General features: G+C 38.8%; 1 protein-coding gene and 1 long non-coding RNA gene across 2 annotated transcripts; both read right to left on the reverse strand.

The window, feature by feature from the left end:
- Window positions 1–7,197: 7,197 nt before the first annotated feature.
- LOC129347640 (uncharacterized) lies at window positions 7,198–10,799 on the reverse strand. The gene is made up of 3 exons (XR_008599835.1): window positions 10,751–10,799; window positions 9,747–9,847; window positions 7,198–7,990 (listed from the first exon to the last, which is right to left on the reverse strand). It is a non-coding gene; the product is annotated as an uncharacterized LOC129347640 (long non-coding RNA).
- Window positions 10,800–24,413: 13,614 nt separating this feature from the next.
- Window positions 24,414–50,216, reverse strand: shisa9b (shisa family member 9b). The gene is made up of 4 exons (XM_023290539.3): window positions 49,389–50,216; window positions 46,334–46,440; window positions 35,596–35,736; window positions 24,414–27,716 (listed from the first exon to the last, which is right to left on the reverse strand). Exons 1-4 carry the CDS (start codon window positions 49,895–49,897, stop codon window positions 27,334–27,336), a joined length of 1,140 nt encoding a protein of 379 aa, XP_023146307.1. The 5' UTR covers window positions 49,898–50,216; the 3' UTR covers window positions 24,414–27,333.
- Window positions 50,217–72,089: the final 21,873 nt, after the last annotated feature.

The following is a 72,089-nucleotide window of genomic DNA, read 5'->3' on the forward strand; positions in this document are numbered from 1 at the left end:
AGCGTAGAAGAGGAGAAGGAGTAGGGAGAGGAAGAAGAGAGGAGGGGGAGGAGCGTAGAAGAGGAGGAGTAGGGAGAGGAAGAAGAGAGGGGGAGGAGCATAGAAGAGGAGAAGGAGTAGGGAGAGGAAGAAGAGAGGAGGGGGAGGAGCGTAGAAGAGGAGAAGGAGTAGGGAGAGGAAGACGAGAGGAGGGGGAGGAGCGTAGAAGAGGAGGAGTAGGGAGAGGAAGAAGAGAGGAGGGGGAGGAGCGTAGAAGAGGAGGAGTAGGGAGAGGAAGAAGAGAGGAGGGGGAGGAGCGTAGAAGAGGAGGAGTAGGGAGAGGAAGAAAAGAGGAGGGGGAGGAGCGTAGAAGAGGAGGAGTAGGGAGAGGAAGAAAGGAGGAGGTGGAGGAGCGTAGAAGAGGAGGAGTAGGGAGAGGAAGAAAAGAGGAGGGGGAGGAGCGTAGAAGAGGAGGAGTAGGGAGAGGAAGAAAAGAGGAGGGGGAGGAGCGTAGAAGAGGAGGAGTAGGGAGAGGAAGAAAAGAGGAGGTGGTGGAGCGTAGAAGAGGAGGAGTAGGGAGAGGAAGAAAAGAGGAGGAGGAGCATGGAGGAGGAGAAGGATCAGAAGATGGAGGAGAAGAAGGAGGAGGAGATGGCGGAGGAGAAGGAGGAGGAGATGGAGGAGGAGAAGGAGAAGGAGGAGAAGATGGCGGAGGAGATGGAGGAGGAGAAGATGGCGGAGGAGATGGAGGAGGAGAGGGAGGAGGAGAAAGAGAAGGAGGAGGAGAAGGAGGAGGAGGAGGAGAAGGAGGAGGAGGAGGAGAAGGAGAAGATGGCGGAGGAGATGGAGGAGGAGGAGGAGAGGATGGCGAAGGAGATGGAGGAGGAGAAGGAGGAGGAGAAAGAGAAGGAGGAGGAGGAGGAGAAGGAGGAGGAGGAGAAGGAGGAGGAGAGAGAGGAGAATGGGAGAGACAGGGGGCAGGGCATGAAGGAGAAGGGGAAGAAGCTGGAGGAGGAGCAATAGAGGGGAAGGAGGAGCAAGAGGTTGAAGAGGAGGAGGAGAGAGGAGAGAAGGGGGGAGCAAGAGGGGAAAGGATGGTGGAGGAGGAGGAGGAGGAGAGAGGAGAGAAGGGAGGAGCAAGAGGGGAAAGGATGGAGGAGGAGGAGAGAGGAGAGAAGGGAGGAGCAAGAGGGGAAAGGATGGAGGAGGAGAGAGGAGAAAAGGGAGGAGCAACAGGGGAAAGGATGGAGGAGGAGGAGAGAGGAGAGAAGGGAGGAGCAAGAGGGGAAAGGATGGAGGAGGAGGAGAGAGGAGAGTAGGGGGTAGCAAGAGGGGAAAGGATGGAGGAGGAGGAGAGAGGAGAGAAGGGAGGAGCAAGAGGGGAAAGGATGGAGGAGGAGGAGGAGGAGGAGAGAGGAGAGAAGGGAGGAGCAAGAGGGGAAAGGATGGAGGAGGAGGAGAGAGGAGAGAAGGGAGGAGCAAGAGGGGAAAGGATGGAGGAGGAGAGAGGAGAGAAGGGAGGAGCAAGAGGGGAAAGGATGGAGGAGGAGAGAGGAGAGAAGGGAGGAGCAAGAGGGGAAAGGATGGAGGAGGAGAGAGGAGAGAAGGGAGGAGCAAGAGGGGAAAGGATGGAGGAGGAGAGAGGAGAGAAGGGAGGAGCAAGAGGGGAAAGGACGGAGGAGGAGAGAGGAGAGAAGGGAGGAGCAAGAGGGGAAAGGATGGAGGAGGAGGAGGAGGAGAGAGGAGAGAAGGGAGGAGCAAGAGGGGAAAGAATGGAGGAGGAGGAGAGAGGAGAGAAGGGAGGAGCAAGAGGGGAAAGGATGGAGGAGGAGAGAGGAGAGAAGGGAGGAGCAAGAGGGGAAAGGATGGAGGAGGAGGAGAGAGGAGAGAAGGGAGGAGCAAGAGGGGAAAGGATGGAGAAGGAGAGAGGAGAGAAGGGAGGAGCAAGAGGGGAAAGGATGGAGAAGGAGAGAGGAGAGAAGGGAGGAGCAAGAGGGGAGAGCATGGTGGTGGAGGTGTGTGTGTGTGTGTGTGTGTCTGTGAAATCCGGTTGGAGTTCAGCTGCTGGGAGTCTCCCTGGATCAGTGGATCGGGGCTTCAGTGAAGGTCCCAAGTCCTCTGGAGACAGAAACAAAGCAACATTTCAACCATCAGAGACTTTGTGCTCCTCACATCGTCCACTGGATTCCGTCACACTACACTGGATCCACGTGAACACAGTGGTGAAGCTGCTCAGACTCTCAGTTGCTGCTGTAAATGACTGAATTGTCTCAACGATTTACTAAATCATATTTCATTCTTGTCCCGGATACATTTACATTGCTCTGTGAAGAGTTACTGCTATTAACTCTTCATTTGGCCAATATCTGCTTGTTTATTAGATGAATAGTGCGACTCATTGAACTACCAGAAGCTGATCAACCCCACGATCATTTCTTCTTCTTTCAGTTATTTTTTTGGCCTTTTTCTGGCTTTATTGAGAGACAGGAAAGTGGGAAGGACCTGCAGTAAAGGGCCATGAAGTGGATTGGAACCCATGACCACTGCGTCAAGAACTATAATCCCAAGGTCAACCTGTTGAGCTACAGCGGGTCGTAGCTGAGTCATTGTAAGCCAAGGGAAAGGGAACATGAGAACTTGCCCTTGCTGTGTATTCTGGGAAACCCTGTGGTTTTTTCCAACTTTGTTGTACCAACAACAAATTACATTTTCAGCTCATTCACAATTACAAATTCAGACATAATGAGGTACACACGATTGGTCTGATGTGTATTTTCAAGTCAAGTATAGCTTTTTTAATTGTTATGCTCAAATGAATCAGAATAACAACTCTGCTGAATAGATTGTAGTTTACTTTTTAACAGTGCAGAGGTCTGCAACATCACAAACCAACGTTACGCCTGTTTTACTTCTTCCTCATATTGTATCTATGACACTTCTTTAAACACAAAATTACATTTTAGCCCTTAATATATATTTTTTAAAAAAAAGAAAATATCTATGCTAATATAAATAAATAAATACAGTGAAAATAGTGTGATTTTGAGGTCAAATTTTGTCAAAGAACAAATTACCACTCATAAAAATATCGATTTTTGATGTAGACATTATTTACCAGTTATGTAAAGTTTTTATCATTTTACCATTATTGTACCAGTTTATGCAGTTACATTTAGAAATGCTAAGCTTTAATAATATAATAACAGTAAATTGTTCAAAAAGTTACAGCTGTTCAAAACGATTATTTCTCACAGAGATTCCGGCTCAACCAGTAAATACTAAATACACAGAACAGATTCAGATCCAGTCACATGCAGCAGTGATGCATCTACACAGAAACACCTTAATAAAATCACTTCACTGGTGTCTCCACCATCACACCAAATAACCACATCGTATTAAAATGAACTTTAAATGTGACTGTTTAAGAAGAGGGTCTGAACACTTTCAAATGATTATATTTTAGCTGATTTGAAGTGTGTAAACAATGTCAAAGAACAGTTTATTATTAGTAAAAATACAGATTTGTGACACAGACATTTACATATTTTTTTCTCTACAGTCGGCATCTAAATAGATACATGATTTTATTACTTATTCTTTATAAATTATTCAGAACTTTAGAAACTTAAAAAAGTTCATTTCTCACAGTCATTTCGGCTCATCTGCACGTTCTGACGTCATCGCCGCCCCCTTCTCCTAATGCTTCCATCATCTCCGTGGTTACCAAAAATGCACAATCTGTTATTTTATGAAAAATGGCCCAGTCGCCATCTTTGTCTAAAACTTTTACAATCCTGTATAAAACTACAGATGTTTGACGTGGACAATATTCAGAGTTTTTGCCTGTTTTTGAGTCATATTACTGGTCTCAGCACAAACAAACCAACAAATCATATAATATGACAATAAACAGAGGAACATTTCCAGCAACCATCACTCCTGTGCTCTAATGCTACATTGTGTTAGCTAATGGTGTCGACAGGATAACTGATGATTAGAAAACCTTTGTGCAATTATATCAGCACATGAATTAGTGTGAGTTTTTATGGAAAACATGAAATTGTCTGGGTGACCCCAAACTTTTGAACGGTAATGTAAAACAAAAAAAACAGTTTCATCAAACCCCTTTAGCGTTTTGTTAAATTATTTCAGAACTTTTATACAGCAAAACTCACAAAAAAACTAATTTACACAAAGAAAACTTCACTCAAACTGTGCTTTACAAAAAAGCCCCCGAAATTCTGATACTCAACAAACTTTAAATTCAACAAATTATTCTCATTTCTTGGACTGAAACCGTTTTCAAAATGTTCACAGAGACCAGAGGATGAGTGAGACGCAGGAAAAGCATGAAATGAATTTTCTTACCTGAACGCAAACTGCAGGTGCTTCAACTGGTGCTTTCTCCGGCAGGCTCTTCTTCTTCTTTTTCTTCTCACGATGATCCGCTGAGGTCTGTCTTCAGTAGGTTGTTGAAATCCTTTAACAGATCGCTTTGCAAAAGGTCTTGATCAAGTCCAGGTGCAAAAAGAGGCCGATCGAAGGTCTGCAGGCCTTTTATATGCGTTCGGAGCGTTTCCATGGTTTCAAATAGTGCACGCACGGGCCTTCAATAAAGCATCCATGATGTCAATTTATTTGTTTCTACACTTGCCTTGTTCCATGTACACGCAGGAGTTTGCACAAAATTCACCTTGTAACTCCAGTCCAATCACATCTAAAACAGCCAAATCACATTTTGTGCGTAACGACGATTTATCTTTATAAAATTCCTGACACTCTAATGGGGCTCAGGATTCATCCAGAGAAGCTTTAATACAAATACTTCCACCCTATAAACCTTCAGTCCATGTGGAACAGCTGACATGGTGTGTACAAGTCCACAGAATAGTATTTATCCTAAGTGACCGCTGCTGCGCCACGTGTGTAAATGCGCGTAAAGACGCACTGATGGTTTCTGCTGCTGTGATGCTGCAGGTATTTATTCAAGTCAGAGGAAACAATGTAACACACAGCAGCTGTGGGCAGCAAACTGGACCTCTGGAGGTGTTTAAATGTTTCTGCTGAATCCACAGTGACATTCAGTGAAACCTTAACAACATTATTATTTCCGACATGAATCCAGCAGGTTCCACATCTGTCTGACTCACATTATGATCCGGATTTTGACAGACATCTCAATATGTTATGAAGAAGATGATACCCCTGGGTGGTGCTGCTCCACCTGGAAACAACACAAGGCTTGATCTACCCCAACTGGGTCTTTTTATGCAAACGTTTGTCTCGGTTTTTCTGCCGCTAACACAGAAAGGTAACATCTCCAATAGTTCTACAGACACCTGTCCTGTTTAATCACTGACAAAAATCCAAAACAATGTTTCCTCAGTGTTTCTACTTACATCAAGCAATAGTACATTCCTGAGTATGTGTATTTCACACAATACTCTCAGTATGTGTTTGTACAGTGCAACACATCTGAGACAAACAAACCAGCACAGAACAGTAATATTAGAAAAATATTATAGTATCAAATGGAAGCAAACTGCATAGGGGTCTCAAAAAGTATTCTGACACTTATTTTGTATAAATGATTGACATGTAAATTTGTTTTCTAGTACAGTTAGTTGATAAAAGTTTAAGTGAGAGCATGTAGCTTTACAGGACAACAGCAAATGTTAAAATACTTTCATATAGTCAGCAAACTGACTTGGTTTTACAATATCTACACTAGTTGCTTTAAGCTGCTTTATGTAGTTATTACAAAGTCAAGCGTATATTTAAAACTAAAACAAAGACTTGAAATTATCTTTGAGATTTTTTCTCATCTTACAAATATGATATAAAATGTGCAATTTTAGCGAAAAACGAAGATAAGCATCAGTAAATGCAAGCTAAGTAGTTAGCTAGCTAGCTGCTATGATTGTCTTTGCTAAAGCTACCGTAGTTCACCATTTTTTAAAAACCTCCTTGTTGTATTTGTATATTGATCATACAGACTCTCCAGTTTTAGAATTTGTTATATCAAAACCATAAAGCAATAGAATGCTTTATGTTTTGTGAAAAGTAGCAGTGACTGCAGGCTAGGGTAGTGAGCTAGCTCCTAAGATAGCGCTTTGCTAAAGCTACTATAGTAGAATCTTATTTCAGGCTGGTAGTTATGTAGGCTTCGTGTTAATTTAGGGAGTATTTATTACTTGTAGTGTGGGTCTTGCATTTTTAGCTGAACTATGCTGTCACATTTTTTTTCCATCTGCATTTTACTTTCTTTCTTTGATGTAAAAGCATCGTGAGCTGCACTTTGTGTATAAACCTGTGCTATACAAATACAGTTGTTAATATGCTCAGTATTCAAACTTTAATGACATTTGATTTTGTGCTTAGATATCAAACATTTTCTGCATTTAATTACATTATCGCCAAATTAACAAGGTGGTGGGAGGGTCTGAAATTGGCTCTACAGCCCATTTAACCCCTTTGTGGGTCAATCCATAGATTGGCCACAGAGAAGGTGAACATGTGGTTTAATTCCATCCAGATGTCAGTAGAAAACCTGGTAATATTTGTTGCCGAGTCAAACCAGAAACTGCTGCGATGCCAGAACATGCATGAAAACTTGTTTCAATAGTTGACTCAGCTGTTGCTTCATTACTGGTAACCTACATAATTCAGAGCGCATTTTACCTCCAAACTTAGAAGTCATGGCATTTGAAACAAACTGATTAAAAACATGAACAAAAGAGAAATAGTATTAGAGTGAAAGTGGGCAGAGAAACAGGTGGAAGGATGAACGATAGATACTGTGTGGTTTAAAATAGTTAAAAAGGTGCGGAAATGTTCAAGAAAAACCAGCACCAGGCATGGTTTTAGTAATAAGACATCTTTATTAATCATTTGGAGAGGACATGCTAGATCTCTGTACAGTGTGAATGGACGAGCCATGCTCTAGACTGAACAGTCCTGCAGCACAGAGCTGCGACAGAAACACCTTCAGGGAATAACTGCAGCCCCCCTAACCTCCAATTCAGACCCTCTTCTTCCCGACACACTCAGACATTGGTTGCATCACTTGGTCCATTTCCTAGGGGAATGTTAAAACAGGCTTCAGGAAACAAACTGAACTCTACTTTCTCATATCTAAAGGGAACCAAAATACAAACAAGTGTCTGTAGCTACCAATCAATCATCTTGTCTTTGTTAAAAAAATAATACCCATGAGTCATTTCTGAAAAGTGCTCCTCTTACTAGGCTGTGTGCTCAGTAATGAGAGCAGAACATTCCTGTTTTCAGATAATAGGCAGCAGAAGGTTAGAAGGTTCATGATCAATATCAGGACAGATGTTACAACTCCAGCTGTTACATTAGACTGCAGTTATTCACAGAGAAATTAAAACCTCACATTCCTCATAAAAACTAGATGGGACTTTTATTAAATAAAGTGTTGGTGAATAAACTGTGTAAAAAGTGCAAAGCAGCTCCATTAAATCAGGAGATGTGAGACTTCCACAGCATGGATCACCATCTGCTGTGTTGATTCATAGCTGAATGTCAGAATGAACCGAGATAGAAAAGCTGCTTTGAGCTGCAACATTACGGTCTGACAATCCAACACCATCACAGTTTTCATCTGGTTGTTTTGCTTCAACATGCTGTGAAGTTCAGTTTTTACCTGAATCAATACAGAGATTCTATTTCTAGCCAAGACTGGAATAAAAATTAGAATGTTATGAGGTTATTAATACATCTAGATCCTTTCAGATGGAAGGATTTACGACTAAGTTCTATTTCAAGTTTCAGTTGGAGCACATTGCATTCACAAAGAAAAACAGCGAAACCTTCATAGCAACATTTAATAAACCTAAAGCTTCCCTGTTGGCACATTGGTGGAGTTTGTTACTGAGCATCTGAACCTTAAATCCAGTGAGACGACCATCTTCAGTCGAGGCCAGTCAGAGAACTTCAAGACCTTCCATCGGCTGGACCAGATGTGGCATCATCTCCCTCTGAACATCTGGATGACAAGAGAAAAGACAGAAATCAAACACAGATCACAGAAATACAATTTATTCACTTCTATCATTTTATAAAAGTAGCATGAACTTCATTAAAACTTGACAACATCAGTAATGAAAGTAAATGTTTTTATCTCGTGTTGAAGCTAAATTTAAAGTCAATTTTAATGACAGTTTATCCTGAGAGGAGTGAGAATGGGGCTTTTCTTTCCTTTTTACAATATTCCCTCAAAATATTCTGTTTATTATTGGCTTTAGAAGCATTTTTCTTTACTTATTTATTTTTAGATACCTCAGACTGATGCACTTTGCTGGTTTGCAGATAATTTCATGTACAATGACAATAAAGATCTTCTATTATAACATATTTTGCTAAAACAAGAACTGCAAACCTTCTCAACCATCTCTCAGGCTGCAAAATTCCAACTGCAACTAAGAATTATCTGATGTACTTATTATTATAATCTTTACTGAACCAGCCCTGGAATTAATAAAAATCTGTATATGGATATGATTTTCTCTGATGGGACCACTAAAACTGCATACAATAAAGTAAATCTCTTCTGCACTGCACACATACTACACTTTTGTATAACTCTGGATGTCAGAGTAAAGGCAGACAGATCCACCAATCAGCCACAACATTCTGACCACTGACAGCTGAAGAGAACAACATCCATCATCTTGTTCTAATGCAACGTTCTGCTGGGAAACCTTGACATTCATGTGGATGTTTGACATGTACCACCACCTAAACACTGTAGGACAAACAACCCTCTCGTCTCCATGGCAACAGCAGTCCTTGATGCCAGCTGCCACCCTCAGCAGGACAAATTAAAACTGCTCAGGAGTGGTCCGAGGAACACGACAGAGCTAAGCTGTTCACCTGGGTTCCACACTCCCCACATCCACATCTGATTGAGCATCTGTGGGATGGTCCAGGATCAGCCTGGTCTAGGCAGGACTCACCCTGCAACCCACAGGATCCACAGAATCCACAGGACATCCCCAGAGGTTCTGATGAACCACTGGGTCAGAGGAGTTTTAGCAGCATAAAGGGACCAACACAGTATTAGTCAGGTGGTCATAATGTTACACTGTTATATTGTCATGCTGATTATATGATCAGTAAATGTTACCATCAATTATAACGTCCACATTGATCAGGAAAAAAAACAACTATCAGTTCATTCAGAAACTGTGGGGTTAAACCTAAAAACACAGACCTCAACAGCAGTTTGTTTCAAAGCAGAACACCAGCTGGTTTTCACTAAAGAAGCTTTCAGAGCAACAATTAAATGACAGTTTTGTTCTCATTAAGTTCAGAGTCAGCCAAAATAATGTACACACATCAGGATAAGAAAAACTTTTATAAATATTTCATTTGTATAAGTACTTCTACACATATAGATTCCTCTTTCTAAGTTTGATCAAATCACGATAACTCTGCGTCCTGTTGTACGATGTTTTCCCAACAGATGGCGCTACCCTCATGAATGGAGCATCAACAAGTGACGTCTACAACAGAACAGAAATGTCTGGAAGCCAGTGGCCACCACTTTGAGCACCTCTTCTAATTGGAGAGGCCAAAGATAACTTTTATTAATCTCGTGATGTCTGAATAAATTTGGTATTGAAAGATTTATGCAAGTTTTTCTTTTCCTGATGTGTGTAAACATTATTTTGGGTGACTCTGTATGATGGGTTTCTGACAGGTCACCAGGCAACATCTTTTTATAATAATGACAAACATACCTGCATTCTACAGGAGTGATTTTCCTCATGTGCAGGTAAAGATGTGTGAGGAGCTTAGAGATGACAGGAGCAGGAGTCATCCTCACTAATTCAGCTTCCACCTAGAAACAGAAAGACCACAAACAAACACACTGATAGACTCTCAAACGTTCAACCTCACAGCCTCAAAATATCTGTTTAGGAAGTGTTGTGTTTCTAAATTCTGCTGAAAGCAATGACAGACATTCTCTTACGAGGTTGTGTAAAAAGCAGCCTGTACTCTGAGCTACTGAGAAATCTTCCTGAACAAAGTTTCTACATGTAAATCGACTAAACTAAAACTAAAGCCTCAGTTAGAGATAACAGGTATCGCAAATTATAAACAACTTTCTTTGTTAACTCAGACTTTCTGCTTCAACCTCACATAAAAAGGGGAGTTTAACTCGTGAGGTGACTGAAAATGAACGGCTTGTGCAGTTCTAGATCCAAAAGTAGGATGTTTCAGCTCATGTTTGACTACAAATACATGCAATAATAAATAAATACAATGGCTGGCTGTTAGTTTATTCACTATTAATGTCACTTTATATACTGGATTGAACTTGAGCAGTGGAGGAGAGAAGGAATTTAATGAAATTATGGAGATTCAGAGAGGTAATGTTGCGCAATGTTAAGTTAAGCGTGGTTTTATTCAAACCAGCTGAATGTTAAACTTCAGTGCAGCTCAACGGGTTTCAGTTAACCTTAAAGTAAAATAACTTTTTTAAAAGCTAAAATACACAGCAGAGAAATACAGGTTGAGAATTTCATTCTAATATTGACGGACAGCTGCTGCAGCAACTAACACAGGTGTTCAGCGGTAAGTTAGCCACCTGTATTAATTAGCCCGCTAGCTAACTTAGCCGCTTAGCTAGCTAACGCGTCCGGACCAAGTGCTCAAACACGACAAAACACAACTCTTCACAAGTCGCTGAATTAACGTACAACAAAACAACGCTACAGGTTATAAGTATTTATCTTCTTACCGTGTTTTACTCCAAAAACGAGATCAACAGCAGCCAGAGATGCTACCAGACGTGCCGACCATAGATATGTATATAGGAGACTAGATACGCTAGCGCGCTGTCTTCTATATTATCTATGATCTGACCAATCGCTGCTCTCTGGCTCCGCCCTCTGAGAATCTTGTTGTCGTTTGGCTCCACATTTGCTGATGACCACTTCCGGTCTCAGAAAATTTAAAAAAAAAAAAGGACCTATTTTCGTTTCTGTCTCTTACTGATTTTATTTTTTTTTTTATTCTCAATATAAAATGAAAATCAAAGCATTTTTAAAATTTCGTATATCCCTTTTTGATCACGAAAAGGAAAAACGCCTTGTATTTCAATTTTAATTTTTGTATTTTAAAACAAAAATCAAATAACCACTCGTTTTTTGTTTTTCAATACCCGCTTCAGAACGGAAAATCCAATTACCAGATCCGTACACGGACCGTTCTGCATGAATACTGTTTTGCCAGTAACTTCACTCATTATGTGTTTATATACAGCAGATGATAGATAGATAGATAGATAGATAGATAGATAGATAGATAGATAGATAGATAGATAGATAGATAGATAGATAGATAGATAGATAGATAGATAGATAGATAGATAGATAGATAGATAGATAGATAGATAGATAGATAGATAGATAGATAAAATCTACCTCTAATTTGCAGCAACAAGAAGTACAAGACAAGATGTATTTCATAATTCATTTATAGATTGACTCTTTTTAAAAGTTTTATAATTTCCCAGAGATTTAATGCTTTGTTGCATGTTTTTGTACTTGAAAATTCCTCTCTGTTACAAAGATAAACAAATACTATAGGACAAAGTATTGTAAAACTGTAAAATTCATTGTAATTCATTGTTGTAAGCATTAAGGGACCAAAAAAGGAATTATTTTATTCATTATATATTTTTAAATTAATCGGCCGATTTAGTTATCAGAATTATTTTTTGTCAAATATTGGATTCGGCCTCAAAAAAAATTCATATCAGTCGGGCCCTACTGAACAGCATATTGGCCCTCTTGGTGGGAATTTTGAATACAAGAAACCCTAAGACGGAACAGTCGACTGGCATCCAGTAATATGCATACTCTGCAGGAAGGAGATTTCTTTTCACCAAAACACCTCCAGCTTAAAGCACCACATTAACGTGAAGCATGCGTTAGTCGGGGATTCTAATAAGCACTTTAAGTGCATATATATTCTCTTCTTTCTTGAGTCTGTTGCACATACAAAATGAAACGTGATTAAAAATGAATGACATTTAATTGTGATTAATCAAAATGAATCCACAGCAACCCTGTAATTAATCTGATTAAAAGTTTTTAATAGTTTGACAGCACTAATTATTATTATTATTGTTATTATATTTATTACTATATAACCCAAATTGCAGCCGATTTGCAAAATTGCAGTGATTCAAATTGTAATTGCAGTTTGAAATCATTTAATAGCTCAGCCCTACTTTAGAGACTGACCTTCTATTTGCCTGACTGTAAATGGGTAAATGACAAAGATTTGGTCATGTTGTGGTGTCTACATAGGTGTTTTCTTTTTCTCAACCACTGTCTGAAGCAAGTTCCTGTTCCCATTAGCCGCAAAATGGCCAACTGTTTAGCTGATTTACTCTTCCAGTAAGTAATCTTGTGCTCCTTATCCGTTTTCACACATTTCTGACTAGTAATGCAGAGGAGATTTTCAATAGCATGTACTCCCTTTAAGTTTTCCTTTAAACTGATGCCGACTGTAGCAACCGACTACAGCTGCCAATTTGCTGGCTGTCAAAGAAAACATTTTTCCTTATTTAACTTCATTCAAACGCTTTCAATTTTCTTTTCCTGCCATCCCGTCCTCTGGAGGTACGACAGCGGATCCACCAACATGGAAGAAACTTTTGACTTTGCTATGTAACCTTGAATGCGCAGTGTCAGCGGGAGAAGACAGGTGAGTAAAGGAGACACACACTCCAAATACACTCCAGAGTCAGTCAGAATTAGCAGCCAGGAGGAGACCTTGTTCCCTTTCAGCAGAAGACAGAAAAGCAGCTGATGAATCCCACTAGAAAGTCAGAAAATCTATGGCCCTGTTGAGGTCTTCATTCATTTTTTATATGTCACATGACAGAAAATGCAGACCGACATCTGCAGATTTACCCAAATAAGGCCTTACAAGTCTTTATTCTTATATTAAGCTGCTTTTCCCCCCTCTTTTTTTCTAATAATTTGAATAAAAACTTGCCTTCGACATGCATTTGGAAGGGTGAGGTTGTTTTCCACCAACGTAAAGCTCGTTGCCAGAAACGTTGACGTTTTATTTGACCCAGACCTCAGTTTTGCTACCTATATCAAAAAAGTTATCCAGTCTTGCTTCCTCCAAATCAGAACAATCTCCAAGATTAAGACGATGCTCTCACACCCAGACCTGGAAAAACTTGTCCATTCACTCATCTTCTCCTGTCTCTATTATTGTAACTCCCTCGTTTCTGGCATTCCTGTGAAATTCCTCTGTCGCCTCCAACTTGTCCAACACACAGCAGCTAGGCTTCTTACCGGTTTTAACAGACGACATCACATCCCACCTATCCTGGCTTCCCTGTTGGTTTTAGAATTGATTTTAAGATTTTGGTGATCACTTTTAAAGCTTGCCAGGGTCTCGCCCCAAGCTATATTTGCGAACTGATGACCCCTTAGGAGCCTGCTGGCAGCCTTAGATCCTCAGGTAGATCCCTTCTGGTTGTTCCAAAATTGAGGCTTAAACGTAAGTGTGACCGAGTCTTTTCTATCAGGACCCCTCGACTTTGGAACAACCTGCCTGAGGAGATAAGATTTGCAGTCAGTCACTTCTTTTAAAGGCTGCACAGAGGCTTGGTGGTTAGCACTGTCGCCTTGCAGCTAGAAGGTCTCTGGTTCACGTCCTGGCCTTCCTGGGATCTTTCTGCATGGAGTTTGCATGTTCTCCCTGTGCATGCGTGGGTTTTCTCTGGGTACTACGGCTTCCTCTCACAGTCCAAAAATATGCTGAGGTTAATTGATTATTCTAGATTGTCTGTAGGTGTGAATGTGAATGTGATTGTTTCTCTCTATGTGTAGCCCTGTGATAGACTGGTGACCTGTCCAGGTGTCCCCTGCCTTCACCCTAAGTCAGCTGGGATAGGCTCCAGCACCCTGCAACCCTAATGAGGATTAAGCGGTGTATAGATGATGGATGGATGGATGGATGGAACTTCTGAAAACCCACTTTTATAGACTTGCTTTTATGTGAAGTTTACTTTTAGCTTTAATTAGTTTTAGTGTTCCATTTTGTACTATATCCTGTTTATTTTAGTTGTTCTATCTTGTTTTGTGTGTCGTCTCTAATTCTTCTTAATTTCTAACTTTAAGCCCTCAATATTATTCTTTAATTTTCAAACTGCCCAGGTCCCTTGTTTACTAATCTAGCTAATTATTCACTTAAATTAATATTTTACTATTTATTTTAATTAACTGCTCTGCCTTGTCTCCTTATGTCTTGCTGGATTGTCTGTGTTGCATGTTTTGACTGCCAAAGCACTTTGTGAACACTGTTCTTAAGGGTGCTATATAAATAAAATTATTATTATTATTATTATTATTTTCCATTGCACCTGTGCCTAGGTATAAGCTTGCTCCAGTTTTGTGTCATCCCCCATCTCCATATATGTAGGTCAAATGCAAAAACACAGCAACAGGTTCAGCTGAAGCAAAGTCACTGCAACATCTGTCAAAGTTATGATGAATTTTGTCTAATTTGAGTTGTCAGCTGCATGTTTTGAAAGCAGAACAGATCTTGTAGCTCAGCTGACAGCAGCTGTGATTCGAGTTGTATTTGAAAAGTAGCCGCAGACCTGATGTTGACTTTTTATACACAGAAGTGAACTCTAAATCCAGGAGCTTGTGTTGTAGCTGTTTGACACACTCTTTGACATCAGAAAATGGCTCCCTAAACGATGCCAGAACTTTGCTTTCATTGGGCGACTCCAGGAATGTGGATCAGCATGTTTATGCACATCACATCGGCTCTGCAAATGACAGTCAAATAGCCGCCTTTGAGCAAAATCTTCTTTGCAACCCTCTTCAGAAAATCCAAATTTTTATCTTCATCCCTTTCTTACAGGAATTTTTTTTTTTTTTTGCTGTCTCTTTTGTACTCATTGTAATGAAAATATATGATGTAATGGTGTTTATCCCAGCTGACTTAGGGTGAAGGCAGGGGACACTCTGGACAGGTCACCAGTCTACCACAGGGCTACATATAGAGACAAACAATCACTCTCGCATTCACATCTACGAACAATTTAGAGTTACCAATTAACCTGGGGTTGTTTTTGGACTGTGGGAGGAAGCCAGAGTGCCTGGAGAAAACCCACGCATGCACAGGGAAAACATGCCAACTCCATGCAGAAAGATCCCGGGAAGGCCAGGATGCAAACCAGGGATCTTCTAGCTGCAAGGCGGCAGTGCTAACCACCGAGCTACTGTGCAGCCCTGTCAGTATACAGCTTTGACAAATAAACCCAATTTCTTAAATAAAATGTATTGTTCTCAGCTGGAATAGTGTGATATTTCAGTTGCCACCTTTTTATGTGATTCAAAAATAGACTGTTGCAGCTCAACCTGAGATTTTAGTTTATTTTCATTGCTTCATTTTGTCTGGAATTTATTGTGAAAACTACCATACTATATACTCTTTTTTTTTTTTACATTTATCTGTAATGTCATGTTGCTTGACAGCTTTATCTGTATTCCTCGCTCTGAGGTCAAAAGTTACTGGCTTTGTTATCGTGATAAAGATGTGTATTGACTGCTGAGGACAACAACCAGGGGTTGCACTTTTGCACAAAGCATCTTTTATTCTAGTTATCAGTGTTTGAGCAGCATTTTTCTCTCTGTAGCCCAGTAAAATCATTACTAGACGAATAATTTCAGGCATATAAATCCCACACAGCAACTCCACAAAGAACTGTCATTCAAACCTTTTGTTCCGGTTCATGTAAACATACCCCAGTTCCTCAAAACCTTTTGTTCTAAAGTGACCTTTCTGTCCGTCATAAATATGCAGGTGAAAAATGTGTGTCATTGCAAGGTGATAAAAATGGTCGTGTGTTAGCAACCTGTAGCCCACGGCTGCTGCCCCACATTTAGGGCAGTAGAGTGAATAAATGTGGATAGAAGTGTAGGTTAATAATAAAAAATAACACTGCGCCTGTGGGATGAAGGGGATATTTTAATAGTTCCTTTTCTTAGCCGGGGATTGTAGCACACAGATATCACTTTAGCGAGGCTTTATTGTAAAGCCGCAGCTCTTGTTTGGTGATGGAACGACTGCAACAGCACTGCAGGCTATTGTGTGCACTGTAAACTGTCCTCTCTTCAGCTTTATTTGAAACTTTAATAACTGAGCCTCAGCAGCTGAACAAAGCAACATATTCTCCCCCCCTCATGAATCCGCATGACAAAATATTTTTCTATCTACAGCTACCCAAACAAAGATCGTTCCAGGATTTCTTGCAAGCAAAAGCTCTGAAAGCTTCTGAAAGCTGAAGGAGGATGTTCACATTCTTAGAAACTAACAACACACTCTTCCGTTTTGTTGTTTTTTCTACTTTTACAATCAGTATTCGCTGGAGACGGTGCATAAATGAATTATTTACTAGTCCAACAGTAGTTTATGCCGTGGAAGAGCCCATTTTGGCTGACAACAGTAGTCCTGTTTCTGCCTTTTTGAATGTTGGCAACCGCTAGGTTCCTCTGGAGAAATATGAGGCTGCTTCGTTCCATTTCTTTCTTAGGCTGTAATCTTTGCAGTTTTGTTGCTCTCTTGACTGAGAATGGTAAGAGGCTGGTGTCAGTTATTTTATAATGAATAGCGTAAGGTTGTTGTTTTTTCTCACATTTAATTTGCATGCAGAAAAAATGTTTCTTTTGTTGCATTTTTAGCACTTAAGAATTGATTTATTTTTGCTGGTGGGAGGCAAAGTTTTCTCCTAACAACAATGTGAGGTTATTTGTGGGTCTGAATTTTAAATCCAAGTTTCATAAATATTTTCTAGGACTGTATTATAGTGATATCACAAAGGACTTTTGAGGGGCTGATTATGAGCTCAAGGAATGTGTCTCCAAGAAAGAAATGATCAAGGAAAAATTAAAAGCCCTATCTGTGGCCTGAATGAACTGTCACCACCAAATAATTAAAAAAAAAAAAGAAGCTAGCGATGTGATAGTAAATGGAATTTAATTCATTTCTACCGGGTATCTCTTAGAAGCACAGGTTGGCTGGCAGTGAAACACAAGAAGACAGATGAAGGCCTACAATAAAACACAATACTGTATGCGATTAATTTTCTTGTGACCCTAAAAGTTCCTGACCAACTTATTTAAAAACCCCTGAGCAATATTAAACCAAACCTGATTCTCCATTTCATCAGCCTGCTCCCTGCTTTCACACCCCCTCTCCATGTCATTTCTTGATTAACTGTGGACAAACTAAGAGCTCCTCTCTCCACAGCGCCTGTCGCCACCATGAGTTATTTTCCTGTTTCAAGCTTTACCCCTTAGTGAGAAGTTTTCTGGCATCATTTACATCTCTGCAAGACTTCTTCTGAGGGACTTCATTCAGCTTCTTTTAAACTTTGTATCTTTTGATATTTGAGGATGAGAACCAAAGAGAGAGAGAGAGAGAGGAGAAATTTGGGTGTAAAAAATGGTCACCTGATCCACCCTGTAAAAATGGAGACACTTAAATACTGACTTTTCTATCTGTAACAGCCAAATCATGAGAGGGTACACTTTGCTTTTAGAACTGACTCAATTTGTTCTTTATTGATCGTTAAAATATCCTCATTGAAAGTACTTTAGTCAAGCTTCCTATTAAGTAACAAGCCTCTTCTAAAGTTAGAGTTAAAGTCACAAACCTTCCATCGTCAAATCTAGATGACAAGTGAGCATAAACTAAGTCTCTAATGGCTGTAACAGGATTCAGTTAGTTAATTACAGCTGGTTCTATTGGGGTGAACTATGAAAAAATTCTGCAAATGTAATAGTAGATATTTTAAAGCAATAAAAAGAACAACACTGAGATGTATGCATAATGTTTTTTTCAGAGAAATTTATAATGTGTGAAACCTTAAAAACAGAATGAATTATATTTTTAACCCAAACAAGGAAATCAGTTTGTTGCCTTAGGAAACCTTGATCATAAACTGAGACACTTAAGGATTCCTGTCTCCCAGGAAGCGGTTTTCCTACAAACTGGCCTTGAATTCAAAGCAGAAAATTCCCTGTGGAGACCATCCATCCATCCATCCATCCATCCATCCATCCATCCGTCCATCATCATCCATATTAGGGTTGCGGGGGGCTGGAGTCTATCCCAGCTGACTAGTGGTGAAGGCAGGGGACATCCTGGACAGGTCACCAGTCTATCACAGGGCTACATATAGAGTCAAACAGTCACGCTCACATTCACATCTACTGACAATTTAGAATCACCAATTAACCTCAGCATGTTTTTGGAGTGTGGGAGGAAGCCAGAGTACCTGAAGAAAACCCATGCATGCACAGGGAGGACATACAAACTCCATGCAGAAAGATCCCAGGAAGGCCAGGAGGCGAACCGGGGATCTTCTAGCTGCAAGGCGACAGTGCTAACCACCAAGCCACTGTGCAGCCCCCAGTGGAGACCAAATATGTCTTGCTGTTGATGTGAACTGAAGACTTTTGTTTTAAAGGAATACAGGGTCCACACATTGATGGAGAGGATGAATAATACAAATCATTATAATTTGAGCACAAGCTTCCTAGAAGTGAGAGTTCTGCAGCGACAGTACCTTGAAGGTAATCAGAGTATCTCGACAGTGTCCCAAAATAACTCAATGACCTTTCCTTCTTGCCTTGAGCAGGAAGAAAGTCTTCCCCAAGTCTCTGTCTGCTGTGGAGGCATCTCTCAGAGGAGCTCCACATTCCTAATCTCTGTCTGCCTCCTTTCAGAAAACTCTCAGATTTTGCTCCAAGCTGCTTCGCTTTGCTTTTGTGGCAGCACAATAATCTAGGCTATGTTTCTGCGCATTGGCTTGGAGAATGGATTAATTTGGAGCATTGACAGCTTACTCTGGCCCTACTGGTGTCTATTTATGTGTCAGAAATTTTCTCCCTTGTTAACCATCTCGCTCGACTGCAGCACAGTGGAAATTATGACCATTTTCATGAAAGCTTCTCTTCTCTCAGAGTTAAAATCGTTGTTTTTCCCATCAGAAATGATTTGTCTGTGTTTTAAGTTTTTGCTCATCTTTTTAAATGGAACACTTAATTAAAATACGACATGTCTTAAAACCCCTCAGGACTACATCTAACTGAGGTACCACTTGACTACTCTTTACACAACACCCCACAGTGTGTATTTTAATACCACAACTCCAGTCAGATAAGGTAATCTCTCTCATTATCTTTCACTCAAGTAGGGAAGTCATCGCTTGTTTTTTTCAATAAGCATCGGCTCATGTAGAATACATCTGTAGTGGAATCTGTTATTTTTCATGTCACTTACTGAGAAATCTGGACAGCTTGTCATCTGAAGCGTCTCGCGGAGCTCTTACTTTTATTGTAGTCATGGGAAAAAAAACCTCGGCATGATCCTTCTCTGTTTATTGTTTGCATGAAAGAAATGTATAATTGTACATAATGTACTAGATGATAAAAATGTAAGTGATTCTGCAGGCAAGAGGACTTGAGTAAGTGATTTTAATGAGGTATGAGAACTTTTACAGTGGAATTGCTTTCTTACAATTAAGTCTTTTGTTTGCTTTTATATTCAGGTGTTCCATTAACTGTCATTGGTGAGTTTAATAGGAATGTTAGAAATTATTCGAGGCAGTGTTGCAGTCAGGATACTGAATGTGTGAATTTGCAGCTCGGCATGTTAATAATTACTTGTTTAAACAATGCAAACAGATGCCAAAGTCCTGATAGCGGAATTTTAATGACTTATGAGCTTTTTATTTAGTTCTTCATTGTTTTATTTTGGCAGCAACATGGCACTTCAATGAGCATTTCTGGGAATATGTAAAAATTGTCCAAAACTTCAGATTCTCAGTAGATTATAGATAATAGTGATTAGAGAAGACCTGAAATCAAAAGTAAATAATCATACTATCTTTCCAGCAGCCCTTATAATATCGTCAGTGATCAAACTAAAGGAAATTCAACAGAAATATTTTGTAAGCAACTCATTTTGACAGTGCTGCACAACAATTTCTAGCATTTTTGATCATTTGAGGGATACAAATTGGTAATTTTTTTGGCCATTTTTTTATTACTGAAACGTGAAAGAAGATGCATTGCCCATCCAAAAGAGAAGTCGCACACCCTAATATTTCATTGGACCACCTTTAGCTCTGAGAATGACACACGTTCGCCGTGGCATCATTTAATCATACAATCTTCTGCAATGTCACAGCGTTTATTTCTGTCCAGAGTTGCATTAATTTTCTACCAAGATCTTATATTAATAATGGGAGAGTTGGACCGCTGCACAAAGTCTTCTCCAGCACATCCCAAAGATTCTCTATCGGGCTGAGGTCTGGACTCTGTTGAGGCCAATCATGTGTGAAAATTATGTCTCAAGCTCTCTGAACCGCTCATTTCCAACGTGAGCCCCATGAATCCTGGCATCGTCATCTTGGAACATGCCCATGCCATCAGGGAAGAAAAACTCCACTGATGGAAAGACCTGGTCATTCAGTATATTCAGGTAGTCAGCTGACCTCATTCTTTGGGAACATAATGTTGCTGAACCTGACCAACCCCAGATCATAACTCTAACCCCCACAGGCTGGTAGGTACTAGTCATGATGAGTGCATCACTTCATCCACCTCTCCTCTTACCCTGATGCTCCCATCACTTTGGAACAGGGTAAATCTGGACTCATCAGACCACATGACCTTCTTTCATTGCTCCAGAGTCCAATCTTTATGCTACTTAGCAAACTGAAGCCTTTTTTTCCGATTTGCCTCACTGATTGGTGGTTTTCTTAGAGCTACAGCTGTTTAGTCCCAATCCCTTGAGTTCGCTTCACATTGTGTGTGTGGAAATGTTCTTACTTTTACGATTAAACATAGCCGTGAGTTTTACTGTTGATTTCCTACGATCATCTAAGAGCTTGTTCCTCGAAGATGATGGTTCACCACTATCCTTCAGGTTTGAATAATGCGTTGGACATTTCTTCATCTGATTTTAGTAGTTTCAGAAATCTCCTTAGTTTTCTTTGCATGATGCAGGCCAATAATTTGCCCCCTCTGAGACAGATCCTTCCACGACCTCAGGATTTGTCTTCCAACATGGTTGTTTAAGAGATGAGAAGCTACTCACTGCATCAGCTAGGGTTAAATAAGTTGTTGCAGCTGAAACATACTCATCTCTGAAGTAATCATCCAATGGAAGGCTCTTACCTATTTGCTTAGTTAAATCCAGGTGGCGACTTTTTTATTGGACAAGTAGTGTATTTAGAAGTTGCTGTTTATCTCTGAAAAGTCATCCAGTGCCAAATGTATGCATTTTTTCCAGTTATTAAAATTGAGCATTCATCTTTAATCTGTTGACCACAATAAAGATAAACCATTTGGGGAATCACACAAAGTAGATTTATTCATTTGAACTGCTCCCTGTCTGTTTCCCTGCTGGTCTGTCTGCTCAGCTGTGAGTGTTCGACTGTATTTTGGAGCAAAAACCTAATTTCCCAAAGATCCAGAAGCTGTTCCTCATAGTTACATAGCTGTGCTTCTTGTAAATAATTGCTTTTTTTTTAAAAAAGTGGCACATGGCAGTAGCTTTTGTGTAAGAAAAACGATAAATGCCTGTAGGTGTTCCCAGAGGTTTCTCTGGATTACCACCTGTGGCACACTTAATTTTTTACTCTAGTGCACATGTCAGAGTGTACATCCGAAATAACAGTTTATGCACTTACTTCTCCCTGTGGATTGACTGTGAAGAGTACAATTCTGTCATCACATAAAAAAAAAAAAAAAACATGCAGCCTTTTTTTATGTCGGATCAAGACTTTTCACAGACCAGATCCATGGCTGTGCCCCTCCATGTGACTGAACTGGGTTATTGTGCTGATTTAATTTCCAGAGGGAACCATCCTGGTGGTAGGAAACATGATTTGCTAATTAACAAAAATGTCTCCTGGCATTCTCAAGAAAATGACAATGCTCCCAGAGGCTTGTTAGAGCGGAAGTTTTGATGGAAAGTGCGGCTGTAAACAGCAGTTATGTGCAGTAACAAGTGCAAAATGGATTGAATTCAATGCAAACACAGAGTGAAATGAAATGTGATCCTAATATTCCCTCAGTCAGGCCTCCGCAATGCTTCTCCAATGTACAAACATTATTTCCAGTAATTGAGGTATTTCAGGAGTGTTTCAATTATTATACAAGAGAACTTCCACCTTTAATTTTCTGCTTTATGTAATTTCATTGTTGAGCTTTTCTGCATTTATTGCCCTTTTATTTAATCTTGCATCTCATTTATCCACAAGAGACGAGCCTCTCCATAAAGTGCATTAGTACTTGGCTGAGTCGATTAAGCTCCTTCACTTAGCCAGGTCGTGACAGATGAGCATTGAGTGTTTTACATGAGCGTAAGTGAGGCCACATTGAGGAAATCAATGTACACAGAACGCAGCGAATGTTAATGGGAGGTTTTGCCACCTGATATTGTTCTTGTGTCAATGTACAACCTATATAGTTTGAGTTGTTGTATGAAAATTGCAGATTTTGCACTTTTACTGATCCAGCTCCAAAGCATTTATTTATTCGATCATATTTAACAATCAAATATAGATGTTAAAGTTAAATGCACACAAGGTTTTTCATGCAAATTTCCTGAATTACTCCATCAAGGAAAGGTGGTGTTATGTGACGATCGGAGTACGTTTGTCCATCTGTTTGTCTGTCCGTTCACAACATTATTGAAAAACGGAATAACAGATTTGGATGGAATTTGGAGGGAAAGTCAGAAATGACCAAGTGATTAGATTTTGGCAGTGATGCGGCTTATAGTCTAGAGCCATGGATTTGTTAAAGATTTCTGTATCGTTGCGAGATAGCGGCACAGCGTTACTGTAACTATGACAACAAGTGAACACTACGTCAGCTGCCTGCTGACGATCACATGATTGCAAAAAGGCATGTGGGAGACTCCCAAAATGTATGGAGGAAGGTGCTCTGGTCAGATGAGACTAAAATTTAACTTTTCGGCCATAAAGGAAAATGCTATATCTGGAGCACACCCAACACATTTCATCACGCCAAGAACACCATCCCCACAGTGAAACATGGTGTTGGCAGCATCATGCTGTGGGAAACTGGACCAAGTCGAGGGAAAGATGGATGGTGCTAAATACAGGGATATTCTTGAGCAAAACCTGTACCAGTCTGTAAGAGATTTGAGATTAGGACGGAGGTTCACCTTCCAGCAGGACAATGACCCAATATACTGTTAACGCAACACTTGAGTGGTTAAAGGGGAAACATATAAATGTGTTGATATGGCCTAGTCAAAGTCTAGAGCTCAATCCAATTGAGAATCTGTGATCAGACTTAAAGATTGCTGTTCATAAGCGTAAACCATCAAACTTGAAGGAGCTGGAGCAGTTTTGCCTTGAGGACTGGGCAAAAATCCCAGTGGCAAGATGTGGCAAACTCATAGAGACTTATCAAAAACGACCTGCAGCTGTGATTGCCGCTAAAGGTGGCTCTACAAAGAACTGACTTTAGGGGGTGAATAGTTATGCACATTGATGTTTTCTGTTATTTTGTCCTATTTTTTGTTTGCTTCACAATAAAAAAAAAAAAAAAAAATCACATCTTCAAATTTGGAGGCATGTTCTGTAAATTAAATGATGCAAGCCTTCAAACAATCCATTTTAATTCCAGGTTGTGAGGCAACAAAACACGAAAAATGCCAAGGAGGGTGAATACTTTCGCAAGGCACTGTACGTCTACACTACCAATCAAAAGTTCGGACACAACTTCTCATTCAATGGTTTTTTTAGATTATTTTGTACATTGTAGTTTAATACTGAAGACATCAAAACTATAAAAGAATACATATGGAATTATGTTGTAAACAAAAAAGTGTTAATCTTCAGTATTAATGTAAAATATAGAAAATATTACACATAAATAAAAAACACTGAATGAGAAGGTGTGTCCAAACCGTTGACTGGTAGTGCATATTAAATAGCCACATCGTGCCATGATTTCTGCCACAAATTTTTTCAAGATTTCAGCTGTCAAAAATGACACGACGACTGAGCAGCCTTGATGGAGTACTGCACTCTCAGCGCTTTTCTTGTTAGAAAAATCATCAGTCTTAGCAACACTGAGCATCAAAGCCAACATCGCTCTACAAGTGCAGCTTAGCAGAAACACTCTTACACTGTTAACTGCTGCTGCTAAGAAGAACAACTGAACTGTCGACCTAATTTGAACTGAATACCACTGAGGGATAGAGTCTAGTTTTATTGGGATCAGTGGCAGCAAATCAACCAGGTCGACTTATATAATCATAACCATCAACAAGAAATTACGATTTAAGAAAGATTGACAGTGAGACAGTTATTGAAAAATAGTTTTAATGTCGACAGTATGACACTTCATCACTTTATTTAGTTACAGCTGGAGCACAAGTGAACAGAAAGTCCCATAAAATGTGGTGTATTATATGGAAGAGGTCCTTGGACTGCAATCAAGTGCTCTGCCATGTTATGATACCATCTGGTGCAGTGTTGGGGAGGCGTGGGGAAAAAATAGAGCCAACTAGATTTAGAAGAAGTTGTTGTTTTGTTTTGTTTTTTAAACTAAGCGCCAAGACTGCCACAGATACTTTACCTCCATGATGATTAGTTAATTTGCTTTTGTAATGATGCACTTGGATTTTTTTTAGTGTTCATCTGTCAATTTTTTTGACGGAGGTATGAATGCAAAAATCTGTTCATAGATTTGCTGACAGTTGGAACAGTTGTTGATTGCCAAAGACCAGTTCCTTCATGTAAAAAAACAAAACAAAAAAACTGCTACACTTAGATGGTATATCTAAAACATGAAAATAAATTGCTTGCATGCACCATCTTGTAAAAACCTTTTAGAGGCTGTCGAGGAGGTTTTCCACATTTTTTTAAAAAAAATGTTTCATGAACCTTGGACGTTTCCAGAGTGCACTGAAACACCACTATGAAGCAAAAATCACTTTGACTGTAGTTTTGGATAATTCATTACGGCAAAAAGTGCCAATTCAGAGATTCAAGGTTTTGGCAGGACACTGGCTACATGAGTATCGCAACATGTATGGAAAACATTGAAATGCTAAGCTCGGTAACTTTTCAGGAGCTCTAAACACAGATGTGGTGAATATATTCAACAGGAGATCTTAAACCAAAGTAACTTCATATTGTACATAAAGACGCATAACACTCATTAGAGTAATAGGAATCAAATGCATATTCAGATAATGGTGATACAAAGAAATGAGAGTATTAGACCTTTGATTGTAGGGATTTCCTTCAAAATAAAACATTGTTGCTGCATCATTAATACTGGATGTTGCAGTCCCAACATGTATTATACACAACTGGCAGTATCACAGTAGAACTCCATGTGTAAATGTTGTGTACTTACAGTTCCATAACAGTGATTTCAGTATTCTCCATGAAGAAATCAGCGCATTCACAAAACGAGAGTGGTAGTCACTATACAATACTGTAAATGTCAGCTGACCCTTGAATATTGTGCCAGATTTCATACAACCGTTAAAATAAACGTCGATACAGTTGATTAATTACATCACAGGATAGTTGGATCCACTAGATATGCATATATTGGAAAACAGTGCATAAAGTTTGGATGGAAGTCTGTGAGAATATTAACAACTCCCCAAAATGCAAAAAATCACATCCTTTGTAGCCTTGTTATGCTATTTTCAGTTTCCTAAGATGTGGACTTGAGAAGACATAAATACACCTTTACACTAGCAGTTCCCACGTCCCACTTGTGTAGAGTGCTGCCTTGTTTTCAGCTGATTCAGATACTCGACCGCATCCTCGCAGACAGGCGTCCTTTTGTATTACTAGACTGGGAAATCAGTACAACAAATGATCATCTGCACCTGAAAATCTTGGCTATTAAAACTCTTTCGCCGAGTATAGCAAGAATTTAGATATTTTCAGTATCATTGGCAGAATTTTTCCCACAGATTCCCAGCAGATGAGGAACATTTCACTGTCTATGCATTGTGGACCCATTTATTTGTGTAGTACAGACAAAGAAAAAGAAAGCTTACTACATTTTTACATTCATTCTGACAGGAGTTAATTAACTGTTAACCTCCAACAACGAACAGGCCACTCGCATTTAGGCTATTCGGACCAGATACATTCATTAAATGTAAGATTTGGGACTAAAGTCACAAAAATAACACACGTGTTTAATTAAAGCCAAGAGGTTCTACGATGGTGCAAACTCCGAGCCGCCGTCTTCACACCGAGAACGAGTTTTTGTTGGGAGCATAATGGATTACTAAGAATAACACCAATCACCGTTCTAATACCGGGGCTCCTCGTACAGTATATTCTAGGATAATCACACATGCTGATACTGATGAGAGGCACTATTACACCGACACGACACTGGCTGTTCACTCTGCAGCTACTGAATGTTGCTCCTAGTTAATGCTTCAGCAGGATGTCTGCTGCAGTGAGCTGGCTCTGAATGCATTTCCAAATCTACCACTTTGAGAGGTGACACCACATTCACAAAATGTACTTTTTAATGGACCCTAAGTGATTTAACAGCAACACCTTCACAGACGGATTCCTCTATAGTTTTAAAAATGCTGAATGATGAACTCAGCTTATGAATCTCCCAGAATGAATGGCATCTCTGAAATAAACCAGAATGAGTTCTTACTTAAGTCGGACTTTGTAGACATTTTGAATGACAATGCAGAATGTTAGTAATGTCTTGGAGGGCTCTTATTGAGAGAATGATAGAATGAGATGAAAAAAAACAACCCAGATTTGCATTTGATCCACCAGCTGTTGAACTAATGCATCCATTTGTACTCTTCAGCACATCCTGACATTTTTAAACAGTATCTGTGGTCCAGTGACGCATTTCATCAATACCCATTCAACCGCAGACCACTCAGCTCTGATTCTATGAATAAGGAAGGGTTTTTTTTTTTCTCAATTGGACAATACTTTAATAGAAATTACATAATGTGCTTTAATTTTAAGGTCCTTTTTGATTACTCGGTACATACTGACAACAGCGCTTAATGTGTCATGTGTAATCACTGTGGTATATGAGTTATGTAACTTTAGCAGATGGATTATATGATTATCACACATGTTCATCACAGTGCCCATGTGAGGCAGTGATCGAGTCCCGTCGCCTTCAGATGCTGCCCGCTACATACACAAATGCACAGTCCAACGCTGCAGTTACTGTCTCTCTTAAACGCGTTGTAAGCCTTGGTCCCTCATACTGTCACTTCTGTTTTGCTGTTGGTGACAAAGTACGGCTGTGGAGGGATGTAGCGGGTGGTGTGCAGCTCCTTCTCTATGATGCACGGTTTCTTTGGGCCGTAGCTCTGCCGGAGCCCCAGCGACTCTTTGCTCTCCCAGGATCTGAGCACCACCGGGCTGGCGGCTGTGTTGGGGCTGTAGCACAGCGACTGGGAGCTGTGGCTGCGAGGGCTTTTGTACTTGTGTCCGTTCTGCTTTGTCGACATCTGTCTGGGAGGGCTGTAAGGATTACTCGGCTCCGGCTCCATGTCCACTCCTTCCATGGGGAGGCTGCCCTTGGTTGTCATCTCGATCACTTGTCGGCGGCTGCTGTGGAAGCCGTCGTTAGCTTTCTCTGCTAATAGATACATAAAAAACAAGATAGTTTTTGTCATTTGCCATGTGGCAATTGAGAAGAGCTTTAAAGTAGTATTTTTTTATATGAAGAATGTGGTCTGAGGAAAAAGAGGCTTGAAACTTTCCACAAGAAAAGGTGCTTTTCAGGCAGGTGTATACCATAGAGGTTTATTAGAAACAAAGTCTATGCATATGGCATGTATTCCAACAAATAGATTTTCCTTCTTTCTAAAAACCTAGTCAACACCTTTTATCTCACTTTCTCCATTGTGTGCATCCATGATGATGTTTTTTGGCACATTACAGCCACTGAAGGGCAGTATTACAAAGCAAGTTTGACAAAACCTCAAGTTTCTTTAACTCAGGTGTTCTTCAGCAGGCTCTGTGCACGATCACATAGAAAGGTGTTTGGCGCGTCATTTGACTCTTCTTCCACAAAAAATATACAATGTAATGTGCCTGCATGCTCCTGCTTCACTCAAGAGAATATGTTACTATCAATGAAGCAAAAGGAATGCTAGTATAAAACTGTTAATCGTGTGAGTTAATATATTTATTTTACCACTCTGCGATCTTAGTGCAGCAGCTTATTTCTAACCTGACACCTGCACATCAGAGCTGTTAAATTTTAATCTTCATTCATTTAAGCTTGGTACTAAAGAAGTGTATTTAGGTCAGATCCAGATCCACATAATGAAGGATATCTGGAAAACCCTTCAGTTAAAAACCAAATCAATGTGAATTTAAAGTTATTGATGGAATATTCTCTGTGACCACTACCAAATACCAAAAGACCACTGATCAATATCCTAATCTGTATTCTATTAGCAGCAGCATTTAGGCTCCCATTGCCAGTTTACACTACTGAAACTGCATGACTTCATTCAGTGGCAGTATTTTCGCACAGCTCAACAGGATTGCAGTGTTTCATCAGCTGATAATCGCTCAGAGAGAATAATGTCAGCAAAAGTACTGATGAAAGGTTACCACTTCTAACAGTCGATTTAACTCCCAATCCTTGAGCATAACATCCTCTGGAGGAGGTTAACTGTCCCACATAAGTTACCATGGTGATCCAAGCAGGTTAAAAGAGAGTCACCTTTGTGACATTACAAAACTCTAGTTTAAGGCTCAACATACCTTCCTGAGCCACTAATCTTGCTTCATAACCTCAGAGAAGGTGCATTGTTTTTCTGCCTGGTTATAACCTACTCTTTAACCCTTTGATGTACAACGTGGGTCAAGAGATACCCATCCTCCATTGAATATGGGTCACTTTTGACCCGTGTTGTGCATCAAAAGGTTAAAGATGCCATAGATTTTTATTGTAAACTAAATCTCTGTTTACATGTCTTAATGTGATACTAAAATGTTTTCTAACAAACACGTTTTTCCATTTTCAAAGCTTTTCTTCTTCTTCACTTTCATTCCTGGTGTGTCCATGTCCATATGCATCCTCATGAGCATAAACAGAAATAAAACAAGGGATGATTCTTCAGAAATGTTCCTCCATAGCACCACTAAAGCTTCACATATTACAGTTTTTGCAGTGATCAGACACTGACTCCGTAAAATCTTAGAATTTACTCTGTGCAGTTCCAAACCAAAAAGTTGCTGTTAATGTTTATGAAGTTGCATGAAAAATGTTTCTGATTTACAGTTAAAGTCAGCAACTTCTCAAATTAACATTTAGTCATAGTTTTCATTCAAGCAAAAATTATGTAATACAATGGAAATACTTTATTGATCCTCAAAGGGAAATTCTGTTGTTACAGTAGCAATAAGAAAGAGTAAAGTGACCAACACCACTAAAGAAAAATATAATATACTAGACAATATAAGATACAAAATACACAAAGTGTAAAATATACACTACCGTTCAAAAGTTTGGGGTCACTAAGAAATGTCCTTATTTTTGCAAGAAAAGCATATATTTTTCAATGAAGATACCATTAAATGAATCAGAAATCCAGTGTAGACATTGTTAATGTGGTAAATGACTATTCTAGCTGGAAACAGCTGATTTTTAATGGAATATCTACATAGAGGTACAGAGGAACATTTCCAGCAACCATCACTCCTGTGTTCTAATACTACATTGTGTTAGCTAATGGTGTTGAAAGGCTAATTGATGATTAGAAAACCCTTGTGCAATTATGTTAGCACATGAATAAAAGTGTGTGTTTTCATGGAAATATGAAATTGCCTGCATGACCACAAACTTTTGAAGTGGCTGTAGTGTACTTTGAATAAAAAATAATATTAAATTGAAAATTGCACCATAAATGTGATATGTTAACAATAAATGTGTAAGTATGAAAGTTTAGTACAAGACACGAGTAACACTTGCTAAATTGGTTACTTGCAGTTAATTTTTTGAATAGCTATTGATGCTTTAAATGGATTTGCATCATCAGTGGGAAATGAGACACATTCCCTGTTGATGATAAGTGATTATCTCTGTGCACTGTAGAATAATTTTTAATAATTTTTAGTAGCTTCACATAATTTATTCCAGGAAGCAAGTAGATGTTTAAATGTATATTTTTACATGATGTAAATTAGAATTTGTGGCAATTCAAATATAATAAATGCAGCCTCATTTCAATGAATATTTGACATCTCTGTGTATGAAATTATCTTAGTAAAACCCTGGTTTGATATTTAGCAGTGGACCACTGCACAGTACATATTATCTTTTGGCATTTGTCTTGCTATAATCATCTGCAGCGATTTCTTCATAACAACCACTGTGTTGGGATTTTACTTCTGCAATCAGATGGAAACGATGTGTGAAAACAGTCTTTTTTTTTCTTTTTTTCACACTTCAGCACTAATTGAGCCTGAGCACTTGAAGCTCCTGTGTTAGCCTTTGTCATTTTCCCCTCAGACTTCTTTTTTTTTGTATGAAATGCCTCCCAGATAACCTTTAATGTGGTCCTTCATCAGCACAACTCTATTTTACATCTGTACTGTGGATCACACTTACAGGAATGGAGACAAGCAGGATATCCATATAGGAATTTACTCAGTGAAACCTACATTATTGTCGGTATATTAGCACATCTATTGGGATCACAGAGGATTTTGTGGCTCACCATGTGCTGCGTGTTACATCCCATCACCACTCATTTGTGTTTTGATTGCTCTTGATTGTCTCCTGTTCCCGGTCTCATTTGCTAAAAATCGCTCCATTTTATATTTTCCCTAATGATCAGTTTGTTTGACAGCACTTCAGTGGATTCGCAGCAGAGAAGCTTCAGCTGCTTGCATGAATCACAAAGAGAGCGAGCTGTGATTGGACCTACTACATGCATGCTGATAGCTGTCATCTTGTCCGCGGCCGGATCTGTCAAACGTGGTTAATTGATTCAGGTAGAATCTATAAAAAGACTCCCATCTCACTGTGTGAATGGCATCGAGTGCAAATCTACAAATACCTTCACTTCACACATTAGTGCTTTTTTTTCTTATTTTCTTATTATATTGTATTAAAATTCTGGACCAGAAATCAATATAGTGGAATATCATTTACTTCAGACACAATTCTCCATATTAATTAAGTTCATTTGTAAATACATGATTTTAATATTACAGTGGGACCATTAAAGTCTCTGCACTGTAAAAAGTGTATTTAAGCTGTAGTTTAAGTAAAGCACTGTTCCGAATAAATCTATTTTATCTTTTTTGCTTTGGTAAAGGCAATTTACCAGGATTCTATCAACTTCAAGTCACATTTCATCCCTTTACACTGGTAATCTAGTTTTGGCGAAAGTGTGAAAATTAGATTAAGTTAAGATCCTGTTGCCACATATAGCTCCGAAAACAAAATTACCCAATGTAAGAAAAAAAAAATTTTTTAAATGTGCTGAGAAAGTAGAGAAAAGCAGAAAAACGATACAATAAATATGATAAATTAATGAAAATAAGAATAAGTTATAAGTTAAGCTAAAACACGACCAGGATAGAAAAAATAATAAGTAATACTGGCAATGATCCTGCAGTATCAAAGTTATATCACACATTATAATGAAATATTGCACATTAAATTGGAATATTGCACATGAAAAAGAAACATTTGACATTACAAAATATTGTAAATGAAACTTAAACGTATGCTATTGCTTTAATATTGTGTCTGATGTTTTTTCAATTTTTCTGCTGCAACTCAACTGCTGTTTTCTTCCATTACAATCCTACAGAATAAAGAAAAGCAAAATAACTAACTAGAAAACAGCATATCTAATGAAAACAATATGTTTTACATTTTACGTTTGGCTAAAGTAAATTGACATTACTTGTTAACTTAATTTGCATAAATGTAATCAATTGTGTGTTGCCAGTTTAAGCAATTCATTTAACCCTCATCAGTACAAATAGCAAAACCTACTTCATCCGTACACATGGGGTCCAAGCTGGGTAGTATTTCATCTGTTTCACATTTCTGTACCTGTCCATATACTCTCAATGTATATTTTCCTAACTCGTGTGTCGTCTATACAGTTGTGCTCATAAGTTTACATACCCTGACAGAATTTATGATTTCTTGGTCATTTTTCAGAGAATATGAACCGTGTATTCCCCCCTTTAACATCAATGACAGCTTGAAGTCTTTTGTGGTAGTTGTAGATGAGGGTCTTTATTTTGTCAGATGGTAAAGCTGCCCATTCTTCTTGGCAAAAAGCCTCCAGCTCCTTTAAATTCTTGGGCTGCCTTGCATGAACTGCATGTTTGAGATCTCCCCAGAGTGGCTCAATGATATTGAGGTCAGGAGACTGAGATGGTCACTCCAGAACCTTTACTTTATTCTGTTGTAGCCACTGACAGGTGGACTTGGCCTTGTGCTTTGGATCGTTGTCATGTTGGAACGTCCAAGTATGTCCCATGTGCAGCTTCCAGGCTGATGAGTGATAGTTTTCCTCCAGTATTTTCTGATAACATGCTGCATTCATCTTGTTTCCTGTGCCTCTGTAGCTCACACATCCCCAAAACATCAGCAATCCACCTCCGTGTTTCACAGTAGGGATTGTGTACTTCTCATTATAGGCCTTGTTTACTCCTCTCCAAATGTAGCGTTTATGGTTGTGGCCAAAAAGTTCAATTTTGGTCTCATCACTCCAAATGACTTTGTTCCAGAAGTTTTGAGGCTTGTCTCTGTGCTGTTTGGCATATTGTAAGCGGGATGCTTTGTGGCATTTGCGTAGTAACGGCTTTCTTCTGGCGACTCGACCATGGAGCCCATTTTTATTCAAGTGCCTCCTTATTGTGCATCTTGAAACAGCCACACCAGTTTTTTTCAGAGACTCCTGTATTTCAGCTGAAGTAATCTGTAGGTTTTTCTTTGCATCCCGAGCAATTTTTCTGGCAGCTGTGGCTGAAATTTTTGTTGGTCTACCTGACCGTGGTTTGGTTTCAACAGAACCCCTCAGTTTCCACTTCTTAATTAATGTTTGAACACTGCTGATAGGCATTTTAAGATCCTTGGATATCTTTTTATATCCCTTTCCTGTTTTATACAGTTCAATTATCTTTTCCCGCAGATCCTTTGACAATTCTTTTGCTTTCCCCATGATTTAGAAGCCAGAAACATCAGTGCAGCACTGGGTGAAAGATGAAGGGCCTGTCAAGAGCCCAGAAACTCACTGACCTTTTATACACACACACTGATTACAAGCAAATAGATCACAGGTGAGGATGGTTACCTTTAGTAGCCATTCAAACCCGTTTGTGTCAACTTGTGTGCCTGTTATCAGGCCAAACCTCCAGGGTATGTAAACTTTTGATCAGGGCCATTTGGCTACTTTCTATTGTCATTATAATTTAAAAAGAATAAACACAGTTGTTTGATAATAAAAAACTATAGCACAACACTAACCATGAGTGAAAGAAAGGTTTTTGTGTTATCATTCATATTCTCTGAAAAATGGCCAAGAAATCATAAATTCTGCCAGGGTATGTAAACTTATGACCACAACTGTAGACACAAATTTGAAAGAAACAATGAAATTACTATTAATGATCACTGTAGTGTATTGCTTACAATATTAGTGTAAGAACTCCTTAATTGAAATGAAACACAAGTCATCACAAGAGCAACATAACACAAACATACATAAATAAAAGCTGCACAGTCCGACTGGGGTCTGGCTGTGGTCCGCATGTACCCTAAATGATTTTTTTATATGTACACCACAAACCTAGTTGGAATCAAATAAGCTTTGGTGTATGTGATGGCAGCTATGTGGGTGACAACTACCTAAAGGGACTGAAAAATCCAACTTACAAATAAAAAAAAATGACAAGTTATATGCGGACCCCAAGTGTACTGATGAGGGTTAAGTTGATCAAACAATTTTCTTTTTTCAGTCTAATTCTGAAGTTGTAGCACACAGTCAGTTCTTGAGTATATATGACCTACATTACCAATAGTAGTTTTATTACTCCACCAAGGAACGTGGCGGAGTTTTGTGATGATCGGTGTACATTTGTCCATTTGTTTGTCAGTCCGTTAGCAACATTACTCAAAAACGGAATAACGGATTTCGATGAAATTTTCAGGGAAGGTCAGAAATGACACCACATGATTAGATTTTGGGGACTTCCAGTCTGGATCCATGGATTTGTTAAAGATTTCTGTATCATTGCGAGATAGCGGCACGGCGTCACTGTAACTATGACAACAAGTGAACGCTATGTCAGGTGCCTGCTGATGATCACATGATTGTGATCCTACTACAAATGCACCGTTGTGGATTTATCGGGTCTTCTGCCAGAATTGATACAAGGAACAGTTTATTAAATTGTGGGGGTGTTACCAAGTCCCATCAATTCCTGCCACCCGCTACATATTTAGGTCATGCGATTTGGTATCTGTACATAATGTACAACATGAATAACACACGGCTGTGCTCACCGCAAGGTAATTTTTTATTAAAGATTTCATCCGTTGGAAATCATACGACGACTGAGCAGCCTTGGCAGAGTACTGCGCTCTCGGAGTGCTTTTCTTGTTTGGTATTGGAATAGTTACTTCACTGCCATCATTGTTCTCTAGTTGTCATTATTTTAATATAGCACTGAACACAAACTATTATGACAATGTCCATTAAAGGGGTAACACATTGTTCTATTTATTTTATTCTGCGATGACTTAAAAATAATAATAAAAAAAGACATTAAAAAGTCACATTGCACAGTTGTTCTATTTTGGTAGTTGCTATTATTTCTTGTTTCAGATGTTGCTTGTGCAGGCGCCGGCTGCAGACTTTCCAAAATTAGCACATGAGAAGAACAACAAACTTGCTTCTATAAATAATCTGTCAGTTCCCTTCTCCGTTGGCATTGATGGGCTATGGATTAACTCGCGAGGATTTCTGTCAGCCAGAGATTTGATGGAAATTCAAACAACCGCGTTCCTATTTAAAGAAAAAAGGCAGTTGTGAAGTACATGTCTAAAACGCTGTGTTATGTAAACAGTTTTCTTGATGCGTCTGAAACATACGAGGAAAAAAAATGGCCAAAGTCAGATGTCTTATATAATTTTAATATTGGGATGGCAGTGAAGCTTCCTACTACTGCAGCTGGAGTATTTTAATAATGTGTTTAAGATGAGCGGTGTTTAACACATTAACCACATTGCCTTTGAAGTATTTCAGATAAATTTCCGCCTCATTAACTCACAAATTTGTCTTCATGGTTACTCATATTACAGACTCTATTGTTAACAGTTCACTCCATTAGCCTTTACACTCTGTATACGATGCAGGCAAATCCTGGTTAATTATGCAAGTGGTATTTATAGAGCATGTAATATGCCACCTAATCAAATCAAATGATGAACTGCAACTGCTTTTTTTTTTACATAATTATTTGTTTCTTACCCACAGCCTTGAGTGTGGCGTACTTGTTGAGATCCTTGACAGAGTTCTGCTGTTCGTACGGGCTGCTGATGGATCCCATGGTGGGGTACGGCTGAGTTGTCAGAGTGGATGCTTGAACCATGTTGTTCATCTGGTTGCTGTCTAAAGGAGGTGAAACACAAGCTGTTAAAGCAGAAAAATAAATGTCATTTTGTTCTCTTGCAGTTTTGAGATCAAGAAAATCTAAAGTAGTTGCATCAGCAGCACTTTGCTGCAACAAATTCACTTTATTATTAAGATACGTGCAAATGTGTATAAACTACAAAGTATGAATTGGTTATCACATTATCTATGAAACAGGAATGACAGGAACTGACAAATGGCTTCATTCTTTTATTTCTGTAGTGCATCTAATTCTTTTATTTTCATTGTTTCTTTAATTTAAGCTTCTTTGGCTTCCTCTAAGTGTCTGTTGCATGATGTCAGAATACAAATCAGCCTGATGGATGGATGGATGGATGGATGTGAATACACAATAAGTGTTTCTTTAACTTGCTAGTGTCACTTTCCCTTAAGTAGGTTTTTCTGGGGACCCAGCTGGAGAGCCACATGCTCTTTGTAAAAACTGTACTAATCCCACAGTAGACATCTGGTAAATTAACGGGTGCACAGCCGATAGACTGGCCCCCTGCCTACTGGCGTGACAGAGAAAACAGATGTTCAGAGTGCCTTCTCCTCGTTTAGATTGGAGGAGATTAGTGGAACGTACCAATTCACAGCCGGCAGTTTGAGGACAACTGCTTGTGCTGTGTTATATGCGCATCCGAGAAGAGATATCAACATGTCTGTGGATCAATACTCGATAGGGACAGTTTTGATCATTGGTTAACTGACAGTTTGTGCTTCCTTCAAGATTTTAAATTGACACTCTTCTGTTATTTGTCAGGATGCAGATCCTTTAAAAGTGGCCTCGGTCAGATGAGGTGCAGGTGTTGATGCACTGTGAGTCCAGCTTTGATGTGGAAATTAGTGTCCATAAGGTCATCAGTGCTATTGTTGATGGATAAAGTTTACAAAGTTTAAAATGTGATGAGTCCATTAGTCCTTGGTCTAGAATGTGTCTGATTAAAAACAGATCATTAATACAGAAAATAGGTTAATTAGGCTCTTATTCCCCACTGGTCAGCAAGAAACTTTATTACTGTGCTAATTAATTTGGAAGGTCTCAAATTATCAATGCTGTCTCATGAAATGATGCAGAGGATGGCTTCGACAAACGCTTCAACATGCCTCAACAAGGGGGTGGTGTAAAGAGCCGGATCAGACATGGAAATCATTTTTAAGTTCCAAAATGTTGATCATTGCCACAGTGTTCGATTTATGACAAGTTCCTATTTTCCAGTTTTATTAAAATCCCTATTAAGAATCACAATCTTAAAAAAAAAGACTTTCACATGCACAGATGTGTTACTAAACTCTGAAAAATCGCCAAATTCCAGTTTGAAATTGAATCCCTACATCAGATCTGTCCATGTTAAAGTGCCGGGTTCTTTTCTGAGCTTATTGACCTGTTTCAGTTTCATACAGTTCATTGTAAGTGGGCCACGCACACACACACCCTCATTCAGCGGGAGTTAAATGAGATCGTCTGTTTCCATTTAACTGATTTAATCTCAACAATGCTATTGACACTGCTTTTCAAAAGGTCCTGGATGTGTGTGGATTGTACAGGTATGCTAAAAGAACACAAACAATGGTACAGACATTATATAGATCAAATGTATTCCCATGCAGATTCAGGCAAGCTCATTTCATGGAAAACTGTTTGCATGTCCTCATTAGTTAAGCCACCCAGTTAGGCCCAAAATAATTCACAGCCATGCCAAGTTTATTTATAGTGAATTTTCTTTGACTGATGGGTTTCTGGCTGGAAATGAAATAAACAAGTGGCACAAAATGGCTAGACAATGTATTAGAGGTGTTAATGGTGAATTCTAACTATTTCTATGTTTTATTTTATTTTATTGTTACATATTTACTAAAAAGGATGTGTCCAGATGTCTTCATAAGGAAAATAAGGGAAATTGCATTCACATGTCACAAAACACACATAAAAAACACTATTTTGATCTATACATACTAATTGGGGAAAAAGACACCAGAAGAAAAAGATGTGGAATAATATAGGACAGAACTCTCACAGTGAAAATTAAAGTTGAACAAGACAAATTAAATGTGCAAGAGTTGAAGAAGCCTCCAACTGAAAACACTCTACGGTTTGATTAGTAGGTCATGCAGGGGATGTGAAGTGTTGTCCATTATGCTGAGCAGTTTGTGCGACATCCTTCTCTCAACAACCAACTCCAGGGGCTTCAGAGCAGCAAAGACGCAGCTTTCTTTATCCGTTTATTCAGTTGTAATGTCACAGGCTCCATCCAACTGATGGTTGCAAAGAAACCTGCACTTGCAGACTGGTAAAAGAACCGCAACATCTTACTGTACATATTAAAGAACCTAAACTTCCCGAAGAAATGGAGTCTCCTCTGTCTCTTTCTGTAGACAATAGTTGTATCTCTCCACTACCTCCACCTCTTCTACTATGATGGAAATGGTATTTTGTTGTTGCGGTAGTTCTCTAACCAGTTACTAGTCAATTGCAAGTCAAGGCTAAAGTCAAAAAGCCAAATGAACTTGATATGAGGGCGCATTACTAAGAGAGCGTGAGAGAGTTGCACATTGTGGCTGCTCACAAAAGCTGTGCTTATTATAATCAAAAAAGTACAAGGAGTTCCACATTGTGAATGACCTCAAAGAGTGTCATAAGAAGGCAAAAGTGCGTTCACAAGAATGGAAGTGTGAGCGTCATAGAGGAATCCGAGGATCACCACCAAGGTCAGCCTGATCGGTCTCAGCAATTCTGGTCCCAGCATCTCAAAGCAGAAACTCCAGCAGACACAGAGCAAGGCTCGTCTCTATGGATACCAACCATAAAGGACTCAACTTCTCCATCACAGGCAAACAAAAGCTTGCCTAGCCTTTGCAAAGAAAATGGAGTTGTTTGGTCTCAGGGATGTGGCTTTTTTTGACAAAAGAAAAGAGAAAGAGCACCGTCACCACAATCAAGCATGGAGGTGCTGGAAGTGTTCTTAGCCAATGGCTCGGGCAGCCTTGTCAGAGTAAAGGACATCATGAGGAACGAGTACAACATTAAGATTCTGGAGGAAAACATCAGGCAGTCTGCAGAAAAACCTGCCCCAAACATACAGCCATGAAAGGGTTACCAGGGTTAAAAGAAAACCGCATTTTGGAATGGAGAGTCCAGACCGAAATCCTCTGGAGAATCAGTGGGGAGAACTAAGACCAAAGTGATCACATGGAAAAGTTCTAACCTCAAAGACTGCTGCACCAGAGAAAGGTGTTGTTGCTGTAGTGACCAACAACAGCTCTGGCATTGAATAGGAATGATTTTGGCTATTGCATATTCAACATAAATAGTTAGATTTAGCAACTCTAACGCAATGTCTTACTGTGTTTTGTTGTTTGTTTGTGCAATTTCCAGCCAGAAGAAGCCTATTGGTTAAATAAAAAATTACTATAAACCCAAATTTCAGTCCAGCGCAGTTTTCTTTCAGTTAAGCTCATCCCATGGAAAATGTCCTCATTAGTTAAGCCACCCACTCAGGAGCTAGTTTGTAAGTTTATACCATTTGAGTGGTCTCACCTGACTGTTGGTTCATGTGATACTCCAGTCAAGGTCACAGTCAGGCTATCCCCATGAAGGCAGAAACCACCAAAAGTAAATAATTTAAATAGCTATAATCCACTAAATGCTTTGGCTACACTGTTCTGTTTCCCAATATTTGTCAAAAACATCTGATCTTTCTCAGTCTGTCTGAATGTCTCCAGTGTCTAAAATTTCCTCTTGTACACTAAAATCTAGTGGATTTTCACTGCGGTTAATACATGAGGACAATGCGTTTCCTAACAGCTGGTGCTATTTTGCTATTTTCGGGATGCCAAACTCGATTTAAACAGGGATGCTGATGCATGTAGTTGTTTATCTTTAATGTTTATCTGACTGTGTTGACTGAGCATCAGTTGCGCTTGATACTGTTGTCAAAGTCGTAGCTTTTAATGTCAGCCGCTGGAAGAAAGTAGGCCACTTCTGGAGACTTGTAAGGTTAAAGACTCCACAGTTGTTGCGGGAAATAAGCGAGTTAACACTCCAGACACAGACACCTCCCTGGAACTCATAAAAGATTTAAGGGAGTATTTTGGGAGCTGTATGCCCCCAAATAAACGGTGCAAGGAGAAAGACGCTCTTATTTACAGGCAGCCTACTTTCAAGTTAGCGGAGTTAATATTATTTTCTTTCTGAGTCAATATCTTTCTGCAACTCTTAGCATCAAGCTGTATATCTACATGGTATGTATATACAATCACTAATTCATAGTTGAGCTTAGTGTAAATTACTTGATCAAATCTGTTTCATAATTACATACGTGAGGATACAAACTTTTACATGCTTTTCTTTTTTAAAAATCAGAATGTATAAAACCTTTTACAAATGTACAAATTAGATGTTCTAAATAAAACTTAATCCTGGAGCTAACACAATTTTTCTGAATTAATCTTGAACTGGTTCTATTTTAACATGAAAGCATATACAGCACTGTGTTAGGCGCTGGTGTTTTTATCCATCTTGTCATACAACCAGGGAAGTATCCAGTCGCTCCTCGATTTATTCTGCAGAATGACAACAGCCCCAAACATGCAGCAGAGTCCTCCAACAGATGGTCCGGCCCCTACAAAGCTATGAGCTCAACATCATGGAGTCAGTCTGGGATTACACGAAGAGACAGAAGCAATTAAGAAAGCCTGCATCCACAGAAGAACTGTGGCGAGCTCTTGAGATCCTTGGAGCAACCTATCTGCCAAGTACCTTGAAAAATGGTGCACCAGTGTACTGAGGAGAACAGCTGGTGATTTAAAAGGAAACTAATATTCATTGGCTTGTGGATTTGTCGGTTTGCTGCACCATTGCATGATTTCAATGTTGGAACAGAAACTATTATTTAACAGAGCAGTGCTTCTCCACAGTGCTGTTTATCTATTTCAAATCTGTTTATTTTTGTTATATTTTCAACTACCCGGGACTGAACAATCTCATAGCCAATGAGATGTGTTTCAACAATTTATTTAAATAAACTAAAATAAAGAGATTGAACAGAGAACAATATAGCTGCCTGTTAAGAGTAATGTAGTACATGTAGGGAGGACGAGTTCAGTTTAATTCTACATAGTACATACAAATTAGTCTTTGAAAGTGCATTTCTTCGAAACTGAATTTTTTATTTGTAAGAGCAATGTAAGATTAAGATTTTCGAACAACTTTCCAAAAGTTTCTATATATAGATAATATATATATATATATATATATATATATATATATATATATATATATAAAAATGTTAGATGATAGAAAAGTGGTAGATAAAAAAAATGAAAGTATTATTTCTTTCCATGCTTTGCATCTTATTAGTGGCCAGTAGGGTATCTTAACTCACCCAGTGTCATGCTCTTGATTTGTTACATGGTCTGTTTCATAGGCCACACAATGCTTGGTGGACACCAAACACCGCATATCATCACAGTTACACCATCTCCATCGTGAAGCATGGTGGTGGCAGCATCACGATGTGGGGCAGAAGGCTCCCAATCCATATGAGAATTTGTGACTGGACTAGTGGTGGGACAAGATTTTTTAAAAAAAATCTAATTAATTAGAGGCTTTGTAATCAATTAATCATGATTATTTGCATTTTTGTCAAATAGCAATATTTGCCAAAATAAGCAAAATTTTTCAATTTGAATAAATTTTGGTTGGCGACTGAATCGATGAATAGACATATGTGAACTTAAGCAACAAAAATGTTTGTTTCATTTATATTTATATTTATATGCATTTTTCATCTGTCTACTACATTCACAGATTACTGCAAAATTTTAGCTATGAGATTCAACATTTTAAGACTTTTTGTAAACTTTCACTGTCTTGAAAAGTGGCCTTTAATGGGATGGCTACACCGTTTGCCGATACCAGGACTGTCGTAGCTAACGTTAGCTAGTGTTACCAACATTAGCGCTGGTGCTTGCAGCAACATGTTTTGCACTGATGTGATATCGCTTTTATCCAAGCTGCCATCAGGAAGATTTTTTAAAGAAAACTTTCCACTCAGAAAGCTCAGTTCAATCTCGTCTTCCTTCACAGTTCACCAAACTTTCTTGTGCGTCCTGTGTGTCTTCGTTGCAGCTGGCAAACAAACTTTAGGTTCATTACCGCCACCTACAGGGCTGGAGTATTCATCGGTGTTACTGGTGTGCCAGAAATTAGGGAACTGAGAAAGATGCGATTAAATGCATAGTTTATTTTTAACGTGTTATTTTTCTGTAATTAGTCAATCGAAATTACCAAACCCTAGACTGTACTTGAAAATGGCTGCTCAACATTGAAAAGAAGTTAAAGGAGAAATTTGCAATGAGGCTGAATATTTTTTTATATGTACCATAAATACAGACATACAGCTTGATAACTATATCTGCTACATTTTATATAGCGGCTAATCTGTTGCATATTGATGGAGGAAGCACCTGCAATGTTTGCATACCTAACATTTGTCACAAAGGACGTTAATTATAAGTCATAGTGGCACATACTTGCTACATCACTACTGTAACTCTGTTGAATTATGGCACAGGCTTTTTTTTTTTAAACTGGCATGTCTAAATTATGCCATTTATCTCCCTGTTTAGCAAACACACTTGTCCTCTCTAAAGCAGATCACCTCAGCTTGACTGATATTTTGTAATTCAAAAAACAGTTTCAATCATTATACATTCATTTTCTTTTTGAGTAAACTAGGCATCTCTGTGTAAAATACAGTAGTCATTGTTGTTCTGAAAGAACCGTATCAAAATTACTGTCTGATTTTGATAGCTATGAATGGAACTGCATTATGATGGTATACGTTTTAAAAATAAATTCAAAGTGAGACTTTTTTTAAATTTGATTTAAGAGAAAAGCATTATCCAAAATGCAGATAAGCATGGAAAGTGCAAATCAACCCCCTGCACTTTCCAAATAATTGTCTGTTACTTCACTTCTCTCTGCCAGAAAGCAAAAATGACACATTTAATTGGTTTTACCTGCTCCATCACTACAGCAGATGGACAAATTACTGGCAACACTAATGTTTCCACATGAGGTGAAATTTTGAAAAGGTATTAAAACAAATTTCTGGGCATTTCATTGACCAAACTGTATCTGTGTTATCTAACTGTGGAACTACTGAAGCCACAAATCACTTCTCTGTCACCATTCGAGTATTATATGCTCCACACGTAGCCATCTACTTGAAAGTTTGAAGTTTCAGTAGTAGATTGTGATGTTGCAGGTGGAAATGGAACCATAAGTAGACTCTACATTTGGTCGGTGTTTCTCAGCTGCTGTCAGAGGTAATGCAGCCGAAATGCGTTTCTATCTGGAAGTGAGGAAACGGACTGTCATGCACCAGTGAAAGTTGGCAGTAGGTGGAGACTTTGTTCTCTCTGGCTCACTGCCTGGAGTCAAAAACAGGCCACACTTCACAATTGCCCCATGTGCACAGATGTCCAGCAGGACATGAGCATGATAGCACTGGTAGCCAAAGAAACCCAGCTCAACAAATCTGTATTACTGGCGTCTTGAGGAGAATAAGAGCTCACAGCCCAGTCTAACAGATTTTTGTTATCTTTGACAGGCAACAGATGAGGAACAGGGGCTCCGTCTGGAGCATTTCTATCACTGCTTTGCACCACTATCTGTAATATACAGTGACTATTATAGCTGGGGCATGCCACGAGAAAGCACAGCTGTACAGGACAGATCCATGTAGAGGGGGGGGGAATATTACCTCACCTCTTGTAACCTTCCAAGGATTGCTGTCAAGAAAACAACAATCATTACTGTCCTGTTGTCAGCTCCATTACACAGGATCCTGCTCATACATCTCCATAAGCCACTGTAGCCCGGATCGCGTATGTTCAAGGTCAGAAAACAAAAGGAAAGCTGCATCTTCTCATTCATTTCTATTCTGAAGTCTAAATTAAAGTGCAAAGATAAAAGATAAATGTCAACATTCAGGCAGCATTTGTCTGAGGAAGAACACCTAGTTGGCAAAACTTTGCTCCTAATCACTTTTCACTTCTTTGCATCATGTGGCTCCTTCTGCTAGTTTTCTGAGGAAAACATCCATCTTTATCATTAAGGAAATCATGTGTCTTATGCTCTCCTATACTGATACAATAGACACCCAATGGAGGATATACATTATAGAGTTTAGCTAAATGTGAGTATGGGAAATTTTATGTGTGTGTAAACTATGTAACTGTAGTATTGGATTTGATGCACTCCATTATGCAATCTGCCAGCTACAATATTTCTTAGCTGATTACAGACTCACAATAAATATCTAGTAATCATATGGTGGAATGGCATTTTCTCAGTCAAAGAAGGAAACAATTAGGGTGAAAAAAATCTGCACATTTTTCAAAGCAATACGACTTTTGGTATTTATTAATTTGCTTGCCTATTGACTCATAAATTTATTCATTTAATGGCATAACCTTTAAATTGATGTAGTGATTGCACTTGTTTCACTTTGACATTTTCTTTTATTTATTCCAGGCACTGGCAGAAAAATGTGATTATTTCAGAACACCTGTTTTTTTTAGTGTTAACTTAGTTTGCTCAGTTTTAAGTAACACCACATGTTAGCACGGATAACGGTTTCAAATTGCAGTTTAGCCCCCAAAATATGAAAGATCCCATTTTAATTGCAGACTAATAATTTCATCGTCTGTAGTTATCAGGTTCATTTATTTGTACATTTTAATTGTTTAATTAAATTAAGTGGTAGAATATGTCAGACTAGAATAGGTGCTAACAAGTAAACTACTGTACAAATTGCACTAAAGAAAGCCTATGGTATCTATTTCTGAAGATCAGTTGGCAGGTTATAATAGAAGTGGCCCTTTTTAATGAACTGATAATTATTCTGTCAAGGCGCAAAGTGAGGAAGATCTGATTTTAGAATGATTAATTATTGTAGTGTGAGTGCTGACAGCTCATCTCATGGTCCAGATCTGATTTTTCGTGTGTAAAAAAACAATCGGCCCCGCTACGATCTGCTGCTCTTAAAGTGGAATACATCTCAGGTTAGTTTTGTTTAAAGTTAATTGAAATAAATGGAAATGTTTCTAAGTGGTGTAAAGCACAGTGGCCTTGTGACAGTCACATTTAGCAACAAGTTAAACAGCACATGAAGAAAAATGTGTGGGTGTCATTAACTGACGCTGATTACTTAACATTTCTGCAAGCAGATTATGTACATTGCTGTTTCTGCATTTATGTTGAGGATCAGGTTCTTATCCTTTTCTCAGATCACATAAAAGGTTCTCACTGCTTTGCAAATCTTTCAAATCAATCAATTGTGGAGCTGATTTGTGATGAGAACATGCAAATTTCTATCATTGCACAGCACATGATAATCTGTGATACACTGCAAATAATTTGACTGTAAAGTTTTAAGCATGTCAAATCACTGAAAATAAATTCAGTCAACTTTATTAAATAAATAATTTTATTATCTAAACTAAAACTACATTACAATCAAAAAAATGGACTAAAAATGGGAAAAAATATATCCTTACAAAACACCTGTAGTCGTACAGATATCTGTTTGTTGATTTTAGTCTATAATTGCATCATTTTGCCATAATTAAATAGATTACATCATTTTGCCATAATTAAATGAACCCAAGTGATAATTATTTTAAAAATATCCTCTGTCCTTTAAAAGAGAAACTCTGTATATTTGGCCCAAAAATGGCTAATCTTTTTATTAATATTTTGCAGTTATTAGAGTCATTATTCTGCATCAACCTCAAATGAAGCCTCATGAGAAGCATTTACATAAAGGAACAGCAGTGTGTTGCTTATTGTCACTTATTTATATCTACTGACTTCATTCTGCAATTATTTTTATGCTGCAGCAGAAGTACTGAGTCACAATCTGGCTCAGTTAATTACGGTATTTTATTGATCATTGTGTTTCTAACTTTTGCTTTACAGGATGTGAGCTGTAATTCTTTCACTATGTTCTCTGTGACATTGGACAAAATCCGTATCAGGAAATTTTATCCAGAGTAAAGCCAAATAATTTATCAGTCAGATGTTCAACTTCAATGGGCTTGAATGTGTCTGTAAAACCTTTTTCTTTTTTTTTCTTTAAAAAACAGCCCATTTGCCATAATTATCCAGCTTGCAGAGAGAGAGAGAGGAGACAGAGAGGCCTTTATTGACTGTGGCTGTCAAGGCAGTAAGCAGGTTAGCATTAATAAGAACTCTTTTCTGTCTGTGCGCATCCGTGTGGGTGTGAGTAGGTGCTGATGAATGAATGAGTGAGGTTACGACATGTAATGTGTGAGGCTGTGACGTACAGTAAGTATCAGCTAAGGAAGAGCTCTGGGTTGTCAGTGGTAATTAGTGTCTGTGTTAACTGATTGCTTCACCAGGATGGATGGATGGATGGATGGATTTTTTTTCCCCACTTCTACAGACAAATCTGATGTACAGGGCTCTCATCTCAGTTACTCTCATCTGCAGCACCAAGGGTGCACGGCAGCATGTAAATGTGTAAGTAAATGTTTGGCTACTTACGGAAACTGTTAAGAGTGACTCTGGTTTGTATGTTCTCGTAGTGCTGACCAAGTCCGATGTCGTCCGTATGTTCTGAGGCAGGATGTCGGATTACGTGTGCAAGAGCTCTGAAAAGGTAAAAAAAAAAAAAAATTTCAGAGTGAATGTCCTTCACTAACTACGAACATTTACAGATTTTGTAGTGGGCAGCAGCGGAAAGGATTCAAAGTAAAATGATCTCTAATACCTTTAACCACAACTTTGACAGTTGGTAAGAGACAGGACAGAAACCACAGGGTCAAAATCACAAGCTGAGTATGGTAATAAAGTGGCAGTGTAGCCCTCTATTGTTCTGCTTCCACACACTCTGGGAACTCACAAGAAACTGAGTGGAAAAGAACTGTCAAAACTGCAACAGCACAGGTTGAGGCATCCTGACTTGTAGTGTTTAGTATGGCTCACATTTTCCATAATGCAAATGAATAGTGGCGTTATTTAGTGGAAACCTGTTGCATTGGCCACTTCTCAAGTTTGGTAAAAAAAAAATAAAATCAAAAAAAATAAAGTTTTTACTTTAATAGCATGTCCACGTGTGTTTTTTTTAAATGCTAGAACATGTATCATGAGTGAAACAGTCAACACCACAGCTGAGCTTTTCCACCTACAAACTGCAGTCTACTGATGACTGTCTCAAAAACATGGATTCAGGAACCAATCCTGTTGTTTGAAAAGGGTGGGGCTTTCAGTGTCATTGTTCCTCTTCAGAAGAGATGTAAAAATCTAAGACTGAATCTACTCCAATGTCAGAATTTGCCATTGTGTAGTTTTAAAGTATCTGAATAGACTAGGAGTTGAGCTGGTGTGCTCCAGCTGCAGCAAAGATGGAGGTGACTGTGCATTCTAGATGAAGCCATGTTCATTTAAAGGCTAGAAAGGAAATGTGTAACTTTGATACCCAGAGATGAGTTTTTAGAGGTTAAATCAGTGACCAAAGAGGGACTTGGTGTTTAAAGGAAAAGCTTCAGTTTGACATAAGCCTGATGTCATCCTCATGTTGTCATCATAGGTTTTTATCATAGTTATTTTCTGCCAAAACTACTTGTCAGATGGTCGAATCGCTTCGGCGACACCCTCCTCACACACACAGACACGCACATCTTTCTGACATCATATGTGGGAGGACTGTATCTGACTATTTCTTAAACTCTCTGAAACCAGCGATCTTAGATTCACACCCAGTTCACAGCATGATTGTTCAACTGCACAGAGGAAGTAAAGATTTGGTGGGCTTTCTAGGTTGCTTTTTCCATTCTTGACACAACCAGTCCTTACACTTTTAATTTGAACAACCAGGTGCAATACTATGAATGACTTGCAGATGATACTGTTGCAAAATATGCGCCATTATCCCTACAATGTCTGTAGTTTCATTCAGCAGACACTTTTATCCAAAGCAATGTACATCTGAGAGTAGATGCAACACAAGCAAGGATCTAGTCAGGAGAAAACAACACGGATAAGAGTCATACAACAATACTGCATCCACACTATGGTCTATGATGCTGCCTTACAGAGTGACCGATTGGAAAAACACATTTAATATCTGATAGTCTGACAACACATCCTTGCAAATAATTGTGACCCAGCACAATCTGACTATTAGTAATAGTCCTCTCTCAAGTAACTACACTATGTATGCCACTTTGGTGTGATGGAAGTGATCGAAAGTGTGTAACAACACAAAAACAAAACTTATCGCTTTAATATTTTTGAGATTCTGGTGACCCATTGTTTTCTGAAATTAGCATGTTTTTCTAAAATAAAGTGCAGTTGTCCAGCATTGATTAAACTGCCAATTGAATGTTTTGGGATTTTTATGTGCACAGTCATAAATCACATCTTTTTTCTGATATTCATAGTGTTCAGTAAAAGTAGGACCGATTTTGTTCCTGCTTATCTTTCTGTACCTTTGCGGTGTGACTTCAGCACCTGGTCTGGTCCAGTATCTCCCTCAGACTCAACTCACACTGCACTGACAATACCAAGAACTTGAAGCTCCTTCAGAATTAACCCCACACAAATGTGTTCAAGTTATCTCACTGTATATATACAAGTTATCTCATTATTTATTTTTATATATATATATATATATATATATATATATATATATATATATATATATATATATATATATATATATATATATATATATATGTATGTATTTTTTATGTTTGTCTTGTAGGAAGCCATCCTGGACTGCTTCGTTTTTTTTTTTTCACAGAATAACGATGACATCATGGTGTCTCCTCAGGCAAAATCACTCTACTGCGTAGGCTGCAAAACAGTTGTAAGTCTCAGTGTGCACATCTGTGGAGTGTGTTTGACAAAGATGAAGTGTGTGTTACAAGCATGTCTGCTTTTTTAGGCACAGTTTTACATACACATGTTTGTTTGTTTTTTACAGAGTAAAGAAACATGTCAACACGGTTTTTTTTTAACAGATTCTAACTGAACATTTTTGCAAATAGTAGATCTATTTAAAACAATTTGATTTGTATTTTTAAAAAACTCAAATGAGAATTTATAAAAATGTACCATCTTTACTTCTTAATTTAAAAAATAAATAAATAAATTTCAGCATTTCTGACAATTGGCAGTTTCCAGCTGGTCATCTGAACACTGTACTCAGCATTAAAAACACACTTTTTCTGAAACAGACAAAAGTGTGACATTTGTCAGGCAGGGTTTGCAAATGAGAATGAGCATCCTGAATGTCATTCAAAATTGAGGGCGTCTAAGTGAACTGTGATGCAGCCTGTTTAACTTCAGGTTGGCGACGCTTTTAATAAGCAGATGCTGTGCAGCTGAGGTTTTTTTGTTGTTGTTGTTTTGTTTTTTAGAGTTTTAGGCAACATAATTAACTTTGTTGCTTTGCTAACAAACATACCCATTCAGCTCGTACATGCTTTGAGAAATTAAATGACTGGACAAAGATTTCACAAATATATATATATATATATATAAAAACAGTGCATAAACTAAAATAATCAAGGAAATGGACAAATCAGCTGCTCACCTCGACATATTCTCTCTGTTTGGACGGTGCGTCTTTTCCAAACCAAGCTTGGTGAAAATCCCTATCAGTGCCATTATGGCCACGACCCCACATATGACATACACAATGAGGTTGGTTTTATCCTTTGCGGAGTCCAGCGACACGTCCACCTTCTGCGGAGGTCTGCCGGTCATCATCCACGGCGGGGTGTCGTAGTTCTTGCAGGTGGTCTGGTCCAGCCTGGAGCTCTTGAACGCACAGCAGAACCTGAAGCCACAGGTGCCGCAGCAGTACAGGTAGCTGCCCGTCCTGCAGACGAACGGCGGGTCCCACTGGCCCATCACATCATAGTAACCCCGACACTTGTCCTCCGTGTGCGGGCTCTCGGTCACTTCGATCTCCACATCTTTGGAGTCGTTAAACCCGGTTACCATAATGAAATCGTCGACGGTTTGCCCCGGTTCGCCCTCCGCGTCGCACACCATAACTTTCACCAGAAAGTACCCGAGCAGGAGCTCAGTGCCCCGCATCGTTGCTCACTTTTCACACCCTTCTGGACGCCCTGACAAGCTCTCATAAGCCCGGCAGCACCTTTCGGAGAGGTGACACACAGCCATGCGTAAAGGCGAATAGGCTGATTCCAACCTCCATGCGTAAAAGCGCCGTGCAACCTTTCTTTCCTTGCGTAGAGGAACAAATATGTTCTGTGGAGAGGCAGATCAGACAGCCAAAGGGCAGACTAGTGTAGCAGATAGTTGTAGAGCATCAGTGAAGCCTCTGGCTACGCTGGAGGGAGTCACACACCTCTGAGACTGCTCCACTCAGAGCCCCTCACACAGACGCAGAGTGGGAAAAGACAACACAAAGAGTGAGTTAGTCGGGGGAGAGAGGGAGACAGCCAGTGGGGGAGGGAGGGAGAGAGAGAGGAAGCTGTGTGCAGTAGTTCTAAATAAAACCTCTTACAGCCCATTATTAGGGTGCTGTGTCTAAATTGTCTTTAAATCAACCTAACAAGAACGTTTAAAACACAAGCTTGAACCCTGCAGTTACTCCTATAGTGACTGACGGGGATTAATATGGACACCAGCACTAAAAACAACTGAGTCCAAGTAACTAAAGACTCTTTTGTACAACTTATTCTTCATCTGAGTACAATCTGACTTTATGTAGTTTCTCATTTTGAATTAAGACAACATGCAAAATAAGAAAATGTATATTGTCATGTTTAATTCATGAAGAATAAGTTGTTTTTAAAAATGACTATGCATTTTAAATTCTTAAGATGTACAACATTCCAGGAGGTATAGCAAAGTAATTTGTGTTATGAAATGTTGATTTTTTTTCTGAGTGCCAGTGTCACTTTGTCATGTTTTATTCTTTCCCAGTGGCTTGGGATTGATAATGATATTGATTTCCATCTGATCTTGTTTTTCTTTTAAATTACAGTTTCCCAAATGCTCATGACCATCCTTTCTGAGGTTTCTGCCAGCCTTTGACCTGTCATGTTGCGCCATCTTCAACTAAAAATGCAATGTGATAAAAAAAAAAGCACCTAAAAAATCATGTATCAGAAATAAGGAAGGACTGTGAATAAAATAAACTGTAATATGACCATACAAAGGAATTCTGTTTCCAGCAAAATGACGAACACTATACCTCACAAGTTTCATTACCAAAAAGTCAATCCAATGAGAATAATTTTAGTTTTAGCAGTTTTAATTAGAACCGTAATCCTCCTGGCCTCAGTTATTTACACTTCTCCCACACAGTTGTAACAAAAGTGATATCTTGACAAACTATCATTCAGTTTATCTGCTCGATTAAGAACCTAATTCTGTAGGGAATTCATCTTTGAAGGGTCAAATCAAATATTCAGAATCTAATCACTCATTACAACATTATTTAATATTACTGTACTAACACTGTGTATGATAATTCCCCACAACCATAGCATTAGCATAATTCAAATGTATTCTCCGCTTGATCATGACAAGGTTTGTACCGACGATAGATACACCCCATCAGTATGATTTGGCATATGTAAATATTTTGATCTGAATTAGGGTTGGATAAAGCTTTCCGCTGTCTTCTATCTGCGCTCTAATCATATGCAAAGCACTTTATTCTAGTGTTCATTTCACACAAAAGACTGTGTGTCGACCTCGCCTATTAATTACTGATCACTTACAAACAGTAACAGATGATGAAGGGGCCTCGGCAAATATGGATGTGCAAAAAAAAAAAAAACAAGTTGGCAAATTATTTTTAGAGAAACCTTTTTATCTAAAATTATGATTAGCGAAAGGAGGCTTACCATCTGCCACTTGAGAAATCTCACTCTTTTCATGTTTGATGTTGAATCATCTCAGCTATGGTAGGCTACTTTTATTTACAATCGGCTGTCAGGGGAGTTTTTGCTCGTCTCGTCTTTGTGCGTCTTTAAACTTCCCTATAAATAGTTTGCTCAGCCCCCAAAGATAAAACTTTAGAGTTCCTTTTAAAGTGAAAGCGATGCAGCTTTGTAAGGGCCAGATACACTCTAGATGGTGATTTTAAAGGTCCCATATTGTGCCCCACATCCGCAGATCAATACAATTGTCCGCAGTGTGTCTCAGCTCAAATAACTGCAAATATAGTTCATTTTTCCACAAATGTATAACCTGTGGTTTTAGGGCTGCTCTAAATGGGGTTTGTCGTTCTAAATACAAATAAGCTGCTGCTGTCCACATCCTTCAGGAAGAAAACTCTCTCTGCGATCAACCATGTAGAGAGAAATATCAGTCGACCAGGACTTTCCATCACTTCCAGCTTTCTTTCTGAGCCACCATTTGATGGGGAAATATGACAGAATGCAGATCACAGGTGTTTTTTTTAACTCGTGTATGTGAGTGTGCCAGACAACATTGTGGTTATAAAATCAGTAGCCTAGCGGTGCAGAACCACAGCTTGGGAAATAGCTATGTAGTAGCCACTGGTTAACATGTAGTGTTAATGGGCAACATTTTTAGTCACTATTTCATACTTGTTCTGTTGTCTGACAAAAACATTAAAAAAATATGTAAATGAGGACAGTTTTATTGGGAGCTTAGCTGTTTTCAAATGCAAAATATGTGAGCACAGAGAGCAGGAGAGAAGCAAACTCATAAACATCAGGTGAGTTTGGGTTTCACTGAAGCACAGCAAGCAACAAAAAACACAGTAATCCATTCAGTGCTTGTTTATTGGTTTCAAGTCAGTCTTAAAGGTTCCACCATCATGTCACAATGCTCTGACCTGTGGGCATACAATCAAAGCTAATGGTAGCATTAGCCACATTAGCTGCATACCCCCTGGATACTATTATTGTCCTCTTGTGCGTGGTGATGTTACCATCAATAACAGAACTCAGATTTCAGTTCCTCAAATGTTGTGAGTGCATGAAGACTGTTGTGTTCACGCAGCATATAGTTTTGTTCATGTCTAGGGCATTTTAGTGTCATCAGAAGCAGCTCTAGAAAGTAAAGAAATCTGATGAACTGCCAGTCAGCTGTTCATTGGACATGGCTCACCTGGAAGCAGCAGGTAGGGAGGGGGCAGAATTACCCAAAATTTGAGCAAGACAGTGATGTGTGGTGTGATGTGGCACAATGGTCAGATTTTTACTGGCTTGTAAAACTTGGAGTTTATCTGTTTGTGTGGGGGATTTCAGGAATGGCAAAAGTAAACATCTTCATATCGCAATAGATTTTATTTTTACAAGTTCAAGTTTTTGACGACCACAAAACACACTTTACACACTTAGGACACTTTACACACTGAGACACTTCACACAAACTTTTAGAAACTTGCATTTTGTACCTTGTATTCCTTGTTATTTCTATTTTACTACTAAACTCTGTGTAATTGTGTATATTCCACTAACCTTTGTTTATTGTTTATTGTACTCAGGATGAATAAAGTAGATCTTATCTTAAAGCACGATAAAATTAGAAAAATTTAACTGTATGGGATATTTAAAAGTCAATTTGGGCAAAATAGTGAGTGGCTGTCAGGTCAAAGTGTTATTGTGGTTCTGTGGCTGTTTATATCTTCCACCAATTGTTGCATTTGTTGTCGGGTTATAAAACATTTTTTTAAGTCACTACTTTTTATTGCATTTTGCATTATACAGTTAGACAAAAGAACAGTGTGAACAGTGAGACACAAAATCAACCAAAATAAAAAATCAGTCAAGTTATCTTTTAGAAAAAAAGACTTAATAATGAAATGCAGAAATCCTGACACCTAAATGTTTATATTTAGATCCTAATCAAGCCTCCAAGGAACTCACTGCTGAAGAATAGGTATTGTTAGTGTCGGTCTGTGTTTGTTTTTTTTTTTTGTTTTTTTGTTTTTTGGCATCTAGTGTGTTATTATTACAGTTTTTGAGCATGACAAATGACATTTCAGCTTTAACGTTATACCTGAGTAAGTAATGAACAAAATATTTTGTGCACTAATAACATGAGCAGTGCAGTAATGAAGGGTCTGTATCTGCTAAGGTCGTGTCTTTGAAGTACAAACAAGCGACATATTTGCAGCGCTCTGCTACAATAATCAAATATGTACTCCATAAATTTAAGTTGGTGTTTGGGGGCTGCAGCATGACAATTGCATGACTCCTGCAAGTACATCTTCGCCAAAAAGTTAGTTGTGCAAGTCAATCTGTGCCACAGTTTAGGTGGGTGCAGGTGGGCAGACTAGAGGGTTGTAATTCAGCTCAGACAGACAGAAAGCCTAATTAAATGCCCACACAGTGGGGATTTTTAATACAATCCTGTTTTGTTAGAATTGAGTAATGCCGCTGTCACATGCGTCTGCTGAGGGCTGAGAGAAAATGAGGGATGTTCTTCTGTTACAGTGTGCTTCAGGGTGTAAGCCCTGAAAGAACCCTAACCTGTATGGACGCTGTGATTTCAGTGTCTTAGAATAACTTTTCTTTTAGGGTTGCAGGAATGTAAAAAAATTAAATAAAATTCTCGAAGTGGCTACAGACACTAATCTGCCACAACATTTAAGAAGCTATAGCAGCTGCATGTTGTTTTCTTTTCTTTAAAAATGAGCAAGACTCTAATAAGGCTAAGGAAAGGGAGTTCATGTATGTAGGCCTTTCAAAGTAAAAGACCCTAGTTAGCTGAAAAAAGTGAACAGGCTGCATTGAAGTGCCCTACAATATCAAAACAAAAGATCTGAAATGTTACCAAAGGTTCACCAGAAACTCTGAAATGTGCCATCTAGTTCTATTTGGAGAGCCATTTTGAAGCTCTAGAACTCTGCTCTACATGGATTAGACTATCTAGCAATACTTGTATGTTTGTGGTACAACTTGGTCAGTCAGTTAAAAGAAAATAACTTTGGACTTCTGGATATGTCCTGAACGTTGGCAGTGAATTCTTTGGGTCCTGTGAATTGTGTGATGGGACCTCCATGGATCAGGGTTGTTCCAGTGTATCCAGCAGATGCTTGATCGGTTTATGATCTGTGAGGTTTCGACGCCAAGTCAACACCTTGGCCCTTTATATCTTGTTCTTTGAGCTGTTTTTGAGGCATTTCTGTCATGTGACAGGTACTTTGTTCTGCAAAAATGTTTAGGTGGGTGATTGTGCATGTCAAAGTAACATCTATATAAATGCCTAGATCCAAGGTTTCCCAGCAGATCCCTGCATTGCAAGCTCCTTGATTATAGTTATAAGTTCATATAAGTTCAATATGGTGGTGTTAAACCTGTAAAAGAAATGTGTGGGGAACAACAGTAGCACTTATATGGACTGCCAGCAGTTATCTACACATTCACACTGCATACCTTTCTGTGACAAAGGTTTTTATCTGCCACTGAATCTCTTTCTTTCTTTTTTCACACCTTGTTTTTCGGTCTAGTCTAATTCTGTTTGATAGAGCTCTATATTTATCTGTTCTTTTTAGGGAAGTGCTTCAACACATTATTCTAACATCAGTATTTTGATCAGGTTGAACCACATCAGATCTCAAAAGTGTGCTTTCCATAATGAGGTTTATACAACTTACACAAGCATTTGCTCTTTTTAGTATTAAAAAAATAACACCTGGTGTCCAACAAATGAATAATGATTATTTTGTTTACTACTGGACAGACATTATTCCCTGTAAAAGGCTCTAAAAGGATTGTCCAGCTAGTTATTTTGCAGTTTCTGTGTATTACTGTCAGAACTCCAGCAGAATAAGGTTTCTGACAAAGAGCAAAGTTGTGATAAAATTAGTAAAACATATTGCAAGTGCATACAGTGATCATTTATTTCAATTAAAATGCAAATTTTTTAAGGGTAGTGTTGCTGTTTGCATGGTGACCTTTCCCGTTCTGGAATATTATCACTATAATAATATCACATAAACACTATCACAACAGTAAAATGTTTGCAGTTACTTTTCAACAGGGACAAGGTTGTTTAATGAGTATTGTGCATGCAATCATTTGTCATGTGATTCCATTCTTCCGGCCTCTGCTCACAGTTATTTGTGCATGGCCTGAAGCTCTGCACTTCAAAGTGAGACATACAAACAAATGTATTTGACCTCATGATTTGATTTCCTCAGCTTTGCGGTTTCTTTTCATCCACAGATTTCCTTGATACTGGGTGAGCTCCTCTTTGTTATATGGGAGAAAATGTGAAGACACTGCACAGAAAAAAGGCTGACACCAGGGACCCAAACAACTACCACCCAGTTTCCACTCATGTTAGCTAAAATTTTAGAGAAGCTTATCAGTGCTCAATTGAATCCAGGCCTTGCATGTTAAACACTCATACCTTGATCACTTTGACAGCTGCCTGTAAGTTCAATTGATATAATTCGCTCTGTGCAAAAGAAAGAACTCTATATTGCTCTGTTTATTGATTTGTCGAAAGCATTTGACACAGTGGATCGTGTTCATCTGTTGGAATTAGATCACTTGTTTTTATAAATGCACGTTTTATAGTTATCTAACTGGCAGGTCTCAAACCATAGTTGTGAACTGACATTAATCAGGTTTTCCCGAAGGCACAAAAGGGATGCCACAGGGCTCAGTCCTAGGTCCTGTTTTAGTCACATAAATTACCTAGAGTCATTATTTTGACGATGATGCAGTTATTTATTCATCAGCACCCTCTATTGACAAAGCTTTGTCAAATCTAAATTTGAGGTTTTATCCATTCAAAAAAATCCTTGATATCCTTAAGATTTTATTAAGTCCAGATAAGACGAATTACATGCTCTTCACCAGATTCAAAATGAAAAGTTTTACATTTACTACAAAAACTGGAGCACATATTTTTAAAAATCACATCATAAACACCTTACTATCTGATTGGAGAATAAAATATCCTTTAAAATTCCTGTTGAGATACTGACTAAGAAACCTAAATTTAAATTAGGCTTTCTTTTTTTTCTTTCTTTGTCAAATTAAGCAAAGCCACACTTTTAGCAGTGGATAGCACATTGTCCAGGCAGCGCTGTTTATTGGTGCTTGACTGGGCAACTCTAATTTACATCCATCCATCACCCAAAAACAGTTATGTTTTTTATAATAACTGCTCCTATTTTTCTTGATGTCTTTTCTAATACTTTTTCTTTGTCCCTTTCTCATGCTCATGTTGATTCTACTTTTTTTTTTTTACATTTGCATAATTATTTTCATTGTGTGTTCTCAGGGTACCATTGTGAATAAGAGCCTTGCTCACAGTTTGTTTTTCGCAGATTGAACAAAGGATATCAATCAATCAGTCAATCAACATGCGACAAGCACACGGGCAACGCTGAACACACTCTTGCTGGTTTCATACTATTGCACAAATCGACAAATGGCAAAATCTCTTTAACTCAAATTTAAACAATGAAGGTTTGAAAAACGCTTCACAAATGCATTTAACACATTTGTCAGGCATCAACGATTCACACAGACTTTTGGAATGACATTAAGTCGGAGCAAAAGATCTCAATGGCCAACTCAATCATCATCATGGGCTGAAGTTGTGATTAAAGATATTAAGCCGCCATTCAAAAGGCTTCTTCTCTTTAAACCATTGTGGGGAATATTATCTCTATTCAATGACTCATACAATCCCACAAAACACTGCCAAAGATAGTTAACTCTTTCTTTTTACTCTTAAGAAATGTGCATGCAAATTACAGCCATGAATTGAGTTGTTTTTATCCCTATTTTAATTTTTAGCTCAGTTCCTGGAAAGACTCAACTTTTCTTTCTTTTTCTCCTCAGGCTGCCAGGTTCTGAGGACAGCTCATTAATTCTTATTGGGTCAGAAAGCTGTAAGCTTTCACTTCAGGCTTTTGGGCTCAGAGTGGGCCTTGGTGAATATCCAGTGTGCTTGTTTTTATTTTTCCTTTGTCCTAGTTATGAAAAGTATCAGAGGATACTGGAAACGATGGCTCTGCCTAAAATCTGAAGGTCACACCATAGAATGCAGCCAGTATTGTGTCACTGTGTGAGCTGACAGGTGTTTGTGGTGCCTCCAAATCAACCTTTTACACCAGAAATCAGTGTCACACCATGAAACTGGTTTGATGGCAGTGAAGGCCTGAAAGCTCGAGCTACACACTTCCAGGGCTATAGATCGGCAGCTACACTGAGACCAAAGTTGGTGAGATATGCAACATCTCTAACGCATCAAGCAAAGCCTTCTCACTAAATTGTAGACACAGTAGACCAGCCAGTGGGGATGTTTGTCTGTGTTAAATCTCTGCTTCTCGGTGCCTGACATTTTTCCCTTTGTCTTCTTTTTCATTTTCCACACAATCAAGAGGCAGAGGAGTGCAGAGAAATGTTGTCATGGTAACAGAAAAAAATAGCCCAGATGACCATGAGTGAGACAGACCTGATGGCACACTGTACTGTGCAAAGTATTTCATGACCCGATGCTAAAGCTGCAGGATATTACTTTGAGATTTCCTACAAATGAAAAATAAGTGAGACAGTGCTATGAGCCTCAAGGTCACTGCACTATTGGAAACTCGTCTTTTGAAGGTTGTTGTTGTTGTTGGTAAATTTTAGATTCACTCAAGCTGTAAAATGTGAATTCTGTTCCAGTGATTGGTTTTATTTGGGGCAGATACCGATTATTCACTAACTAGGAAAGGGATAATTAATATAAATTTGCAGTAAAAATTAAAATCTTGGAGTCAAAGTTTGTAATAATACTGAAGTCAGAACAAAATTTAATAGAAATGTCTATTCATGTTTTACATAAATTTATTGAAAGAACATTTTTTAACGTTCGTCCTGTAATGTGAATTGGCTGTTATTTGTGACCTATTACCAATAAGACAGTATTGTAGGTAGGACATTCTTCAAGAACAAACGGTGGTGACTACAGACAGATGGAGGTAGCTGCATCAAAACCAGAGCTGTGCATTTTTAAATCAATTGTTTGATCAGGAATTGGTTAAGATAATCAAAATAATAGTGTATATTGGATCTGACAATCAGTGGATCTCTAGTACTTAGAACTTCCTCACAACCTGATGGTCTGGATTTAAACCCGTTGGTCAGCTTTGGCCTTTCTCTGTGGAGTTTATATGTTCTCTTTGTGCCTGTGTCGCTTTTCTTCAGGTGGCTTCTTCACACAGTCCAAGATGTACACTGTAATTTTACTAGTGATGCCCTTCTGTATTTGTGTGTTAGCACTGTAATAGACTGGTGACCTCTCCAGTTTATACCCTGTCTCACCCCAAAGCAACACAATTCTGAGCTTAGATGTCGAAGTGGCCACTCCTCCAAACTGCTTATTTCTTTTTGTGTTTCCAATGTGTCTTCTAGAAACTGACTTCAATATATGTGACAGATACAAATGCATAATTTGGTTTTGTGTAGTCCTTAGCGATCATCACATAGACCGACAACTCACAATGGTCCAAAGCATTATCCAGATTTATCCCTGATAGCTTTGTGTGGTTGAGACAATCTATTGAAATTGAGCATGTACAAAAGTGTCTTTTGGAAAATTAATCTCAAAGCAGAAATCATCTGAGGGAAATCTGATTAGTTAAGCACCCAGCTGAGAGAGTTTGAGATCAGTTGGCCCTTTGTGTTTAGATGACACATGTTCTCATCATAAGAAAGCAGAAAACTTAGACAGTAGGAACTGGACAGAACTTAGTTTTATAATGCATGGTGTACTAAGAGGATTACTTCTCACACTTTCATAATGCTTTAGAAGTTGTAGATGGCACTGGATACACATTTAGTGCGTTTGAAATGTTGTTGTCATACAAACTAAAATCTGTTGGTCACTCTTGAGTTCTTACAGTGAGCTCTGCTGCTCTGTGATTCTCTCCTGACACAGTTGAACTTCGCTGAACAAAATGTTTGTCCACTGACATGCCTGCAGGTTTGCGTACTTGTTAATTATTCTTACAAAAACTGGGAAGAAATACCTCGAAATATCTGACTCTATAGCTTGAAATAGCAGCCGGAGAGACTTCAAACTCTCTGAGTTTAAAGCTGATGTTAAAAGGAACACTTTGGATGTTTTCGTTATTTTTATAAAGGCATCTATTTTAGAGTTACTTCTATTGTCTGATCATAAAAAATGCTGAATCACAATAATAATGACAATACAACATACTGATTGAACGCTGTTCAGAAAATGATCTTTGTAATGTAGCAATCACCATGAGTTATTTCTGTTTTCACTTTTAAAGGTTGGACACATTTGAATATCACTTTTGATTCAATAAACAGTTCCATTTATTATTTGCTAATATTCTACAGTGGCATCCATGTGCACATGTGAAGAAATATACTGTGCACAGTTAAAATATGAGTAAACAGAAGCATACTGTAACCTATAAAGTTGTATTTACTGTTACACTGATGCACAAAAAGTGAAAGAAAGCAAAAACCTAAAAAAAAAAGTAAAAAAGATGAAGATGCTTTCCTTCCTCCAAAAAAAAGCGAACATATATCACTAAAATATACATGTGCCTGATGCTGCAAACGTGAGAAATCTATCATGTTTTTGTCATAAGATTATTTTAAGTGGCTGCCACTGTACATAAAAGGCAGCTAATAAGTTTCAGAAACTTGGAGAGTCAGACTGACTATAAAACCCAAAAGCAGAATTTCGGAGGCAGGTAGCAGATTTTTGAGTCTTTCCTTTTTCTTGTCACACACTACAAGATGAAACAGACACCCAGCATTTGACTAAGTGAGACAAACCCCTAAAGGAAAAGTTTAGTGTGCCTATTAAAAAAGAGGTCGCAGGGAGCAGTCAAAGCAGCGATGCCTGGCGACGGATACCTAACGGCCCGTTCAGGACGCCATCACAGCCTCCGATCATTTCCCTCAGTCAGCTGCGGAGCAACAGGGTGGCTGCTTTTCACTTTAAGTCGGCCAGCTTCACACAAGTCTCCAGTGGGATGCCAGGCTCATTATAGCAGGATGAGACTTCACTTCTCCTCTAACTATGTGGGCTTCACAGGGGATAATGAGCCTCCTGACCACTGGGAGTAAATGCTTGTCTGGCTGCCTCAGTCTGTCTGCAGCTAGCAGATGTATTTATCCCCCTGAATTCCATCAGCAGGCTTTAGGATACATCAACTTGCAAATCATTCGTAACATGCTTTTGTTGTATAGTTGTATAGTTTTAAAACTTTCGTTATACTACTACTATGTTATGTATGATTGTGAAATTTTGAGATGCTTTATTATACAGTATAATATAGCGATTGCATGGTATTGGATTAGTTTGTCTCATAGCAAAAATGAGATCTTTTGGGAAAAATACTTTCTGGTGGAGAGTTAAATGACAAATTTGTTGCCACTGTAAAATTTACCCAAAACTACAGCCAACAGCTGGTTAGCTTAGCATAGCATATAGCCTGAAAATAGGAAGAAACGGCTAGGCTCCAAGAGAGGATGCCAGCTGCGACTCCAAGTGGTTACTTGATCGACATCAAGAACAACCTGTAAAACTTGAATTTCTATTTTCATGCTTTGGTTTTTGTACAAATTTTGGAACAGCATAACACAAGTCAAATAGTGAGCTCTAGAAGTTATGTGATTGTCTTTTGTTTGCCTTTGCTAAAGGCTCAACTGAGATAATCCATTTTCAGAGGTGTTAAGTTGGCAAAAAAGTCTCAGCAGTTGCACCCTCAACCAAAATCCAAAGACATTCACTAAAAGATGAGGAAGAAGGTTATTGGAATCCATTGGTCTGGGAATGACAAAGCTATTTTTAAGGCTTTGTGACTCTACAGATTCACAGTGAGGGACATTATCTACAAATGCACAAGACTTGGAACAGTGGTCAACTTTCCAAAACTCCTCCAAGAGCACAGCATCTATTCATCCATGAAGACACAAAAGACCCAAAGAAAACATTCAAGGAGCTGCCGGCCTCTGTCAGTCTCAATGAAGGTTGGCGTTCTTGACTCTACTATCTAAAAGACAGTGGACCAAAATGACATCCATGGCGGAACGAAGAGGCAAATCTCTCAGCTAACCCAGAGGAACATTAAGGCGCATCAGAATTTTGCCCCAACACACCCTTGATGACCCTCAAACCTTTTGGGCGAAGGTTCCATGCATTGATGAGATGAAAGTTGAACTGTTTGGAGCACAGAGGTCCCGTTCCATCTAATCAGAGCATTGTACCTGCAGTCATGTAGTCTGTAGAATGTTTCGGGGATGTTTTGCTGCTTCGGGGCCAGAGCAACTAAATTGAGGGAAACCTGATTTCTGCTCTGTGACAGAAAATCCCGAGGGAAAACATCAGGTCATCAGTCTGCGAATTGAAACTCGAGTGCAACTAGGTTAGGCAGCAAGACAATGAGAAACACCACCTCTGCACAGCTCAAAAGGAATAAAGTTAAAGATTTGGAGAGGCCTACTTTGAGTGTGGACCTATAAAAACAGTAGGTCATGTTACTCTCCAAAGTGGCTGCAATGAAGGAGTGGAGCAAAATTTCCTCACAGCGGCGTCAGAGACTGACCTCAGGTATCTGAAGTGTTTCATCGCAGTGGTGGTAGCCAAAACTAACCATTAAGTTCAAGGTGGCAATTACTGTTTCATATTTGCAATTTAGGTATTGGATAAACTTTTGTGTGTTTTTCTTATATTGCCTTAGTTTGACATTAAATTTAGTTTGAAGGTGTGATTGTCAAGTGATGTCAAACTACTCCTTTGTACAAAAATCCTTATCATCCAGAACTGAGATTCTTGTGATGGGAATGCTTTGCTATTTTCTTGACACTGGATATTACAGGGGGACAAATGTTAGGAATAACTAGCTATATATTCAAACCTATGACTTCAGATTAACACTAAATGTTGCACAACCTAAACTGACAAACTCGGGTGGCCCTGTTGAAACTTATTTGAAAGTTCAGTAGAACAAATAGATCATAACTTTACTGTAGAGAACTTTCAATTTCAGGAATCACAGCTGTAGGTGGTTATTTTCAGATGTCATTGACTATTCACCTTGCCTTCCTAAAACATTCTTGCTGCAGGCGATGCATTATGTGAGACCCAGATATGTAGGTCTGTTGGGGAGGCGGAGGGGCATAATGCTTTATGGTGCTGGGAACATTAGCTGCTTGAAGGGGTGGGGGGGACTATGGACCTGCAAGAGTAGAGATATCCAGAATTGAGTTGCCAGCTTTGGCACATATGCCAGAGAATTATGACTCAACTGTAGCAGTAATGTCTGTCCAATCTACTCCCAGGTGAGCAAGTCCGCTTAATTCCCATTCCGACGTGCACAGTGCTTGTGGCTCCTTTGATTATTTTTAGCAGCTTTCAAAGTGTGAAAGGCAAAGTCACATGCAAAACATTTAGAATAGAAAACAGTGCGGCCAGAAAACGGGCACCATGTTGCACAAGAGGGCAAAACCCACAATTTAGGGGCAGGAGGAGAAAAATGATAGCGACACTGATGACAAAATTTAAGTGATCCATATGTTGTTGTTCCTGCTGACAGAACGTTTAATATTTGTGAAGTTCTTGCTTTGTTTTTGCTGTGGCGATAATGTGACCTTGCTTTGTGTCCTGTAACAGTCCACTGTGTGCCGCTCAGGAGGACCGGAGACCTCAGTCTAGAAGAGTGAAGAGGACATCAGTAAGAGCTTTAGCTGCACGGGTCTCCTGTGCAATGTAATATGAAACACTATTCTTCGATCAGGCCTATTTTCAGCCCACACATTTTACTGGAGCAAAGCTGATCTCCCTAACGTGCACTCGGGGAGAATTTGGCAGACACACATACACACACATTGAGCAGACACTTGGCTGGGTTACTCAAATCAAATTGAGGCTAAATTTGACCTTTGAGGGAAAGACTCAGGTCTGCCCAGCCCATCATCATCTGCAAATAGTATCTGAAAACATCCAGATCTGCAGACAGTCCCATGATGGGCAACACACTTGAAAACCTCTCACCAGTGTTATTTACTTTGTCTTTATTTCTCTGCTAATCTTTTTTGTCGAAGCATTCAAAGGAGGCACCGCAGGCGTCATACGTATGTCTTCCACACATCAGGAGTGTTTTAATGAGGTGGTGTTGGTGCCACTGCGTTTCAAAACCCGCTTTCTTCTTTGCAACATGATAAGCAGCCCAATTTGTGTCAGTTCCAGACAACTTTTCCATTTATGACAGAGCTTACTTCACCTGAGCTCATGGCAGGACAATATTTCACACACGTTACGATGGACATTTATGTTTCAGCTCCTCTCTTTCTCTGCAAATTCGCTCTCCCCAGGTCGTATATCTATCCACTGCTGTCCCTCTGCCTGATATCGTTACTGTTTTATTGCTTAAGTTGTTCAGCAGATCGATACTGACAACTGTAAGGCATCACAGCCATAAATTTTGTCCAAAATGGGTGTTTTTATGAAGCTTTCCCCTGACAGACCTCACATTTTATCTGTGTCGTTTTAGCTTCACTTATACTCACAAATCAGTGAAATCTTTATACCAAAAAAGTGCATAATCAGAATTATTCTTGTCTACACTAAAGATGATGTTTGTTTTTCCTGCAGAAAATGATTGATTTGATACAACTGTAGGCAAAGCTAAGCTGGACCATACAGATAGCGATCTTTAATTCTGCATCACACTAAACTCTTTAGAAGCTGCAGATTACAAAAATATAAGACCAACTTTCTCCCAGAAGCTCCTTCAGTCAAAATCAGTTCTTTCTAAGCGCAATTATCTGGAATCAGTGAGACCAATCTAAAAGGAAGCTTAGTGAAGCCCCAGAAGTAGCGGAAAAATTGCCAAAAACTCTTTCAAAAGCTCAAATCTTCTCCTCAGTCCACTTCATTTGGAATAACTATGAAGCATTCAGACTATTGATATATTTTAATTAGAGTTGAAACTGTTGGTATGACAAGTTGTTTAGCAGAAAATAACTGTTTTGATCATTGTAAATTGAAAAATTTGGCCTGAACTGTCAAAAGATGTATCAGTTAATTAAGAAAAGAATTGCCGAATGAATTAGAATTGGCTGCAGCCATTTTTTGTTAGTTATTTGTGTTGTTTTTAATATACATCTTTGGAAAGTGGTATTCAAGCTAAACTGATTAATCAGTTGAATTAAATCAAGTCTAAACAGACTTCCAAATGAGACACAAAATCTGCTGCAATCTGCCAAACACCCCTTAAACAAACCTGATTGCCTTCTTTCATGTAAGCATTTCGTATTTGTGTGAACGTAATGAACAACTGTAAACTAAATGCCATAATGGGGGAAAAAACTGGGCTAATAAGCTGTGCCCAGGAGGATTTCCTATCAACCCTTCAACGCTTATCTATTTAAAACAAACACCACGCTCCTCCAGACGATAGCGCTCCGAAACCTCTCTGGCTCCAGTGAAGTTTTTTGCCAAACGACAGCTTCCCATCTCTCAAATAGTCCTGACATTTGCATTCAGCGAGAGTTAAATGAAGGCTTGTTTATTTGTATGGGCCTTCATCACTGCTGCAGGCTCTGAGGACACAACTGTAGCCACAGAGAGAGGAGCATACCGTTTGAAAATGAAATGACAAGTTCTCAGTCAGCATGGGCTGCTTTTACAAAACCACAAGTGACTGTAAAAGCAAAATATACAATACACCTCCTGACTGGGACTAGTTTTACCAATGGAGACGAATATTGCAACTTCTGCTCTACTTCTGTATTATATTCTGTCACAAAATCACATTTTTATGTTCTGCAGATGCTTAGGAAAGTTCAAAAATTCAGTTGTGGTTAGTTACATTTTCTTAGCATGCAGAAAGTTCTTAATAGAAATTGGCATGTGGAGATTAATTCAGAAAAATTGCACATATGGACTTGTAAGTAGCCCTGCGATTGACTGGTGACCTGTCCAGGGTGTCCCCTGCCTTCAGCCTAAGTCAGCTGGGATAGACTCCAGCCCCCTGCGATCCTAATGAGGATTAAGGAGTGTATAGATAATGGATCGATGGATTGACTTGTAAGTTTATGTGTTGAGGGGAAACTAACAGGAAAAAAAAGGTTTACCTTGACGATGAGGAATGTTGCATCCTAAAATCTGATTTCAAATAAGCTGAGTGGTACTTTCTCCCCGGACTCCTCATCTGCCAAGGATTTAGTTTGTAGCTCTGTTTGTTTGCTTCTTTGTTTGAAGGGCATCTCATAAGAAACATGAGGAATTTCAGTGAAATTTATTGAAAGTTTAGGCCACTAACCAAAGAACCCATCAGTCTTTTATGTGTGTCGAAAGCCAACTGTTCCACCATGTGTCCACTCATCTGTTTACCATGCCCTTATTGTGAAATTTTACAAATTCCATTCAGTTTATTATATTAAGTTTTTCAAGCAGTCTGTATACCTTCATAGTTAGTTGCAAAATAGTTGCAGAAGTAGCAATTTCATAACTTTGGTGCCAAAATTTGAATCATATAAACTTGCAACTTTGCCTGCAGGCGACAACACAGAAGAGAAATGAGTAAAAGTAGCAATAATGCTGGTGAAATTTGAACAATTTATCCTCAAACAAAGAGATGAACAGATTTGTGAGCTTCGGCCTGGTTGTGTTTGATTAAGCAGCATTGAGGGCTGAAAGAAACTGATATCAGTCCCCCAGTTTATAAGGTCCCCTCTGAAAAATAAAAGTTGCACTGACTTATTTAATAGAGCAAGTACTTGAATAAAAGTTTTCAGTTCCCTTCAGACTTTAATGAAGATAATACATTTGAATGAGTTCAAATGACGCACATGTAAATTTAAATAGGATTATCCTGATGGAGGATACCTCAGAAACTAGTTCAGAACCGATAACATCCTGCAGAATTGTGATGGAGTCACTCCGACAATTTGCCTCCAAGGGAGAGAATCACTGGCTAATATTATCACTCTCTTGTAGCTTCATGCTCTGCTCCATATTTGGGGCAGAGTTGATGGAGGGCATATGGAAAAGATTGTAAAATGATCAAATTGGGGTATCGAAGCAACACTTTGGGTGTAATTTAACTTCCTGACAGGCTGCTGCTCAGAAAGACTTCACTGCCCTCTTGTGTCTGTGATTAAATTCAGGCCTAGATCCAGTTCCTGCTATAAAAGCGTGGGCCCATTTATTATTTTTACCTATCTTTCTGTGGATAATAAAGTTTCATTTGAGAAAGATCAGCTACATAAAAAACAAACTTCACTATATTAAAGGACGGTTTTGCTACAAACAGCATCACTGTGACACTGTCAGTCCTTCAAACTCTTAGTTTGCTAATGCCTCTTGAAAGAAACATTCTGTCAGATAGCATACTATTTGCTTTTGCTATGCACATGAAGCACAGCATTATTTTTTGGTACAAGTCCAAAGTCTGAGTCTTTATTGCTTGTTTCCTAGATACAAAGAAATCAAAGTTCACTCGGCTGCACCTAGGAAATTAATTGAAAAACTTGGCTGACTTGGTTCGACATGCCAGTTTGAAGAGCAGAAGTCTGGAATATATTTAGCCAAGATGCTCAGCATATAGAAAACACCACTGCTAATCATTATTATTTATGCCTCCATCTTTTAGGTGACATTCAGGAGTTTATGTGATGCTTTCTTGATTGCTTTTCAACTTAATTTAAGCATAAAAATAAAAGACAAAAATGTGTATGGCCACTTGTGATGAGTAGTGAAGCAATTTGATGTTGCTTTGGGTTTCAGTATTTTCTGACTTTCGCATTAACCTTTGGATGCATAAGTGGGTCAAAAATAGGGTTGCCACCTTTCAGAAATGAAAATAAAGGACGCCCACCACGGTCCTCGGGGCGACAGTTCAGTAAAGTTGGAAAGATATTCACAGATTCAGACTTCCAGCATCAATAACTCATTAGATATAGGTTGTCAAAACATAAACAGTGCCTCTTTCCCATTGTTGCAAGGCAGACAATGTGCTACAAGCCCAGTTTTATCAACGGTAGCTGTCTTTCAAGTTGCAGGAATAACATTGGTGTCAACAGGAGCCAGTTGAAGGCTGCAGTGATTTTGGTGACACTACAGAGTACAAGATTTAGGTTATTGAATTTTTGTGTCTCTCTTTGCTGTTGCAGCGGTTTTGCAGACAGTTCCTGTGCATTGGTCACACAGCCGGCTGCATATAGACATCAATGTTATTTGTGCAACTTGAAAGACAGCTGCTTTTGATAAAACTGGGCTTGTAGCACATTGTCTGCCTTGCAACGATGGAAAAGAGGCATTGTTTATGTTTTGATAACCTATATCTAATGAGTTATTGATGTCAGAAGTCTGAATCTGTGAATATCTTTCCAACTTTACTGAACTTGGGGCCACTACCACCTAAGGAGTGATATATTCAATTTTGAAAAAAGCATTTAGCCATACTTAAAGCTTTAAGTGCTTTATTAACACTACACTAAGAATTTTGTATTGTTTTATGATCACAGGTTCTGCCTGAACAGAAGTGGCATCATTTTAAACTGTGAAACCATACTAATGAAATAAAATGTAATGAGCAGCCAGTCTGCAATACTGTATCCCGCAAAAACATAAACAACTGAATGCAGAATACTGGACAAAGAAATTCTCTACAGACATTTTTTTCATCTAAATGTAAATCTTAAAACAGTTAATGTACTAACTTATTTATGTGTGTATGCATGCATTTATTTATTTAGTGCTGTTAGCATATCAGAGTTCTGAGTTTTTCTTTAGATAGGCAAAGGCCATTTATTGATTACATATTGGCCATTATATAGACGTTTATTAAAAACTAAAAGGCATTAAAAAATACTAAACAACTTAAGCATTTATTGAGTCACTAAAATACTGTAGAGTCTACGGCCACATCAGCATGATTATAAGCATCCTCTGGTAAATTCACAACCATATACTGATGTCTCTTACCATATGGACTTCAAGAGATGATTAGATGATGATAAACTGTGAGCTGCTGGTTGGGTCCTCTCTGTTCTCATGGTTCTTACATGTTGGTCTCCTGATGCTGCTTTACTTCAGCCAGTCCATGAACAACAGAAAACACAGTTTGCCTTGTTCTCATTGCCAGGGGTTTCTCTCTTATCACTCACGTCGGTAATTTTGAAAACGTTTTTGCTTCTGCGGACGTGGTGGAGTTTCGGGTGTAAACATTTTAAAACACGCGGGTGCAGCGTGATCTGCTGGACTTGGCATCGGGTCCTCGCTACGTGGGTCCTACGAAGATGAAATTGGCTGCCCTTAGTATTTCCTGTGTTTTATTTTATTCATTATGCAGTTTTGATGAGTGTCTGACAGACGTGTATGGGGCATTTATGAAAATACGGAACAATTAATTATCAAATACAGGACGATTCCGTATTTTAAGGGACGGGTGGCAACCCTAGTCAAAAATGACCCCGTGAGGTCGTTTTCTTGCAATACCTTTGTAATGAAAAGGTTTTATCCCATCATATTCCAGCTATTCCTTAAAGACATGTTTTTGATATCATTCCATTTAAATTTTTAAGTTACCTTTTATACTTTTAGAGAAAGTGTAATATTTGTATTGCTACCCCAAGCTCTTTATCACTGATAGTATCATATAAGAGATGATGCAGTGCACAAACTTGGAGAGATGGAGAAAAGAGTGGAAAAATATCAACAAAATGGATGTTGGCATTCTTCTATTGCTGTTCTGTGTAATACTCTTTTTTTTTTTTTTTTTAATTATCAAAATGTTCAAAATCTGTTATAAAGTGAAAATAAACATATTTCAAACATGAAATCTTTCTTGTAGGGACAAAAATTATAATGCAAACAATAATACAAATTATTATTCTTAACCAAAATGACAAAAATGGCATATTCTTATATGGATCATTTTTGATCCACTTATGGAAGAGTGTAGGGTCCAATCACTTGTGCATCTAAGGGTTAAAATTATGATTGTTTGCTGTTGTCTAACTAGAGTCATTCTGTGTCTCTAAGTGTTACGCTTATGTTTCCTTAGTCTAAACAAGGCTACCTGTTAGTGGAAAGAAAAGGAGGATTTAGTATTGCAAGATGTCTGTAGCAGTCTTGTTTTGTTACACTAGGTGGCAGTGTAACTCAATTGAACCTACCCAGAGCTCCAGAGAGGCTTATTGTTCACTCATCTTGGAGAAGATCTTAATTAACTTTATCCTGGATAATAAGCAACCAGTTAAAGAAAAAAAACATCATTGTGATGCTATCTATGTTGTGTTTTTCTCATTAATAGAGCAAGGTGGAGGGTGGAGTGTTTGTTTTGAATGTGACGGAGCAGCAAATTTGTGCCAAAAGTGGGAGCCAGAGCAAAGGAGGTATTGTTATGAATTCTGTGGGTCGTAAATATGACAGTTGATACAATGAGCCTTTTGTACTGAGATTGTATACAATATTGTCTTAATGGTATCAGTATAATACAACTGCCATTAGATGGTGACTGTGAAAAATATATCGGACCTCACTTATAGGAGCCAAGCATTCCTGCACAAAATTAAAAAATAAGTAAAATTAAAACATGTATGTAGCATGGATTTGACTTTAAGAGTGGAAAGCAGTCAGTTCAACTTGTATTTTCACAATCAAATACCTTGTTCCTCGACTTGTGATCCCGTTTTTGAAGGGCTTAGAGAGGCTTTTAAAAAAAAAAAAAAAAACCTTGTTTATTAAGTTGGAAGCCACCAGAAGTGGGATAGTTGGCACTAGCTGGGGTAAAATAAGAAGATTTCAGGGGGTCCCAAGCCAAAGGGGCCCCTCAGAGAGGCAAAACCTGGACAGATTTACATGGTAAGTTCAATCTTGCCAGTGGTCCCACAGCTGGATTCAGCCAAAACATAACCCTTTGAAAAGCCAACCAACCTTGGTCACATTGTCTAACTGCATCATGTCTCTTGCGAAAGAATATCATGACTTTTTTTTTCGGTCTGGCTCAAAAAGAACTACTCTCCCAGGAACCCTTGGCCTCTGTAACCCATGATGCATATGCCATGTGGGTGTGGGATCTGCAGTTTACTGCTTCGGGCCTGAGTAAATAGTGCTACCATTCCAGGCATTGCTGTGAATGGTGGAGGAAGGAAATGTCTGTAATCAGGGTAACTTCACCGTTTCCCATAGCTGAGTCAGGAAGTAAATCAGTTGCGGGGAGATGACAGTAGATGAATAGACAGAAAAAAAGGGAGAGAGCTTAGGTAAGCATTTAGTTTTCAGTTGTGTTGTAATTTATTATATTTGATCTCTGATACGCTCATTGGCTGAACTCTGTGCCTTTTATTTCTCCTTGTACTGCCTTCAGTGCATAAGCTGCATTGTCCATCTGAAAACAACACTGCACACTTTATATTCCTGGCATTTATAGAGCAGTTAATGCTTCCCTTGTGGTCTGGACTGTGTTCTTGCAGCCTGCTGCTCTGACTGTCTCTCTGGAGGCTGAAGCTGTGGTTACGCTGTTATTCTTACCTGTTATTCCAATGTACAAATATTATTCCTGATCTTTTTCTGGGGACAAAAAAAAATGCATGCATACCACTTGACTGTGTTGACGGAGAGTGTTGAAAATTAAGACGTAAGAAACAGAAAACTTCTGCACACAGCCTGCAAAATTAAAGGAAAACCTCACCTATTTTGAGCACCAGTGCCCGTTTACAGGCCTTATTGATTGGATACATGAATAAAATTGTGAATAACTTTCTGTTGTTGCTGAATCTGATAAACTGCCTTGAGTTATGTAATTGAGACAGCATCATCTTTGAAGACCACAAGTTTTAAAATGAAAGTAATCTGGGGATGTGGTATTCCTGCTCTTCATCTCCACTGGAGGCTAAATTAAAGGTGAAGTCTGCACTGCTGGAGGAAGATTGTAATTATCAACTAGTTAGATTATTTATAATAGTTTGCATGTGCCAGATTTCCTGTTCCTCTTGCTCCCACTGCCCTCGTTCCCCCCTCCTCCCCTCACCGCCCTTTTTCCCCAGTCCCGTGCACAAGCTCTAGCGTGCACGAGCTGCATTGTGCAGCAGTATTATTGTCAGTCCAAGCCACTTTCTTTGTTTCCCATTCGCAGAACCAGGGCTATGTACAAACACTGGTTTATTTTTTTCACTGAACTTGACCAAACGCATATTGGATTTGAATCACTGACTCTTCCTTTAGCACAACACACTTGAACCTCTCAGCTGTGAGTAATGTAGGAGAACATTTTTGACAACAAAGAACAATGCATGGAATAAAAATAGAACAGAAAATCTGGTTCTGCTGCATCCAG

The sequence above is a fragment of the Amphiprion ocellaris genome, chromosome 19 (genome assembly GCF_022539595.1).
Source record: "Amphiprion ocellaris isolate individual 3 ecotype Okinawa chromosome 19, ASM2253959v1, whole genome shotgun sequence".
Classification (NCBI taxonomy): Eukaryota; Metazoa; Chordata; class Actinopteri; family Pomacentridae; genus Amphiprion; species Amphiprion ocellaris.

What these genes read in the sequence shown, in the direction of transcription:
- shisa9b (XM_023290539.3), bottom strand. Translation starts at nt 49,897, where the DNA reads ATGCGGGGCACTGAGCTCCTGCTCGGGTACTTTCTGGTGAAAGTTATG. An exon ending in AACAGAGAGAATATGTCGAG is followed by an intron (nt 46,441 to 49,388) that starts GTGAGCAGCTGA and finishes TTACCTTTTCAG; the next exon opens with AGCTCTTGCACACGTAATCC. An exon ending in CGCCACACTCAAGGCTGTGG is followed by an intron (nt 27,717 to 35,595) that starts GTAAGAAACAAA and finishes TGTATCTATTAG; the next exon opens with CAGAGAAAGCTAACGACGGC.